The sequence below is a fragment of the Salvelinus fontinalis genome, chromosome 22, assembly GCF_029448725.1.
Source record: "Salvelinus fontinalis isolate EN_2023a chromosome 22, ASM2944872v1, whole genome shotgun sequence".
Classification (NCBI taxonomy): Eukaryota; Metazoa; Chordata; class Actinopteri; order Salmoniformes; family Salmonidae; genus Salvelinus; species Salvelinus fontinalis.
Genome location: NC_074686.1, coordinates 8,108,846 through 8,180,708, shown reverse-complemented (window position 1 = coordinate 8,180,708; position 71,863 = coordinate 8,108,846). Strand labels below are relative to the sequence as shown.

At 43.0% G+C, this 71,863-nt stretch overlaps 5 protein-coding genes across 5 annotated transcripts in view; 3 read left to right on the top strand and 2 right to left on the bottom strand.

Annotated features, from left to right (window-relative positions):
- Positions 1-857, bottom strand: part of LOC129819684 (serine/threonine-protein kinase SBK1-like) — a 3,936-nt gene extending 3,079 nt beyond the window's left edge. The window contains exon 1 of the mRNA XM_055876161.1: positions 747-857. Coding sequence (XP_055732136.1) covers positions 747-752 — 6 coding nt within the window. The 5' untranslated portion in view covers positions 753-857. The remainder of the gene's footprint in view (positions 1-746) is intronic.
- A 20,083-nt stretch (positions 858-20,940) lies between these two features.
- Positions 20,941-25,721, bottom strand: LOC129819672 (myelin-associated glycoprotein-like). The gene is made up of 8 exons (XM_055876146.1): positions 25,559-25,721; positions 24,433-24,801; positions 23,785-24,096; positions 22,592-22,858; positions 22,324-22,420; positions 22,181-22,199; positions 21,778-21,867; positions 20,941-21,606 (listed from the first exon to the last, which is right to left on the bottom strand). The coding sequence occupies exons 1-8, from the start codon at positions 25,674-25,676 to the stop codon at positions 21,523-21,525; spliced, it is 1,356 nt and encodes a 451-aa protein (XP_055732121.1). The 5' UTR covers positions 25,677-25,721; the 3' UTR covers positions 20,941-21,522.
- Positions 25,722-33,595: 7,874 nt separating this feature from the next.
- LOC129819675 (C3a anaphylatoxin chemotactic receptor-like) lies at positions 33,596-38,984 on the top strand. The gene has a single exon (XM_055876150.1). The coding sequence runs from the start codon at positions 34,351-34,353 to the stop codon at positions 35,392-35,394; it is 1,044 nt and encodes a 347-aa protein (XP_055732125.1). The 5' UTR covers positions 33,596-34,350; the 3' UTR covers positions 35,395-38,984.
- A 6,142-nt stretch (positions 38,985-45,126) lies between these two features.
- Positions 45,127-51,937, top strand: LOC129819674 (C3a anaphylatoxin chemotactic receptor-like). Its single transcript, XM_055876149.1, has 2 exons — positions 45,127-45,281; positions 48,846-51,937. Exon 2 carries the CDS (start codon positions 48,847-48,849, stop codon positions 49,909-49,911), a length of 1,065 nt encoding a protein of 354 aa, XP_055732124.1. The 5' UTR covers positions 45,127-45,281; position 48,846; the 3' UTR covers positions 49,912-51,937.
- An 8,937-nt stretch (positions 51,938-60,874) lies between these two features.
- On the top strand, positions 60,875-69,391 carry LOC129819683 (zinc finger protein 706-like). The gene is made up of 4 exons (XM_055876160.1): positions 60,875-60,981; positions 62,006-62,147; positions 68,518-68,645; positions 68,786-69,391. Exons 2-3 carry the CDS (start codon positions 62,013-62,015, stop codon positions 68,611-68,613), a joined length of 231 nt encoding a protein of 76 aa, XP_055732135.1. The 5' UTR covers positions 60,875-60,981; positions 62,006-62,012; the 3' UTR covers positions 68,614-68,645; positions 68,786-69,391.
- The last annotated feature ends 2,472 nt before the right edge of the window (positions 69,392-71,863 follow it).

The window sequence follows — 71,863 nt, the reverse complement described above, 5'->3', positions numbered from 1 at the left end:
GTTTCAGGTGTCTCCGGAAGGTGGTGATTGACTCCGCTGTCCTGGCGTCGTGAGGGAGTTTGTTCCACCATTGGGGGGCCAGAGCAGCGAACAGTTTTGACTGGGCTGAGCGGGAACTGTACTTCCTCAGTGGTAGGGAGGCGAGCAGGCCAGAGGTGGATGAACGCAGTGCCCTTGTTTGGGTGTAGGGCCTGATCAGAGCCTGGAGGTACTGAGGTGCCGTTCCCCTCACAGCTCCGTAGGCAAGCACCATGGTCTTGTAGCGGATGCGAGCTTCAAATTCCAATTCATAAGCTTCTATAACGTTTCTAATAATTAATACAGCATTTAAAAACATGCATAAGCATTTCAAATGGCTTTTGCATGAACGTTATTATGAAGTGTTACTAAATAGTACATACTACATTACCAATTTTCCTTATCTAATAACCTGCTGTCTAATATCAATAACACGTTGGATCGCATTTTGTCACATAATGGGAACATCTCACATCGGTATAAGGCACTGCTGTTGCCCCCCACACACAATAATTTAATACAATAAAATGTTATTTTGAAATAATACATTTAGGAAAAAAATGAAGGAAGTAAAACTATATTAAATACATTTCATAAGAAGTCAACATCTTAGAAAACTACTACAAATGTCTACCTAAACATTGATGAATGTTGGCTGAATGAAACACATTGTTCATAATTCTTTCCTAGTTGCAGAGGAAAATGGGGTGAACGGATGGCTTACTTACTGTCATTTTGGCTCTGTGGTTGACTTCAGTCTCTTTCACAGTGATATTGGGATGTTCCTCACAGACAAGTTACAGTGAATCTGTATCTCTGCCCACATCGACCAAGTAGTGCACCTTTCAATACCGCTTCCACAACACATAGGCTGCACATTAGTTCTTCCAACTATAAGGTAAAAGAGTTGCTCTAGTGATCTTGTAGAGTAGTTGTCCGTGTCTGTCTTTCTCAGCAGAGGCCCCTCTATCTCTCCTGTTTGTGCGTTTTGATATCGACAACCCCTACTTTGATCCCTACATTATCTCGCTCCCCTTTTCCTCTCCTCCTGCACTCCTCCCACGTTCTCTCCCTCCCACCGGATTCTCTGGTGAGCTGTCTGTCCCATCAGTCGAAGGCCAGCCCCTCCCACTGGTGCCTTTCCCTTCCTGTTGTGGAGCCCAAGGCCAGTCAATATTTCGAGTTTGTTCTGTCAATCAACAAATTAACGCCTTTGTCTATCCAAACACTTGTCTCTCTCCCTTTTTCCAACGGCACCTCTCTCTCTCTCACTCACAAACACATAGACAGTGGACTCTCTCTCTCTCTCTCTNAGTAGTGCACCTTTCAATACCGCTTCCACAACACATAGGGCTGCACATTAGTTCTTCCAACTATAAGGTAAAAGAGTTGCTCTAGTGATCTTGTAGAGTAGTTGTCCGTGTCTGTCTTTCTCAGCAGAGGCCCCTCTATCTCTCCTGTTTGTGCGTTTTGATATCGACACCCCTACTTTGATCCCTACATTATCTCGCTCCCCTTTTCCTCTCCTCCTGCACTCCTCCCACGTTCTCTCCCTCCACCGGATTCTCTGGTGAGCTGTCTGTCCCATCAGTCGAAGGCCAGCCCTCCCACTGGTGCCTTTCCTTCCTGTTGTGGAGCCCAAGGCCAGTCAATATTTCGAGTTTGTTCTGTCAATCAACAAATTAACGCCTTTGTCTATCCAAACACTTGTCTCTCTCCCTTTTTCCAACGGCACCTCTCTCTCTCTCACTCACAAACACATAGACAGTGGACTCTCTCTCTCTCTCTCTCTCTCTCTCTCTCTCTCTCTCTCTCTCTCCTCTCTCTCTCTCTCTCTCTCCCTCTCTCTCTCTCTCTCTCTCTCTCTCTCTCTCTCTCTCTCTCTCTCTCTCTCTCTCTCTCTCTCTCTCTCTCTCTCTCTCTCTCTCCTCTCTCTCTCTCTCTCCTCTCTCTCTCTCTCTCTCTCTCTCTCTCTCTCTCTCTCTCTCTCTCTCTCTCTCTCTCTCTCCTCTCTCTCCTCTCCTCTCTCTCTCTCTCTCTCTCTCTCTCTCTCTCTCTCTCTCTCTCTCTCTCTCTCTCTCTCTCTCTCTCTCTCTCTCTCTCTCTCTCTCTCTCTCCACACTTGCTGCATTCCACCTTTGAAGAGGAGCGAGAGAGGGCATGCCAGTCTGACAAAAATGTGCTTGGATAACCACTTGTGACCTGTGCTTAACAAGCGGCTCACACTCCATCACAGGCTTTCAAATGACTGCCTCTTTTCCTGAACTTTTCCACCTGTTTTGTGCCTCTTTCTCTCTCTCTCTCTCCCTCTCTCTCTCTCTTTCTCTCTCTCTCTCCAACTCCCTCTCTCCCCTCGTTTGACAAACCGAACAGCTGAAGGAGGTCGAGCACCAAACAGCTTTATAGTGCGATCCTCTCGTACCTTGAGTGCCTGTCAACTCTATTTCCTCCAGCTTGCCAACTATCCAGCCAACTATCCAGCCAACTATCCAGCCAACTATCCAGCCAACTATCCAGCCAACTATCCAGCCAACTATCCAGCCAACTATCCAGCCAACTATCCAGCCATCTCCCCCACCTCCACCCATCCAACCAGCTATCCTGGCCAACATCTTTTCTAACTCCTCCAACCCCAAGGAGGATCCCTTTCTCTGCGACCAGAATTACCACGCAACTTACACCTGTACTGTCACTTTAGCTGTGTTAGCAATATGTCATCTGTGTTACGTGTTCATGTGGAGCAGTGTTCTGGGTGACACTTCCTTGAAAGGGTACCTACATAAATACTTATTAACACGATCATAACCTATACGCAATGAATTCATAAGCAGTTCATAAGCACTAAATAGAACAGTCTGTGACTCGGGTGGCTGGGGTCCCTGTTGATCGTCTTAGCCTTCCTGCGACACATGGTGCTGTAGGTGTCCCAGAGGGCTGTCAGTGTGCACTCACTGGTGCGTTCGGCTGAGCTTACCACCGTCTTTAGCGCCTTGCGGTGAGCGGTGGAGTTGCCATACCAGGCTGTGATGCACCTCGACAGTATGCTCTCGATGGTGCTCCTGTAGAACACTGTGAGGGCCATCGGGGACAGGCAACATTTCTTCAGCCTCCTGAGGTTGAAGAGTCGCTGTCGTGCTTTCTTCACCACAGTCCTAGTGGTTTGACCATTTCAGATTCTCTGAGAGGTGTATGCCAAGGAACTTGAAGTTTTTGACCGTATCCACAGCGGCCCCAATGATGAGGATGGAGGCGTAACCAGACTGGTTCCTCCTGAAGTCCACAATCAGCTCCTTTGTTTTGCTGACGTTGAGGGAGAGGTTGTTTACCTGGCACCAGGCCGTCAGAGTGCCTACCCGTAGGCCGTTTTTGGTAATCAGGCGTGGTAATACTGTCGTGTCATCAGCCAACTTGATGATGGTGTTGGACCTATGTGAGGCCACGCAGTCGTGGGCATACAGGGCATACAGGGGGGGTGTCACGACTTCGACCGAGGCAGGCTCTCCTTCCCGTTCGGGTGGCGTTCGGTGGTCGTCGTCACCGTCCTATTAGCTGCCACTGATCCTTTTCTCCCCCTCCCTATGTGTTTATTGGGTGCACCTGTTTTGTATGAGGGTTAATTAGTTGGGCTTATTTAGTCAGCCGGCCCGCACGTTTCTTTGTGCGGGATTGTTTGTATGTAAGTGTGGTGTTGGTTTCGTGCTTCACGTTATTCTGGACTGTGTTCATTTTCCCCCGTGTCTGGGGTAGTTTATAGTGGACTCCCAGTGTGTTAGTAGGGTGGCCTATTTTGTTACGTGTTCATTAAAGAACATTTGTATTTGCACTTGCTGCTCCTGCGCTTTTCCTTCACACTCCGACACCCAGGCCTTACAGGGGGCCTGAGAACGAACCCTTGTGGGGCCCCCATGTTGAGGATACGTGTTGAGGAGGTAATGTTTACCACCTGGGGGCAGCCCGTCAGGGAGTCCAGGACCCAGTTGCATAGGGAGGAGTTCAGTCCCAGGGTCATGAGCTTTGCGGTGAGCTTCGAGGGCACTATGGTGTTGAAGGCCGATCTGTAGTCTATGATCAGCAGGTAGCCTGGCGGGTAGGAGCATTGGGCCAGTAACCGAAAAGTTGCTGGATCGAATCCCTGAGCCGACAAGGTAAAAATCTGTCATTACCATCCCTGAACAAGGCATTTAACCCACTGTTCCCCAGGCGCCGGTGATGTGGATGTCGATTAAGGCAGCCCTGTGCACCTCTCTGATTCAGACGGGTTGGGTAAAATGCGGAAGACACATTTCAGTTGAATGCATTCAGTTGTTCAACTGACTAGGTATCCCCCTTTCCTCACATATGCATTCCTTTTGTCCAGGTGGGTGAGGGCAGTGTAATGGCGATTGTGTCGCCCGTGGATCTGTCAGGGTGGTAGACGAATTGGAGAGGGTCGAGTGTGCCAGGGAGGGAGGAGGTGATGTGGTCTTTGACTAGCCTCTCGAAGCACTTCATGGTGACAGAAGTGAGTGCTACGGGTCGGTAGTACTGCTATGAAAGCATGATGAATGTGTTATGAAGTCATATGTACCATTAAATGAAGTTACCCAAACAGTATGTCAGTTTACATTGAATGATGCAAAGAAATGCAGGACAACGTGGTAATATATCACTGTCTTTAATTTTAGATGGGTAAATCCCATGGATATTATAATGTATTTGTATAAAAATATGTGATGCCAGCATCACAAATATAATATGCTCAGATATGACACACTTGAGTCATAAATAACTATACATTCAGTAAATACAAAACAAAACAGGGTCATAGGCTCAGTCAGATTTAGGGTTAGGATCAGGGTTAACCCTAATTCAAGCACATTCTTCAGTAACAGCACTGTAATAACGATATAATAAATTACTGTATATTAAAGAAGAGGAATTTGCATTTCAACATGTAAATGATCTAACATGCTGACTAGATTCGACATGCACGTGCGTCCGTATGCGCCATCGCGTGCATGTTGATTTTGTCCATCCACAACAGATGGGATCAGGACGTGCAGGTTTAAATATCAAACCGAACTCTGAACCACCTATATTCATTTGGGGACAGGTCGAAACACATGAAACTTTCATGGCCATTTAGCTAGCTAGCTTGCTGTTGCCAGCTAATTTATCCTGTGATATAAACATTGGGTTGTTATTTTACCTGAAATGCTGAAAAGTTCCTCTACTCCGACAATGAATCCACAGATAAAAGGGTAAACCGAGTTAGTTTCTAGTAATCTCTCCTCCTTCAGTCTTTGTCTTCTTCTTCTTCATCTTTGGACTTTATATGGTGGTTGGCAACCAACTTTAAGGTGCATTACCACCACCAACTGGATTGGAGTGTGGACCTCAGTTCAGCTTTCAATCACCCACGTGGGTATATGCTCCCTAAAAACCAATGAGGAGATGGGAGAGGCGGGACATGCAGTGCATTCGCGAGCGTTGCAAAATAAATGTACACATACATGTTATTCAATCATTTCATCCAAACTGCTCATGCGCGTCAACGAGCGTCTGCACAGCCAGGAGCTAAAATAAAACTTGGTTTTATTTTTTACGATTGACGCTTTCCAGTCCAGTTGGTGGTGGTAATGCACCTTAAAGTTGGTTGCCAACCACCATATAAAGTCCAAAGAAGAAGAGGAAGAAGACTGAAGGAGGAGAGATTACTAGAAACTAACTCGGTTTACCCTTTTATCTGTGGATTAACTGTCAGAGTAGAGGACCTTGTGCATTTCAGGTAAAATAACAACCCAATGTAAATATCACAGGACAAAGGAACTTGCAACAGCAAGCTAGCTAAATTACCATGAATGTTTCATGTGTTTCAACCTATCCCCAAATTAATATAGTTGGTTCAGAGTTTGTTTTGATATTTCAACCTGCGTGTCCTGATTGCGTCTGTTGTAAGCGCGTGCCCGGTCTTGTCAGCATGTAAAAGTTGAGTACCCCTGATTTAAGACCACAGGGGGAGGTAAAAAGCAATTGACCGTATAGAGTGCATTATGTTTGAAAGAACGACAACATGTTACAGTAAGCTGAATCTTAGATACTCAAGTTGAACACTTCTCATTCACAGTAAGTAAGCGTACCTAGAAAAGTGGCAGAAATCTTTAGCTAAATTCAAATAGTTAACAGCGCTATGGAGGAAGGCATTTGTTGTCGCAAAGAGTAGGAACCTAGGTGGCGGGAACCTTGATGTCAAAGGCCCTGAACCTGTGACTTAAGGAGGACCAGCACTCTGGTAGACCATTGACAGTAGAATCCTAACCGTTCAGGAATCTCGTAGGAGAGGAGGACCACGTCCCAGGTTGTGAGTTGAGTTGGGAAAGAAGGAATGGAAATCTGGGGTAGTGGGCACGCGATCTGTAATGGAGGGAGAAAGGAGGTGGGGAAAGTTAGAATTGTGTCAACTAAGAATGTTATTTTACTGTCAAATATTACATCTGAACATACCACAGTCAATTATCAAAATCCACACAGCTTTTCCATATTTGTTATATTATATAGGCCGTTTTATTCAACAGAGTGACTAAGCTAAAATGCTTGGGTACATTAAGGTTTCTACCACTGACATGAGTCAGCTCTTTTTGTGCTACTTCAGCTGTGTGTCATATTGATCTGAGTGGAGTAGGATGACATTGCCCCTATACTCTTCTAAGGTCAGTTATTTTTTCTTTCACTTATGGATAAGGTTAGGAATTTGAGAGCGTAAGTGGATCCTAGATCTGTACCCAGTCTAACTATCATGGTGGCAAGGCATGTGAACTAAAAGGTTATAGAGCAAACATCATAATTATGACAACACATAGGTTGTAATATGGATTTATTTTTCTGACCTGGCTTCCCCAGTGATTTTCCACACACACCGCTACTGTACCCAGAGTATATTGAGCTACCTACCTGCTGTAGTGCAGTAGAGCAGAGGCTTGAGATATGCTGTAGGCCTCTAGTGACCTCTACTGTCTTGAGAGAAACCGGCAGGCTCATACTGACTCGGACATCAATCAGCCAATCAAGGTGCAGCTTAAAGGAGCGGAAATCCGTGTAAAGTTGTGAGAGAGAGTCGTTTAGCTGGCAGAGGGGAGAGAGGGCAACAAGGTGTGAGTTCTAAAGACTCGGGACTTGACACTGTGTTATAAACACATTATTTAGTACAACATCAGAATGCTTCTGAAAAGTGTTCCGGGTGAATTGAGAAAGCATCCCTGAAGCATTCCTCACAATATAGTAAATAAACTAAGCAGTGATGAAATATGGAATACATTTTTGTCGCTTTAAGTCACTACATTTATATCACGTTTGCCAATTTCACTCAATGTAGCACTGCATACAGTGCCTTGCAAAAATATTCAGACCCATTGGATTTCTTCACATTTTATTGTGTTACAAAGTAGGATCTACACAAAGTACAAATCTACACAAAATAATCTGTAATGTCAAATTGGAAGATTTTTTTTTATAGATGAATAAAAATGAAATAACTAAAATATAGTAGTTGCGTAAGTATTCAGCTCCCTGAGTCAATATATGTTAGAAACACTATTGGCGTCGATTATAGCTTGTTGGGTAAGTCTCATAAGAGCTTTGCACACCTGAATAACTCAGGTGAAAAGAATAATGGGCAAATATAGTGCAACATTTGCCCATTATTCTTTTCAAAATTCTTCAAGCTCTATCAAGGTGTTGGGGATCATGACTAGACAGCAATTATCAAGTCTTGCCATAGATGTTCAAGCAGATTTAAGTCAAAACTGTAACTTGGCCACTCAGGAACATTCACTGACTTCTTGGTAAGCAACTCGAGTGTAGATTTGGCCTTGTGTTGTAGGTTATTGTCCTGCTGAAAGGTGAAACCCTCTCCCAGTGTCTGGTGTGAAGCAGATTGGAGCAGGTTTTCCTCTAGGATTTTGCCTGTGCTTAGCTCCATCCCATTTCTTTTCATCCTGAAAAACTCCCCAGTATTTGTTTATGTCAAACATACCCGTACCATGATGCAGCTAACACTATGCTTGTAAATAACTAGGCAGTTACTCAGTGATTTGTTGTATTTGCCCAACAAGCTATAAGGCCTTGCATTTATGCCAAAAAGTATATTCCTTTGTCGTGTTTTTTTGCAGTATTACTTTAGTGCCTTGTTAACTTTAATGTTTTGGAATATTTTTATTCTGTGTATTTGTATTCTTCTTTTCACTCTGTCATTTAGGTCATTATTATGGAGACACAAACTTGTTGTGATACAGCCTGACAGGATGCTCTCAATTGTGCATCTGTAAAAGTTTGTCAGGGTTTGGGTGACAAGCCAAATTTCTTCAGCCTCCTGAGGTTGAAGAGGCGCTGTTGTGCCTTCTATACCACACTGTCTGTGTTGGTGGACCATTTCAATTTGTCTATGATGTGTATGCCGAGGAACTTAAAAACGCTCCACCTTCTCCACTGCTGTTCCTTCGATGTGGATAGGGGGGTGCTCCCACTGCTGTTTCCTGAAGTCCACGATCATCTCCTTTGTTTTGTTGGTGTTGAGTGAGAGGTTGTTTTCCTGACACCACACTCTGAGTGCCCTCACCACCTCCCTGTAGGCTGAGTCGTCGTTGTTGGTGATCAAGCCCACTACTGTTGTGTCGTCTGCAAACTTGATGATTGAGTTGGAGGCGTGCATGGCAACGCAGTCGTGGGTGAACAGGGAGTACAGGAGGGAGCTGAGCACGCACCCTTGTGGGGCCCCAGTGTTGAGGGTAAGCGAAGTGGAGATGTTATTTCCTACCTTCACCACCTGGGGGCTTCCAGCTTGATGATGAGCTTGGAGGATACTATGGTGTTGAATGCTGAGCTGTAGTCAATGAACAGCATTCTTACATAGGTATTCTCTTGTCCAGATGGGATAGGGCAGTGTGGAGTGTGATGGCAATTGCGTCGTTTGTGGACTTGTTGGGGCGGTATGCAAACGGAAGTGGGTCTAGGGTGGCTGGTAAGGTGGAGGTGATATGATCCTGAGTGCTATGAGGCGGTAGTCATTTAGTTTAGTTATCTTTGACTTCTTGGGTACAGGAACAATGGTGGCAATCTTGAAGTATGTGGTGACAACAGACTGGGATAGGGAGCGATTGAATATGTCCGTAAACACACTGCGTATGCTCTAAGGACGCGGCTAGGTATGCCGCCTGGGCCAGCAACCTTGCGAGGGTTAACACGTTAAAATGTTTTACTCACGTCGGCCACGGAGAAGGAGGGGGGGTGCAGTCCATGTTAGCGGGCCGCGACGATGGCACTGTATTATCCTCAAAGCGGGTAAAGAAGGTGTTTAGTTTGTCTGGAAGCGTGACATCGGTGTCCGTGATGTGGCTGGTTTTCTTTTTGTAGTCCGTGATTTCCTGTAGACCCTGCCACATACGTCTCGTGTCTGAGCCGTTGAATTGCGACTCCACTTTGTCCCTGTATCGGCATTTCACTTGTTTGATTGCCTTGTGGAGGGAATAACTACACTGTTTATATTCAGCCATATTCCCAGACTTCTTTCCAAATTTGATTGTTCGCCCTTTCAGTTTCCAGTCCGCGTGACCAAAACAATCTTGAAGCTTGGATTCCGATTGGTCAGATCAGCGTTGAATAGGTCTAGTCACTGGTACATCCTGTTTGAGTTTCTGCCTATAAGACGGTAGGAGAAAGATGGCGTTGTTGTCGGATTTGCCGAAGGGTGGGCAGGGGAGGGCTTTGTATGCATTGCGGAAGTTAGAGTAGCGGTGATCGAGTGTATTGCCACTGCGCATAGTGCAATCAATATGCTGATAGAATTTAGGTAGCCTTGTTCTCAAATTTGCTTTGTTAAAATCCCCAGCTACAATAAATGCATCCTTAGGCTATATGGTTTCCAGTTTACATAGAGTCCAGTGAAGTTCATTGAGTGCCATCTTGGTGTCTACTTGAGGGGGAATGTACAAAACTGTGACTAACTGATGATAATTCTCTTGGGATGTAAAATGGCCGGCGTTTGATTGTAAGGAATTCTAGTTCTGGTGAGCAGAAGGACCTGTATGTTGTTATGATTACACCATGAGTCATTAGTCATGAAGCATACACCCCCGCCCTTCCTCTTCCCAGAGAGGTGTTTATCTCTGTCGGTGCGATGCATGGAGAAGCCCGGTGGTTGAACCGATTCCGACAACATTAAAGAGAATGGTAAAAGAGAATGGTACAATCTCTGATGTCTCTCTGGAAGGCAACCCTTGCTCGAGTTTTGTCTACCTTGTTGATAAGGGACTGGGCATTGGCGAGTAGTATACTCGGGAGCGGTGGGCGAAGTGCACGTCTATGGAGCCTGACCAGGAGGCTGCACCGTCTGCCCCTTCTGCGGCTCCGTTGTTTTGTGTCGGCTTCTGGGATTAGATCCATTGTCCTGTGTGGTGGTCCGACCAGAGGATCCGCTTCCGGAAAGTCGTATTCCTCGTCATAATGTTGGTAAATTGATGTCGCTCTTATATCCAATAGTTCTTCCCGGCTGTATGTAATAAGACTGAAGATTACCTAGGATAACACCTGTAGGAAATAATACATAAAAAAAACAAAATACTGCATAGTTTCCTAAGAACTCGAAGCAAGGCGACCATCTCTGTCGACGCCATCTTGATCAGTTGAACAGTTTTCCAATGCCTCGCAAAGAAGGGCACATATTTGTAGATGGGTAAAAATAAAAAATGTAATCAGACATTGAATATTCCTTTGAGCATGGTGAAGTTATTAATTACACTTTAGATGGTGTATCAATACACCCAGTCCCTACAAAGATACAGGCGTCCTTCCTAACTCAGTTGACGGAGAGGAAGGACACCGCTCAGTGATTTCACCATGAGGCCAATGGTGATTTTTAAACCAGTTCCAGAGTTAAATGGTTGTGATAGGAGAAAACTGAGGATGGATCAACAACATTTTAGTTACTCCACAATACTAACCTAAAGTATGGAGTGAAAAGAAGGAAGCCTGTTCAAAATTTAAAAAAATCCAAAACATGCATCCTGTTTGCAATAAGGCACTAAAGTAATACTGCAAAAATGTGGCAAAGAAACAAACTTTTTGTACTGAATACAAAGCATTATGTTTGGGGCAAATCCAACACAACACATCACTGAGTACCACTCTTCATATTTTCAAGCATGGTGGTGGCTGCATCATGTTATGGGCATGCTTGTCATCGGCAAGGACTAGGGAGTGTTTTAGGATAAAAAGAGAAGGACTGGAGCTAAGCACAAGAAAACCTGGTTGGGTCTGCTTTCCATCAGACACTGGGAGACAAATCCTCCTTTCAACAGGACAATAACCTAAAACACAAGGCCAAATATACACTGGAGTAGCTTACCAAGACGACATTGAATGTTCCTTAGTGGCCTAGATACAGTTTGGACTTAAATCGTCTTGAAAAACTATGGTAAGACTTGAAAATGGTGTCTAGCAATGATCAACAACCAACTTGACAGAGCCTGAATTCATTTTAAAGAATAATGGGAAAATATTGAACAACACAGCTTTGCAAAGCTCTTTGAGACGTACCCAGAAAGACTCACAGCTGTAATCGCTGCCAAAGGTGATTCTAACATGTATTGACTCAGGGGGTTGAATACTTATCTAATCAAAATATATGAGTGTTTTATTTTCCATTAATTATTATTCTTTTTTAATTTATTTTATTTACATCACATAGTATTTTGTGTAGATGCTGTAACACAACAAAATGTGGAAAAGGTCAAGGGGTGTGAATACTTTCTGAAGGCTGAAAGCATGCAATAAGGACTGGACTGGAGAAGACGGATACATACCTTCAGTGAACTGAGGTGATTTGCCGTGTGTTCCATCTCTGGAAGAGTGTCAAGGTTGTATTTCAGAAGCTCTATACCGCTGAACTCACTTTCACTCTAAAGGAAGAGGACATAGGTAAGAGTTATATTGGATGGTCAACTAATGAGAGTATGTTGACTAGCATTGACTGTGCTGTGCCTAACAAAAGATGGTCAACTCACTCACCTGTAGATTCCTTGTCAGCATCTGCAGGTTTCTCATTTGCTGGACCATCATTGTCAGACGGGCACAGAGGGAGAACTTGTGGCTGGGGCGTGACCACGAAAGGACAAGCAGCTGGGCTAGTAGCAGCAACAGGAGGCGAGACTGTGTTGAGTTAAGCCACGCTGCAGAGATAAGAAATAAATCATCATTTTAGAGAGGTACACTGTATGAGGTATTGGATCAGGGTTACATTCAAGATCGCAGCATTCATCTACGTTTCAAAATAGGTTTGTTTTGAAAACTGCCACTGTTTACAATGCTATGAAACATTATTCAATAGCATTAATATTTTCTGGACTATGTGTTTATTGCTGGCTAGCACTATGACTCAGAGTCTGGACAGTAGGCTAGTGATTAATTTGATGCTATTAAATCATGAAATGACAAGTATTGAGGTCAACGGTTTTCCTAGCCAGCAGACTGCATCAGAAACACTGCAACCAAACCTTAATCTAAATCACCAACCAGAACTAAACAAGATATTACAGTTGAAGCCAAGTCATTGATGAAGAATGCTGAGTATGTTGTAATAGACATCTTAGGTTCCTTGTAAACAGAAAGGAGTGGGATGGAATGTCTGAGCAACATATTGATGACCAGTACATCACCAGTAGAATAATACAGTAGCATCTATATCCCCTATCCACCTCTTATAAACCATTATCAACGCTTGACAAACAGGATAGGGCTTGAAACAACTTCAAAGAAAGTCACCATTTCCTGTACAGTACTTTCATTTGATTGAAAAAATGCATTTGTCATTTCATTACCTGATGAATAGAACGCAGTCTGACGCAGGCAAAAGTCTATGATCCTTTTAACATCTGCTTAAGGTTAGAAACGCCGTACTTACGTTGTTAAATGTCGTCAATTTAGCCATGGAGTTCAAGAGAGTTACCTTAGAGGTAACCATTTCCTGTTCAGTCATTTCATGTAAAAATGAATGTCACTTGCACTGTCAAAAAGTTATTTCTGACCCAGTTTTCATACAGATGTTCAGCTGATTCAGATACCACTAAACAGAAGTTTCATGTAGCCTAGGGCTGACCTAACACACCCCCATGTATTTGAGAATTTCCTTCGAAATTCTCCACACATTGTTACTTGTAATTTGTCTACATACAGTGGATCAGTATTCTGGAAATCTATCATTATAGTGTGTTGGATATGCCTATATTACTCTCCTAAATAGAATAAAATTGCTTAAGTTATAAGTTCAGTGGTTTTATACATTTATTTATTTTTGTATATTTGGTTCCATGTTGTTTGCCCAAATCATCTCTGAAATGGATTGTGTTGGTTTCAAATCCTATTTAGATGATTGGGAATTAAATTTCAAACGTTCTAAATGGTGAAGATTGATTTACATGAGAAATTGGTCCAAAAGTGCTAGTGTGGATTGCAGTCACTCTTTGTCCATAGACTGCTTTCAAGGTAAGTAATCAAATACAGACATGCTCAAATTTGTTGGTAACCTTACAGCTCATTGAAATAATGCTTCATTACTCCTGAATAGTGAGGAAATTAAAAGCTATTTTATCATGTATACTTGCACGCCTTTGGTATGTCATAGAACAAAGCAAAGAAGTTGTGAAAAGAGATTAATTATTGCTAATTCTACAAAGATATTCTAAAATGGCCTGGACACATTTGTTGGTAACCCTTAGAAAAGATAATGAATAATTGGATTATAGTGATATTTCAAACTAATTTATTTATTTAATTAGTATCACACGTCTCCAATCTTGTAATCAGTCATGCAGCCTATTTAAATGGGGACACACTGAACATGGACCAGAGAAAGCAAAGAAGAGATTTGTCTGAGATTTGTCTGAGGAGATTAGAAAGAAAATAATAGACAAGCATGGTAAAGGTAAAGGCTACAAGACCATCTCCAAGCAGCTTGATGTTCCTGTGACAACAGTTGCAAATATTATTAAGAAGTTTAAGGTCCATGGAACTGCAGCCAACTTCCCTGGGCGCGGCCGCAAGAGGAACATCGACCGCAGATTGAACAGAAGGATAGTGTGAATGGTAGAAAAAGAACCAGGGATAACTGCCAAAGAGATACAACCTGAACTCCAAGATGAAGTCAGTTTCTGATCGCACCATCCGTCACTTTTTGAGCGAAAGTGGGCTCTTTGGAAGAAGACCCAGGATGACTCCACTTTTGAAAGAACAACATAAAAAAGCCAGACTGGAATTTGCTAAAATGCATATTGACAAGCCACAATCCTTCTGGGAGGATGTCCTTTAGACAGATGAGTCAAAACTGGAGCTTTTTGGCAAGTCACATCAGCTCTATGTTCACAGATGAAAAAATGAAGCTTTCAAAGAGAAGAACACCTTACCTACAGTGAAACATGGAGGAGGCTCGGTAATGTTTTAGGGTTGCTTCGCTGCTCCTGGCACAGGGTGCCTTGAATCTGTGCAGGGAACAATGAAATCTCAAGACTATTAAGGCATTCTGGAGCGAAATGTACTGCCCAGTGTCAGAAAGCTCTGTCTCAGTCGCAGGTCATGGGTCCTCCAACAGGATAATGACCCGAAACACACAGCTAAAACCACCCAAGAATGGATGAGAACAAAACATTGGGCTATTCTGAAGTGGCCTTCTATGAGTCCTGATCTGAATCCTATCGGACATCTATGGAAAGAGATGAAACTTGCAGTCTGGAGAAGGCACCCATCAAACCTGAGACAGCTGGAGCAGTTTGATCAGGAAGCGTGGGCAAAACTACCTGTTAACAGGTGCAGAAGACTCATTGAGAGCTACAGAAAACGTTTGATTGCAGTGATTGCCTCTAAAGGTTGTGCAACAAAATATTAGGTTAAGGGTCCCATTTTTGTCCATGCCATTTTCATTTGTTGTATTATTTACAATAATATGTCGAATAAAAAATCTAAAGCAAAGTCTGATTTCTATGAAATATGGAATTAACCTAGAGATTCAGGGTTCGGGTACAGACTCTGTCTTAGCCGGCCGTGACCTGGAGACCCATGGGACGGCGCACAATTGGCCCAGTGTCGCCTAGGTTAGGGGAGGGTTTGGCCGGCAGGGATGTCCTTGTCCCATCGCACACTAGCGACTCCTGTGGCGGGCCGGGCACAGTGCACGCTGGCAGGGTCGACCAGTACGGTGTCCCCTGCTCGCCTAGCGTAGTAGTGACTACCGAACAGCACCCTGACTCACCTATTGCTGCTCTTTTGGCCCTATGATCACTCGCCTACACAGCTGATGCCCCCTGGACTGTTTCAATAACACGGTACCTCATTTTGTTTACCTGTCGGCCCCAGCCTCGAACTCAGGTCCTGTATGTACCTAACTGACCCGCTCTGCCCATTCATCACCATTTACCAGGGGTAGTTGTCTTAACTCTCCTGATCAACACCTGTGATTGCTTAATGCCTCTCTCTAATGTCAATATGCCTTGTCTACCGCTGCCGTGGCAAATTTTTATTGTTTTATTTCACTGTAGAGCCCTCAGGCACGCTCAAAATTCCTTAGATAGCTCTTTCGTCCCACCCCACACACATGCAGAGACCTCCCCTAGGTTAACAGATTCCTCCAGAGACGAAACCTCTCTCATCGTCACTCAATGCATAGGTTTACCTCCAGTGTACTCACATCCTACCATACCCTTGTCTGTACATTATGCCTTGAATCTATTCTACCACGCCCAGAAAATTGCTCCTTTTATTCTCTGTCCCCAACGCACTAGACGACCAGTCCTTATAGCCTTTAGCCGTACTCTTATCCTGCTCCTCCTCTGTTCCTCTGGTAATGTAGAGGTTAAACCAGGCCCTGTAGCCCCCAGCACCACTCCTATTCCCCAGGCGCTATCATTTGTTAACTTCTGTAACCGTAAAAGCCTTGGTTTAATGCATGTTAACATCAGAAGCCTCCTCCCTTAGTTTTCTTCACTGCTTTAGCACACTCCACCAACCCTGATGTCCTAGCCGTGTCTGAATCCTGGCTTAGGAAGGCCACCAAAAACGCTGAAATTTCCATCCCCAACTAGAACATTTTCTGCCAAGATAGAACTGCCAAAGGGGGTGGAGGTGCAATCTACTGCAGGGACAGCCTGCAGAGTTCTGTCATGCTATCCAGGTCTGTGCCCAACAGTTAGAGCTTCTCCTTTCAAAAATCCACCTTTCCAGAAATAAGTCTCTCACTGTTGCCACTTGTTATAGACCCCCTCAGCCACCAGCTGTGCTCTGGACACCATATGTGATTTAATTGCCCCGCATCTTTCTTCAGCGTTTCACTGTCAGGTGACCTAAACTGGGATATGCTTAACACCCCGGCCGTCCTACAATCTAAGCTAGATGCCCTCAATCTCACACAAATGATCATGGAACCTACCAGGTACAACCCTAAATCCGTAAACACGGGCACCCTCATAGATATTATCCTGACCAACCTGCCCTCTAAATACACCTCTGCTGTCTTCAACCAGGATCTCATTGCCTGCGTCCGTAATGGGCCCGCGGTCAAACGGTCACCCCTCATCACTGTCAAACGCTCCCTAAAACACTTCAGCGAGCAGACCTTTCTAATCGACCTGGCACGGGTATCCTGGACGGATGTTGACCTCATTCCGTCAGTAGAGGATGCCTGGTAATTCTTTAAAAGTGCTTCCCTCACAATCTTAAATAAGCATGCCCCATTCAAAAACAATTGAACTAAGAACCCATATAGCCCTTGGTTTCTCCAGACTTGACTGCCCTTGACCAGCACAAAAACATCCTGTGGCGTTCTGCATTAGCATCGAATAGCCCCCACGATATGCAACTTTTCAGGGAAGTTAGGATCCAATATACACAGGCACTCAGGAAAGCAAAGTCTAGCTTTTTCAAACAGATATTTGCATCCTGTAGTACTAATTCCAAAATGTTCTGGGACACTGTAAAGTCCATGACGAATAAGAGCACCTCCTCCCAGCTGCCCACTGCACTGAGGCTAGGAAACACTGTCACCACCGATAAATCCACGATAATCATGAATTTCAATAAGCATTTTTCTATGGCTGGCCATACTTTCCAGCTGGCTACCCCTACCACGGTCAACAGCTCTGCACCCCCCACAACAACTTCCCCAAGCCTCCTCCATTTCTCCTTCACCCAAATCCAGATAGCTGATGTTCTGAAAGAGCTGCAAAATCTGGACCCCTGCAAATCAGCTGGGCTTGACAATCTGGACCCTCTCTTTCTAAAATTGACCACCGAAATTGTTGCAACCCCTATTACTAGCCTGTTCAACCTCTCTTTCGTATCATCTGAGATCCCCAAAGATTGGAAAGCTGCCGCAGTCAGACACTCTAGACCCAAACTGTTACAGACCTATATCTATCCTACCCTGAACTTCTAAGGTCTTCGAAAGCCAAGTTAACAAACAGATCACCGACCATTTCGAATCCCACCGTACCTTCTCCGCTATGCAATCTGGTTTCCGAGCTGGTCATGGAAGCACCTCAGCCACGCTCAAGGTCCTAAGCAATATCATAACCACCATCGATAAACGACAATACTGTGCAGCCGTATTCATTGACCTGGCCACGGCTTTTGACTCTGTCAATCACTGCATTCTTATCGGCAGACTCAACCGCCTTAGTTTCTCAAATGACTGCCTCGCCTGGTTCACCAACTACTTCTCAGACAGAGTTCAGTGTGTGAAATCGGAGGGCCTGTTGTCCGGACCTCTGGCAGTCTCTATGGGGGTGCCACAGGGTTCAATTCTTGGGCCGACTCTTTTCCCTGTATACACCAATGATGTCACTCTTGCTGCTGGTGTTTCTCTGATCCACCTCTACGCAGACGACACCATTCTGTATACTTCTGGCCCTTCTTTGGACACTGTGTTTTAACTAACCTCCAGACGAGCTTCAATGCCATACAACACTCCTTCCTTGGGCTCCAACTGCTCTTAAATGCAAGTAAAACTAAATGCATGCTCTTCAACTGATCGCTGCCCACACCTGCCCGCCCGTCTAGCATCACTACTGGACAGTTCTGACTTAGAATATGTGGACAACTACAAATACTTAGGTGTCTGGTTAGACTGTAAACTCTCCTTCCAGACTCACAATAAGCATGTCCAATCCAAAATGAAATCTAGAATCGGCTTCCTATTTTGCAACAAAGCATCCTTCACTCATGCTGCCAAACATACCCTCGTAAAACTGACTATACTACCAATCCTCGACTTTCGCGATGTCATTTACAAAATAGCCTTCAACACTCTACTCAGCAAATTGGATGCAGTCTATCACAGTGCCACCCATTTTGTCACCAAAGCCCCATATACTACCCACCACTGCGACCTGTATGCTCTCGTTGGCTGGCCCTCGCTTCATATTCCTCGCCAAACCCACTGGCTCCATGTCATCTATAAGTCTTTTCTAGTTAAAGGCCTGCCTTATCTCAGCTCACTGGTCACCATAGCAGCACGCGCTCCAGCAGGTATATTTCACTGGTCACCCCCAAAGCTAATTCCTCCTTTGGCTGCCTTTCCTTCCATTTCTCTGCTGTCAATGACTGGAACGAATTGCAAAAATCACTGAAGCTGGAGACTCAAATCTCCCTCACTAACTTTAAGCATCAGCTTTCAGGGCAGCGTACAGATCATTGTACCTGTACATAGCCCATCTGTAAATAGCCCACCCACCTACCCCATCCCCATATTGTTTTAGTTTTTTTGCTCCTTTGCACCCCAGTATCTCTACTTGCACATTTATCTTCTGCACGTCTATCACTCCAGTGTTTAATTGCTAAATTGTAATTATTTTGCCACTATAGCCTATTTATTGCCTTACCTCCCTAATCTTACTTCATTTGCGCACACTGTATATAGACTTTTCTATTGTGTTATTGACTGTACGTTTGTTAATGTGTTACATTTATGTTTAACTCTGTGTTGTTTGTGTCGCATTGCTTTGCTTAATCTTGGCCAGGTCGCAGTTATGAGAACTTGTTCTCAACTGGCCTACCTGGTTAAATAAAGGCAAAAAAAAAATATTTTAAAAAGTACTCCGACACATTGGTGCGGCTGGCTTCCGGGTTAAACAGGTGCTTTGCTGGGTTGTGTTTTGGAGGACGCACGGCTCTTGACCTTCGCCTCTCCCGAGTCTGTACGGGAGTTGCAGTGATGAGACAAGACTGTAACTACCAATTGGATACCACGAAATTGGGGAGAAAAAGGGGTAAAACATATATATTCTAAATGTAAAAATAAATAAATATGGAATAAACAATGGTGGATGCCAATTACTTTTGTCAGTTTCAAGTTATTTCAGAGAAAATAGTGCATTCTTCATTTTTGTGGAGGGGTACCAACAAATTTGAGCACTTCTGTATATAAATATGTCATTATCGCGGAACTATACATAAAATTTGCACCCCCCCCCCCCCCCCCCCCCCCCACACACACACACACACACAGACATACTGTACATCCCCAGTCAATAGTATATCAGAAATACTTACTTTTCATTGTCACCCCAAAATCCAAAAGCTGTAAAAAAAAAAAATGTCAGCAGCCTCAATCGTTCGTCCCTCTAAATGAGTTCACAAATCCAAACATTCTCTTTTATAGAATCTGTACGATGACACGTCACCTGAGTCACCCTCTCCATTCATAGAAGAATGCCCCCGCAATTCTCCTCTCTCCCTCCTCCCTTCCAAACACGGCTATTCACTTTCTTTCTTTGTTTTCCATCATACCGGTTGGGTTCTTTATACTGGTTGGGTTATTTTTACTGGTTGGGTTCTTTATACCAGTTGGATTCTTTATACTGGTTGGGTTCTTCGTACTGCATGGGTTCTTTATACTGATTGGGTTCTTCGTACTGGATGGGTTCTTTATACTGGTTGGGTTCGTTAGTTGGGTTCTGGTTGGGTTCTTTAAACCAGTTGGATTTTTTATACTAGTTGGATTCATTAGTTGGGTTCTTTATACTGGTTGGGTTCTTTACACTGGTTGGGTTCTTTACACTGGTTGTGTTCTTTATACTGGTTGGGTTCATTAGTTGGGTTCTGGTTTGGGTTCTTTATACCAGTTAGGTTCTTTATACTGGTTGTGTTCTTTATACTGGTTGGGTTCATTAGTTTGGTTCTGGTTGGGTTCTTTATACCAGTTAGGTTCTTTATACTGGTTGTGTCCTTAATACTGGTTGTGTTCTTTATACTGGTTGGGTTCTTAAAACTGGTTGGGTTTTACCGATTGGGTTCTCCTATCAGGCTGTTCTATGGAATAATCTTGGGTTTGAATTAGTGATGCAATCAGACACTGGAAGAAAAAAAGATTGTCCCACTCCTTAACTCTGATATGAGTTGCAATGAGGCTCACCTAAAAGAGATGATTCAAAATTAACATTTATCACACATGTTTGATACTGCATTTGAAACAGTTGCTAAGTGGTGATTCATTTTTATCTGAATTTTAAATCGTTCTCCTGCCTCAGTAAAATAATCCCCCAAAATGTCCCCACACTGCACCCCACACACAACCCACCCAACCCTCTCTGTAGCTAGCAAGTACTGTCAGATCTCCCTGCTAGCATTCTGCCTGTTGTTGTTTCATGGATGGACATGAGCGCAAAGAGACTCACACAGAGCAGACAAAGGAGATGAGCGCGCCATGATGTCATCAAAGATCCGCCACTTCCCTCCTGGTGGGAAATCAGGGGGCCCCGAGGGGTGGGGGGTCAAAAAGTGATGTCAGATCACGCCCTGCTTCTTTTGCCATCCCCCCCCCGACCGGCCACCCACTCCTTTACTTTCTTTCCTGTTCATTGATGGAGGCAATGGAATGTGTGGAATTTCAAGAGAGAAAACACGGTAGAATGGCATTAAGAGATTTATTCGACTGATTACCACACAACCCACAACCCCCTGCATGGTTTAACATCCTCTACAGAGAAGACAACAGCAATACACCGATGATGCTGAACCACAAACTAAAATCCTTCAAGAACAATTTAGTACTATTTTAGGAAATACAACTATCAGTGCATAAAGCATTGCATTTATCCAGATACACACTCTTACACATTGAGATGTAAATACATAGCTCACAGGGGGAACACAGAGGCATTATGCCCATTGAGTTTATCCATTTGTACACTGAAAATACAGAAGCTATGGTTCATCTTACGCATGAATCCAAAGATATCCAATTTGGCCATCAATGCCCCCTTTTTAAAAAATCAGGTGCATGACGCCTCTGGATCATTTGAACTCTTTCAGGCGAAGTACACTAGCAGAGGTGATGCCCTTCAGAAAACATCAGGTTAAAATATATAATATCATGTCTTTTGTGACTAAAAATTATACAGTATGATCCGAAGTTAAAGATACAAGATGATCATTTTCCATACGAAAGCTAAAATGAAAAGGTCAAATCTGGAGCTGTTTTGCCATGTGGTTTCAGGTCGCAGCTCTTTCACTTCTTCTGCCAATTCCATTGGGGTTTTCATAAGAGTGAGCTTTACCTGGAGCAGCCCTGGTCATCTGTCAGAGGAAAACATTGTGCATGGACACACACACGAACACATTTATGATTTTTAACTGTACCTTATTCAAATGAATCCTCATACATAACAGTTAGCTTAAATATCGAAAAACTCAAACTTGGTATATTGTTGTTTTGAGTTTCTGTTTGAGGTTTTTCTTCATAGTCACCTGGAGTTGGTCATAATCAGAGCTGGTGCTGGCGATCCTTAGGTTGGTGTATGTGTTGTCCGCTTTCCCTGAGAGGGAGAGCTCTATCTGCTAAAATATTGAGGATAAATCACTTTATGTAAACAGAGGAGTCATATTACCCAACAGAGGTAGCAATACTATATAACATTTAATTACGAAATAGGAGTATTAGCGCTACACGTTTTATACAAAACCCCAGTAAATTTGGTCAAAGACGCAACATGTATAATAGTCATACTGAGAATTGTTCAAGTTTCGACGTGGAATTGAACACATCAAACTCTGAGTATCAAACTGCGTCATCTACTGCCAATGTCTTAAAATTGCTCAGTGGTTGAGGTTGGTTAAACAGAATATTATGAAATGAAAATGTTCCTCTTACTTTCAGTCTTCCGGAGAGACTTAATAGGGAAGGAAAAGGGGGAACTTGGGTTAGAAGAAAGAGGATTGGAACAGTCCTTCAAGAAATCTATTATATAAATCTATTCCTAAACTCGATGGGCATGACTACGTAAACAATGATACCTTTTATATTTGTACACATCCACGGTGACGGTCAGAACATAAAGCAACACCATCACTCCACAGATGATGTAGGGGGCCATCTTGAAAAATTGGTCACCTGAAAACAATCGGAAAAGAACATGTGTTTTTAAAGTTAATTTGTTGTCCATTTGTCTTGAGTGTTATCCACCATGGCACTTTTCAACCAATCAAATGGCACTCTATTTCGTATAGTGCACTATTAGGTCAAACGTAGTGCACTATTCATAAAGTGAACAAAATGACTTACTTTCGAACTCCAGAGGCATGGCCTTTGACCTCTGTGATCCGTTCTGGTTGTGGGCCTCACAGAGGTAGAGCCCGCTGTCCGCCTTGCTGACCAGGAGGACTAGTGTCTGCCCATTGGCCTTCCAGGTCTCCTTCCCACTGATGTCTTTGTACCAGGAGTAGCGCTCTATCGGTGGGTTGGCATCACTCTGGCAGGTCAGGGTCACTGCCCTCCCCTCAGGCACAGGCCCCGTTGGGTTGGACAGGGCTACAGTGTTTTTAGGGGCATCTGGAAGACAAAATCCACACAGTTAATTCAACTTCCTGTGAGGTATACAAGCTCATTTTGATTTGGAATATTAAACACCAATTCCCACGGGGAACGTTCGTCACGTGAGCGTCAACGAGCGTACGAATGATAGAAATATAACGTGTTGAAGTGAATAGAAAAAAATACAAATGATTAGTGTCATTTTGAAGTCTCACTAATGAGCTGGAAGGTTGCCATAGTATTGAGAACAATCTCGAAAGCACTATTGAGAAGATAAACATACAGTGTAAAGTATGAGGATGGGAAGAATCCTTGCACAGGTATGATTTTTTTAAATTATATTTTAACCCCTTTTTCGTGGTATCCAATTGTTAGTAATTACTATCTTGTCTCATCGCTACAACTCCCGTATGGGCTCGGGAGAGACGAAGGTCGGAAGCCATGCGTCCTCCGAAACACAACCCAACCAAGCCGCACTGCTTCTTAACACAGCGCGCCTCCAACCAGGAAGCCAGCCACACCAATGTGAGGAAACACCGTGCACCTGGCAACTTTGGTTAGCGCGCTCTGCGCCCGGCCCGCCACAGGAGTCACTGGTGCGCGATGGGACAAGGATATCCCTACCGGCCAAACACTCCCTAACCCGGACGACGCTAGGCCAGAGTCTCTGGTGGCACAGCTAGCGCTGCGATGCAGTGCCCTAGACCACTGCGCCACCCGGGAGGTCGCACAGGTATGATTAGCTAAATCACTGCCTATTATCTGCTAATTCATGTCTAACCAGTTCGTTTTTTATGCCATGTGCTCATTAATACTGTTTAGCACTTAACAGTTAAATCACTAAACACGTTTAAAAACAGAATATGGAGATTACACTACTGTTTATGGTTGTGGTCATATGGTGGCGGTATGGTCATATGATTATAGTTGTTGTGTTCTCTCACACAGAACATTGAGGGTCAGGTTCCCCTGAGTCGTCTTGGTGGTGCCCCCTGGCTGCAGTGTGTAGTGGGCAGAGCATTTGACCATCAGCCCATGATGCAGGAGGGAGGCGGTAAATGTCAGGGTGGAGGTCATGGTCATGAGCCCATCTATACCCTCCTGTAGCTGGCTCTCAACACTTCCACCCAGCCCAGAGGTCCAGGTCAGGGAGGGCGGCAATGTAGGGCAGGGGGCAGGGGCAGAGCAGCTCAGTCTAGCCCGCTCCCCCTCCATGATGTTGCCCAGAGGGATCAGTTGGGGTCTGGGTGGGGTGTCTGGGTGGATGACGATATGTGGGAGAAAGGGTGATATTGAATCAATAACATGACAGAAAGTGGCCTGAGTATAACTCAATGGCATGCCGCGTGGGGCAACCAGGTTGAAACTAACTTTGCTAACAATATCACTTTTCATGTTGAAATAAATACGGAATTTCTAAATCCTGTTTTTGCTTTGTCATTATGGGGTATTGTATGTAGATTGATGAGGGGAAAAAATATATATAATCAATTTTAGAATAAGGCTGTGATGGGACAAAATGTGGCAAAAGTGAAGGGGTCTGAATACTTTCCTAAGGCACTGTATTTCTTAGGAAAGGTAAAATGCAGTACCTGTATGATTGATATTTACACCTGGTAGAAAGTTATACTTGAGGGGATTTGTTCCAGCACATTCCAGCCTAAAGATATATGTGTCATCATATCCTGCAGAGAAACTGTTGAAAATAGTGGTGCAGTTCTTGTTCAACAGATTTCCCGACATCACTCCCTTGATGATGTTCTTGGCATCCGTTTGGGCTGTGTGGAAAACGATACTTCCCCATTCTGAATGTTTCTTCCAAAGCCCATGGGGTGTGCAGTTGTTCAACGTAGCATCAAACTCTGCAGGGATCTGGAATCTACATGGGACCATTAGGCAGGATCCACCAACAGCCACCAGGCTTTGGGGCGTCCACATACTCCACTGTTGGCAGAGAGCACCTGGAGAACACCGCAACATCAACAAACACTGAACAGCAAAACCTGGACTCAGGGATAGACGTAACATAGTAAACATAAAATCTGGCTGCCTTCATTTAGTATGATATGTTACGAATTACAATTCGTATATAATATATCACGCATTTCAATTTGTATAATATGTTAAGAATTTGCAAAACGTATGATATGTTACGAATTCCACTTTGCTGTGCAAATGTTAGCTACAGTTGGTAGCTATGTGGGGTTAGGGTTAAATTTACGGTTGAAGTTAGGGTTAGGGGTTAGTTTTAAGGGAAGGTTTAGCTAACAGGCTAAGTACTACTGTAAGTAGTTGCAAAGTTGCTATTTCGTTAAAATGCTAAAGTTGTCCCTGATTTGATTAAAAAATTTGAACTTTGGGTTGCTAGATGTTCACGTTTACCCATCCTCCCCGACCAACCCCCCTCCTTCCTTTAGTTTTTTGGCCTTAATAACCTTCTGTCTTATGTAACCATACCAAACGTAACATATCATACTAATTTGAGTGTCACAGATGTACTTTTATTATATTATGTCGAGTCTATGAGGCCAGGCTGAACAGCAAAACAAATTTCTCTGCACACACACAAAGAATTATCAATCTCACACACATTTGTTAAAACGTACAAGCACACATTGCAGAGTTGTTATCAGTAAAATGTCAGTAAAATTGTCAGTAAGTCTAAGTGTGTACAAGTTAAGAGGGACGTACAGTACGCACAATTAGGGAGAAACTGACCTTTCAGCAGAAAAATGGTGGAAGCAATAAACCACAGACCCATCTGTGATGTTGAGGTGCCTTCCACAGTAACGATACACTTCAAATAAACATAGAGACAGAAAAACACTGTGTTCATTGTGTAATGCTTCTGAGATACTCTAAACGTGTCTTTTAGATTGAATTATGAAAAAGTGACTGAGTAATAGAGATCATGGATATTGAGATCACAGATATACCCAAAATGGCACAGGGTGTCCAATCAAAGCAAGAAGCTGTCTTTTCTTTTATGTGCATTGGGAAATAAAGGGAAATCCAAACCCTGTTTGCTTAATGCTGAACCAATGACAAACATCAGAATAAAGAGGATGTTTGCTACAGTTGATGGAACATTAGAACATTTACAATTGGTTGCAACATTCTGTGACAGGACATCTCTGACTTCTCTATTGTAATAAGGCACAACGTGATGACTTGACACAGTCTGCCACCAGATTGCAACATCCCCATGTAGGAGCCACCAAAACTATCAGGGGCCTGAGGCATCCTGCAGATAGCTTTTCTAAAGCTCTGTACACAGCCGTGCAGTACATGCATCAGTAAGACAGCTATTGGTACATTTGAAGAGTGAGATACTCTAACTAATCATAAAGTCATAATTTATTACTAATTACTATTGATTTTGGGCGCATTCGCCTCATTCTGGGTGTGTCTGTTGGCTGAACATAGAGAATACAGGCAGGAAGTGGACACTCTAGGACTCCAGTTGAAGAGGGAAGAGCGTCTAACAACCGAGTAAGGCATGGGCAGTAGTACACACCCCCTATCTATGTGAGCGGAGAGAGGGGATGGAAAAGCGGATGGGAGCGGGAGAGATGGAACATGAGAAAGAGAGAGCGAGAGATCTGATTACTTTTCTCTGGCCACTTCACCCAAGTGACACAATGACTTATGGCTGGCGTTCACATCACTGAGACACACAGACACACTCACACACACTCACACACACACAGGAAAGACAGAGAAGATCGTGAGGATTGTTGGTAAACTAAAGACACACAGCTTAGAACTATGAACCTCCACGCTTTTGTTCAACCTCTGAAGCTCAACATGCTGGACAGCTACTACTGAAGCATCTCAGCTCATAGGTAAGCATCATCAGTATGAATAACAACGACCGTATACAGCGTTTTCTGGCTTTACTTTTCATTTAGATTCTTAAATCACTTTATTTGGATATTTTCAAATGCAGGAGAGAATATTCTCTAGATGTTCTGACTATCTACACTGGCCACTCAAGCTGTCCACGTATGTAGTTGTAGCATGCTGTAGCCTCTTCTGGACAAATGATGAGATTCTGTGGATAGTTAGCTGAATATATACAGATCATCCGTCGGGGACTATATAAAGAAGATACTGTATGTTACTCTTTATCTGTGTCCGTTGCTTTCCATTGCAATATCACCACTTGCCAGCTCAAATTGAGTTGCCAACAAAACGGATAATAATTAGCCACTGATATACATTACTACCGTAGATTAAAATATTGAGTAAAATCTAGGCTAGATATGGACGTTTTTTTTCAGCATTCATTGAATCTTAATTTATCCAGCAACAGTAAGTCATTGAAAACAAAGTTTCTTCTACATTTACGAGCAGGGGCGAACAGCATTTAATCACGCAGGCAAGCATAAATATTGGAGTAACACAAACAGTGCCATAAAATAGGAGGTGTAAGAAAACAATGTAATCTTCATCATGTATACAATGAAGTCCAGAACAATCAGTCATCACTACGACACATTGCCCATGAAGTCACATCTAACGATAAGACATCATTCATTATCTCGACAATAAAGAAATGAAGCAGAAAGGATTTTACTTTGTAAGGTGTATTTACATGAATGAAATACATCCTCAAACTGATAAAGAACAAACAATGAATGTACCCTGTCAATATTGACTTTGACCTAGTGCAGAGCCAGCTTTATGGCAACGCAAGAATTTAGGGGGATTCAAATTGTATTAGCGTCATATCAAAGAAGCCTCTGCTCATGAAGCAACACAAAACCGTACGAGAGGTGGAGTGAGTCCTTGGCTCATTGCACAATAACGCATTCCTAATTGTCTTGCTCCTAGGTAAACCCCATCCCTTATATAGACTGGAAGCTTATTGGTTGCCAGACAACAGGACTATGTTTGTTTTACTGTTGGCTCACTCGTGGGAATATATATACAGTGCATTCGGAAAATATTCAGACCCCTTGGGTTTTTCAATATTTTGTTACATTACAGCCTTATTCTAAAATGGATTAAATAGTTTTTATTTCTCATCAATCTACACAAAATATCTGATAATAACAAGGCAAAAAAACATTTTTTATATATTTTTGCAAATTTATTCAATACAAAAAATTGGCTGGTGACATAAGTCCAGAGTTCCTCTGTGGAGATGGGAGAACTTTCCAGAAGGACAACCATCTCTGCAGCACTACACCAGTCAGGCCTTTATGGTAGAGTGGCCAGACGGAAGCCACTCCTCTGTAAAAGGCACATGACAGCAGCTCGTTTTGTCCTTTTAAAAAGGGTGTCTAAAGGACTCCGACCATGAGAAACAAGACTCACTGGTCTGATGAAACCAAGAGTGAACTCTTTGGCCTGAATGCCAAGCCTCACATCTGGAGGAAACCAGGCACCGCTCATCACCTGGCCAATAATATCCCTACGGTGAAGCATGGTGGTGACAGCATCATACTGTGGGGATGTTTTTCACAGGTTAACCAAATTAATCAATTTTAGAATAAGGCTGTAACCTCTTCTGCAGATGTACTATCTCACCACCAGAGGGTGTTGCAGCACCCCTACTTCTCGCAGCTATGACACAGAGACTGGTCAAATGAGTCATAAGCCAAAAACATTTTATGATTCCTGTCTATGCATGCCTCTGGAAAGGAAATGGAGATACTGTATGCAAAGAGGATCAGGATGGCAATCATGTTCTTACACGTTCCTTGTTGGACTGATATGTTTTAGGGGGATTGCAGAGAGTATGTCAATATCCGATTAATTGTATATTATGTGGGTATGCACCACAGGTGGTTGGGGGCACCCTAATTGGGGCTCGTGGTAATGGCTGGAGTGGAATCGGTGGAATGGTGTCAAATACAAAGTGGAATGAGTGGAATGGTGTCAAATACATGAAACAGGTGTTTGATACCATTCCATTTAGTCCATTCCAGCCATTATTATGAGCCGTCCTCCCCTCAGCAGCCTCCTGTGGTGTGCACTTTGGGAAAAAGTTCAAAAAAGGGTTAAACTGTGGGTAGTTCACAGTCCCAGACCCCCGCCACATACTCACAAAAATACACACACATGCATTCCCAGTCACACACACAGAATGAAAGACACAGACATAGGAATGGACTGTCATGAATAGATTACATCATGCCTGATACACAACATCCCATCTGAAGATTCAGAATACTTCCTAAACAGCAAAATATATATAATTTGAATCTTAAAGTCAAGAATTTATAGAGTCATGTTCATTTGTGACTATGAGTCTTCCTAATATTAAAATCTCTTAAGGATCCGCCCCTTTTTTAAAAGTTTTCGTCTAAAATGACATACCCAAATCTAACTGCCTGTAGCTCAGGCCCTGAAGCCAGGATACGCATATTCTTGGTACCATTTGAAAGGAAACACTTTGAAGATTGTGTAAATGTGAATATAACACAATGGAACATGGAATGTAGGAGAATATAACACAATATATCTGGTAAAATATACATCCGGTTTGACATCCGGTTTGGAGCGAGCGGTCGCATTTGCATTCGCTCTGCAGGTAGTATAACTTTTCATTACATTTCATTACATTTCATTATAGTACAACGGTTTAATTTGTTTAATTTGTCTAACCTTAGCAATTTCTTCTTAGCTAGCTACTTAGCCGTCTGTGTATAAAAGATAATTGCGTAATTATCGTATTCCGTCGTCTATCGTAGTCCACACTGCTATCTGCCCAGCAGCTAGCAAACGTCCACCGTCTACCGAATAGTAGTATAACTTTTCATTACATTTCATTATAGTACAACGGTCTGATTTTCATTTTCACTACAGTACAACGGTTTGATTTGTTTGATCTTAGCTAGCTACATAGCCGTCTTTGCATCAAACATAATTGTGTAGTTATTGAGGTTCGCCAGCCAGCTATTTTCGCCCTAACGTAACGCAACGTAGCCAACACTGCTAGCTAGCCAGCTTGCCACCGAATAGCAGCATTGTAGAAACGAGTGCATTACAACGGAACGACTTGATCAGTGTAGTGTTGGCTGACTACACAGTTGTCTTTGCTATCTTTGATTTGTACTTGTTCGATCTTAGCTAGCTACTTAGCTGGCTACATAGCCGTCTTTGTATCGGTGACAATTGTGTAGTTATCAAGGTTCGCTGAGGTTCGCTAGCCAGGTATTCTCGCCCTAACGTAACGTAACGTAGTCAACCCTGCTAGCTAGCCAGCTAGCCACCGATTAGCAGCACTGTAGAAACGATTACATTACAACGGAACGACTTGACTTGTGTAGTGTTAGCTAGCTACATAGTTTTCTTTGCTATCTTTGTATCTAAGATAATTGTGTAGCTTTGAGTAATTATCGGTTAGCTAGCCAGCTATTTTTCGCCTGCCGCGCTGCCGTCCTCCTACCTAGCCAACACTGCTAGCTAGCCAACTTCTACCGAATAGCAGCACTGTAGAAACTTACATTACAACGGAACGACTTGATTAGCGTAGTGTTAGCTAGTTGTCTTTGCTGTCCTTGTATCCATGATAACTGTGTAGTTTAGAGAAACTTAGTGAAATTGTCGAGGTTACCTAGCCAGCTTCACTTTCAACAACGTAGCCACTGCTAGCCAGGCTACTTCACCAGCCAGCAGTACTATATCATTTTAGTCAATAAGATCTTGTATTTTATTTTTATTTTTTTGCAACGTAAGCTTAACTTTCTGAACATTCGAGACGTGTAGCCCACTTGTCATTCTAATCTCCTTTGCATTAGCGTAGCCTCTTCTGTAGCCTGTCAACCATGTGTCTGTCTATCCCTGTTCTCTCCTCTCTGCACAGACCATACAAACGCTTCACACCGCGTGGCCGCGCCCACCCTAACCTGGTGGTCCCAGCCCGCACGACCCACGTGGAGTTCCAAGTCTCCGGTAGCCTCTGGAACTGCCGATCTGCGGCCAACAAGGCAGAGCTCATCTCAGCCTATGCGTCCCTCCAGTCCCTCGACTTCCTGGCACTGACGGAAACATGGCTCACCACAGATAACACTGCTACTCCTACTGCTCTCTCTTCGTCTGCCCACGTGTTCTCGCACACCCCGAGACCTTCTGGTCAGCGGGGTGGTGGCACCGGGATCCTCATCTCTCCCAAGTGGTCATTCTCTCTTTCTCCCCTTACCCATCTGTCTATCGCCTCCTTTGAATTCCATGCTGTCACAGTTACCAGCCCTTTCAAGCTTAACATCCTTATCATTTATCGCCCTCCAGGTTCCCTTGGAGAGTTCATCAATGAGCTTGATGCCTTGATAAGCTCCTTTCCTGAGGACGGCTCACCTCTCACAGTTCTGGGTGACTTTAACCTCCCCATGTCTACCTTTGACTCATTCCTCTCTGCCTCCTTCTTTCCACTCCTCTCCTCTTTTGACCTCACCCTCTCACCTTCCCCCCCTACTCACAAGGCAGGCAATACGCTTGACCTCATCTTTACTAGATGCTGTTCTTCCACTAACCTCATTGCAACTCCCCTCCAAGTCTCCGACCACTACCTTGTATCCTTTTCCCTCTCGCTCTCATCCAACACTTCCCACACTGCCCCTACTCGGATGGTATCGCGCCGTCCCAACCTCCGCTCTCTCTCCCCCGCTACTCTCTCCTCTTCCATCCTATCATCTCTTCCCTCTGCCCAAACCTTCTCCAACCTATCTCCTGATTCTGCCTCCTCAACCCTCCTCTCCTCCCTTTCTGCATCCTTTGACTCTCTATGTCCCCTATCCTCCAGGCCGGCTCGGTCCTCCCCTCCCGCTCCGTGGCTCGACGACTCATTGCGAGCTCACAGAACAGGGCTCCGGGCAGCCGAGCGGAAATGGAGGAAAACTCGCCTCCCTGCGGACCTGGCATCCTTTCACTCCCTCCTCTCTACATTTTCCTCTTCTGTCTCTGCTGCTAAAGCCACTTTCTACCACTCTAAATTCCAAGCATCTGCCTCTAACCCTAGGAAGCTCTTTGCCACCTTCTCCTCCCTCCTGAATCCTCCTCCCCCTCCCCCCCCCCTCCTCCCTCTCTGCAGACGACTTCGTCAACCATTTTGAAAAGAAGGTCGACGACATCCGATCCTCGTTTGCTAAGTCAAACGACACCGCTGGTTCTGCTCACACTGCCCAACCCTGTGCTTTGACCTCTTTCTCCCCTCTCTCTCCAGATGAAATCTCGCGTCTTGTGACGGCCGGCCGCCCAACAACCTGCCCGCTTGACCCTATCCCCTCCTCTCTTCTCCAGACCATTTCCGGAGACCTTCTACCTTACCTCACCTCGCTCATCAACTCATCCTTGACCGCTGGCTACGTCCCTTCCGTCTTCAAGAGAGCGAGAGTTGCACCCCTTCTGAAAAAACCTACACTCGATCCCTCCGATGTCAACAACTACAGACCAGTATCCCTTCTTTCTTTTCTCTCCAAAACTCTTGAACGTGCCGTCCTTGGCCAGCTCTCCTGCTATCTCTCTCAGAATGACCTTCTTGATCCAAATCAGTCAGGTTTCAAGACTAGTCACTCAACTGAGACTGCTCTTCTCTGTATCACGGAGGCGCTCCGCACTGCTAAAGCTAACTCTCTCTCCTCTGCTCTCATCCTTCTAGACCTATCGGCTGCCTTCGATACTGTGAACCATCAGATCCTCCTCTCCACCCTCTCCGAGTTGGGCATCTCCGGCGCGGCCCACGCTTGGATTGCGTCCTACCTGACAGGTCGCTCCTACCAGGTGGCGTGGCGAGAATCTGTCTCCTCACCACGCGCTCTCACCACTGGTGTCCCCCAGGGCTCTGTTCTAGGCCCTCTCCTATTCTCGCTATACACCAAGTCACTTGGCTCTGTCATAACCTCACATGGTCTCTCCTATCATTGCTATGCAGACGACACACAATTAATCTTCTCCTTTCCCCCTTCTGATGACCAGGTGGCGAATCGCATCTCTGCATGTCTGGCAGACATATCAGTGTGGATGACGGATCACCACCTCAAGCTGAACCTCGGCAAGACGGAGCTGCTCTTCCTCCCGGGGAAGGACTGTCCGTTCCATGATCTCGCCATCACGGTTGACAACTCCATTGTGTCCTCCTCCCAGAGCGCTAAGAACCTTGGCGTGATCCTGGACAACACCCTGTCGTTCTCCACCAACATCAAGGCGGTGGCCCGTTCCTGTAGGTTCATGCTCTACAACATCCGCAGAGTACGACCCTGCCTCACACAGGAAGCGGCGCAGGTCCTAATCCAGGCACTTGTCATCTCCCGTCTGGATTACTGCAACTCGCTGTTGGCTGGGCTCCCTGCCTGTGCCATTAAACCCCTACAACTCATCCAGAACGCCGCAGCCCGTCTGGTGTTCAACCTTCCCAAGTTCTCTCACGTCACCCCGCTCCTCCGCTCTCTCCACTGGCTTCCAGTTGAAGCTCGCATCCGCTACAAGACCATGGTGCTTGCCTACGGAGCTGTGAGGGGAACGGCACCTCAGTACCTTCAGGCTCTGATCAGGCCCTACACCCAAACAAGGGCACTGCGTTCATCCACCTCTGGCCTGCTCGCCTCCCTACCACTGAGGAAGTACAGTTCCCGCTCAGCCCAGTCAAAACTGTTCGCTGCTCTGGCACCCCAATGGTGGAACAAACTCCCTCACGACGCCAGGACAGCGGAGTCAATCACCACCGTCCGGAGACACCTGAAACCCCACCTCTTCAAGGAATACCTAGGATAAAGCAATCCTTCTGCCCCCCCCCCCCCCCCCCCTTAAAAGATCTAGATGCACTATTGTAAAGTGGCTGTTCCACTGGATGTCATAAGGTGAATGCACCAATTTGTAAGTCGCTCTGGATAAGAGCGTCTGCTAAATGACTTAAATGTAAATGTAAATGTAAATGTAAAAGACAATACAAAGAAAAAAAACGAACATTCTTTTGTATTTTTTTGTACCATCATCTTTGAAATGCAAGAGAAAGGAAATAATGTATTATTACAGCCTAGGTGCCATTTAGAATTTGGCAACTATATGGCAGCAGTGTATGTGCAAAGTTTTAGACTGATCCAAGGAACCATTGCATTTCTGTTCAAAATGTTGTCTCAAGACTGCCCAAATGTACCTAATTTGTTTATTAATAACTTTTCATGTTCAAAATTGTGCACTCTCCTCAAACAATAGCATGGTATTCTTTCACTGTAATAGCTACTGTAAATTGGACAGTGCAGTTAGATTAACAAGAATTTAAGCTTTCTGCCAATATCAGAAATGTCTATGTCCTGGGAAAGTTTCTTGTTACTTACAATCTCGTGCTAATCACATTAGCCTACGTTAGCTCAACCGTCTCGTGGACAGGACACCTATCCCGAAGAAGTTTTTAACTGACTGGCTGCTGGCTGTGACAAAGTGTTCTACCATTAGAGGAAACAGTGTTACACTATATGACTCATCTAGAGGAAATCCATTAAGTATACTGTAGACTAGAAGGAAGCCCGCTGTATATTCACACCCTTGTTGCCTTTTTTTACAGAATGACACCAAACGCCACCATTCCGTTTGCCCTCGTCACCTCAGCCGCCCGAGATGACGAAGCCAAGGTGGTGGACATCGATGCCATCATGAACAAATTAAACATTGTCATTCTCACGCTGACCATTGTCCTGGGCACCACGGGCAACTCTGTAGTCATCTGGGTGGCAGGCTTCAAGCTCAAGCCCACCGTCACCAATGTGTGGCTGGTCAACCTGGCCGTGGCCGACCTCATCTTCTGCTTGAGCCGTGTGCTCTCGCTGACCAAGAAGCTCTTCTTCGACTACTGGCCGTTCGGCATCTTCTTATGCAAGTTCAACGGCTTCTTCAGGTATACCAACATGTTCTGCAGTGTGTTCCTGCTCGCTGTCATCAGCATGGACCGGACGCTCTGCATCTGGCACCCTGTCTTTACCAAACGGCGTAGGACGATCTGCCCCGCCCGCCTGGTGAGCGCCTGCGTGTGGGCTGTGGCGGCCATTTTGAGCGCCCCCCACTTCGCCTACCGCCAGGTTTACCTCGGCAAGAACAACCTGAGCAAGTGCTCTCTGGAGGACAATGAGCCAAAAGGCGATAACAGTGCTAAGCTAGCGCTCTACCTAATGCGCTTCCTATGCGGTTTCCTGCTTCCTTTCCTCATCATCCTCTGCTGCTACATCCTAGCAGGGCTAGGCATCCGACGCACCCGCCTGTTGGGCAAGTCACGCCCACTCCGTATCCTGGTATCGCTGGTCTGTGCTTTTGTCCTGTGCTGGGCGCCCTACCACTGCCTCCTACTGGCAAAGATGGTGAACAGCAACAGTACGTTGGTGACGGGGGGGCTGACAGTGGCCACAGCGTTTACCTACTTCAACAGTTGCGTGAACCCGCTGCTGTACTTCTGTATGGGGTTGGACATGAGAGGGTCGAGGTTCAGGCAGACATTAGAGGGGGTGTACCGGAGAGCACTAGCCAATGACAGAGATGGTCGAAACACGCAGCCCAACGAGCGAACAGTGGATAATAGATCTGGCTCTGCGTCACAACCTGCACTCAGTCTCAATTGAATGTGGCCCACGTCTGAGGGAAGTCACATTTGGTATGAGGAGTGGTTTCAGTCCTTATTAGCACTAAATAGGTTTTCCCTAAATAGGTTTTCCCAACTTGTGTAGACAAACATTTTTCATAATTTGGGATACATATAGACATAGGGTAACTGTGAATTTACATACATTCTCAATAAATCAGTTTCACATTTTCTAAGTGTTATGTGACGAAAATCCCAGAAAGAAAGTGGAACTGTGCCAAGGAAATATAAAATAACATATCAGGGGAAGTGGTACAACTTTTGGGGAAAGTCATAGATGACTTCAGTCATGCTATGTTTTAATAAGTGTCATGTTTCAACAGTGGAAAAACAAGGATATTTATTCCCATTTTCCATTTCAGCTTTTCCATTTGGAATCAACGTCTACTACAGGGCAGCATCCAGTGGTGGGCCGTCAGGGCCTGCAAGGCCTTCTCTGCTGGCCTAAACATCATCAGAATATAAATTTTTTTTAAATATATTTTCCCACAAACATGTATTCAATTATTCCCCAGAGTAAGAGTTATAATCTTCATTTCATAGCTTTCCTCTTGGTTGCACTGCTTCCAGCCCCAGGTTGAGATTTGGAGGGCTTGCCTTTATGTTAGATCTTTTATCTAATCATATTCAGCCATCATGTGTTGCCAGGGGTCTGAAATCTGCCCTCAGGCCTTCAGAATCAACAGTGCGGGTGCTTGTCGCTTATAGTGAATGGAAATGAAAATTTAGTGTCAACCAATTAGCTGTAGAGTTGGCTATTGTACGCCTGCTGGCTGGCTCCAGTGTTACACAGGAGCCAGCTAGCAGGCGTAGTGCGTGCACGTCTTTTGATTGGATTACCAATATTGAGAGGCAGGTCCTATGGAGATCTAGGAAACTGAATTTGATAAACGAATTAATTCGCGTACTACTAAGCTGTTTTTTCAACCCACAATGGCGGAAGGAGGAGAAGATATCGATTTGGTCGAGGATATAATTATAACGCCATTCTCAAGACAAACTTTTCAAGAAAAGTTAGACATTGTAAGGAGAGGTCGCCCGGCGCCACAAAGCCTGTCACAGGCGGGAAAGGGCTTCGTTCGCTCGCCACTTTCAAAGTTTAAACTACGAGCGCTGTCAATGGGGTGAGCGCTGTCAATGGCTCCTTGGCTCCGAGAAGCACTGCAAACTGTACTGCTGGGAATGCCTATTATTTGCAAGTGATCGATTTGGTGTTTGGAGCCACACTGGCTTTGCAAACTTGAGTTGTCTAACCATGGCAGCAACGAGACACTAAAGTACGGCTGGGCACTAACAAGCAATGGTGCTTTTGAAAACTTTTGGGGACACCGGAGTGGATCTACAGCTCAAAGAACACGTGCGCAGGTCAACGGAGCTGCACAATGAAAAGGTGAAGGGAAATATTGAAAAGACTCATTGATTGTGTCATGTTTTTGTCAAATGTCAATTTGTCAATTTCAAGGTGACGCAACGCCTGGTTATACTGCATTTCTGTCTAAATGTATAGTGTCTAGAGCCAAGGCATCATAATGAGGTGGATTAATTCGGGTGGGACTGTGTAATACCTCACTGAAGGCCCAGGCCCCAGGCCCACGGCACGCCACTGGCAGCATCCTTATGTGCCACCGGTGAATTTTCCATATTGCTGACACCTCATTCACTCTCATTGATTTAAAGAGGGGAAAATAAAAAGTTGAGAGAAAATAGAAAGAGAGGTAGAGGGGAGTCAGAAGAAGAGGATGTGATCTGGACAACTTGACTTGAGGAAGTGTGGTGGTCGCTTGTTTCTCTTTTAGTCACCACATTGCTCCTCCTAGTCAGACTGTCTCTATCATGTCTCAGTCATATGACTGGTCTCTCCTTCTAACTAACTGTATCAGAGGTGAACACAGAGGCCTAGCTTAATTAAGCTCTGTGGTTGCCAGATCCGATAAAACCGTGTAGTCATGTTTCCACTTAATATGCAATGTCAGACACCACACTCACAGCGTAAGAAAAATGAAAACCACAATTTAATTCACTTTCTGACTCTCGCTCTCTCCCTCCTTCCCTCTCACTTACTCTCTCTCGCTCTCTCTCTCTCTTTCTCTCCTTCTCCTCTCTCTGATTATATTTTTCAGGACTCTTGTACTAAAATATAAAGTATGAAAGAGACAATTCAGCTGACATCTATTTATCTTTCGATAAAACTTCTCAATGAGAATCAAAACTGTTTTCCTGTATTGTCTGAAACTGTGTAGGATGCAGAGAAACAGAAATCCCCCTCAGGACAATGGAGGAAAGGAACATAAATGGATGGGAACAAACAGACAGACCAGCCAGTCTTCTTCTCATCTTTTTGATGCTCTGCCCTTTATCAATATAAAAAAAATTTTTTTTATCAATGTGTGTAAAACAAATTGACCAATTGCCATTGTTGAGAAAGTACCATGCCAATGGATATCGCATTCTTCAAACAACATGTTGACCTATAGGAAGAGGGAACTCCTACTGTATGTCTGATTCATTTGATTTGTCAGGAGTCAAAAGGTCTTGAATTGAGCAACATGTGAAATAATAAAATGGGTTGAAGGCAGTGGGGTGAATGGTGCTGCTGTGTATGTAAGTACACAAATTAGGTTTTCCTTTGCCTCTATTCCAGCAACAGACATCCTCTATAGTTGCTTTTTCACTGGTCAACATTCACAAGGGGGCGACAGAGGTTTTCTTGGTGTCTTCTGTCGTGGCAGAATCAGATTTAGCTAAGTAACATAGATAGATAAGATGTTATTTTCATCATATGCTTGTGAGATACTTGTCATTATAATGGGGCCCTTTGGACTATAGGATTGGCAGTGCATTTTCCCCTTCTGTGATAGGGCTTAGTAACTTGGGGCCAGAGAGGGGAGAGGTCAGGCTTGTCTTCATATGTGAATGTATCTGTTAAACCATGTGGTGCTATGCAGAATATCAGAAGGGGAGGAGGACAGAATGGAACACTGTCTTCTTATGGGAATGTGTCTGTAACTATTCCTAAACCATGTGACGGGATGGCGTTATTAATGGGGAACCAGTTAGTTATCTCATACAATGTCTGTACGCCAGTCACTCCCTACTTTTCTCATAGGGGGAAGGAGTTTGGCAGTGTTTGGAACCATTGTATTTCCCCTCTGAGGTTGCCCTTATCTTGATCTGGTATATGACCTAAGAGGCTCACTGTCTTTTCTGAGCTTATCCAGGAGGGGGTGTATTTGAGATGGGAGTATCTCAAATGACAATTGATATATGCCATTGGATGAGGTAAGGTTTTGGTAGACAGTGAAGTACCAAGCATGAGATTGAAACCTTGTCTTGGGAGACCAAACTGAACGATGATTTATAGCTGATGCTGTCTAGCGATAGGATACTCCTCTTTCAGGTAAAGGATTCTTTGTAAGTTGAGAGGGGTGTATCTTGGCTATAAATGAAACTAAGAATTGTTTTGTAAGCACTCTCAGAGAATTCATTTATAGACACTGAATTGATCTGAGAGTCAAAGGGCTTTGGTGAAGCTTATATATATATATATTAAAGATGTACATTATAATATAACTCTGACTTGTGTGTGGTTGGCTCTCTCTCTCTCTTTATTGAGTAATACAGGAAATTACCACGAAACTTCTCATTTGTTGTGAAAGCAAAAGAAGAGTCTCTCTTGTCTTGTTGTCTTCCCTTGCTAGCAAGTTGGCTGAACACTGCAAGCTAGCTAGCCTTTTGAAATAATTGGATGTCTAATGAAATAATATTGAATGGCAAATACTTCCCGGTGTAACCTACAACATTATCTCAATTTGATTTGCTGCTTCAATGTATTGGCTCCCATATCAGCTAAACATACAATGTCATCATTTTTTGTCAGTGCCTCTCCTGTTTTAAGCCCCACCTGTTTAGCAACAAATATGTAATGTTGCCTGTTTTGCATGCTATTTTGGCATTAATATTATATTTCAAAATGATTATTGAGTTACACTCCCACATTCTACTGAAAAGGCAGCGCGCGAAATTCAAAAAATATTTTTTTGAAATATTTAACTTTCACACATCAACAAGTCCAATACAGCAAATGAAAGATAAAGATCTTGTGAATCCAGCCAACATGTCCGATTTTTTAAATGTTTTACAGCGAAAACACCACGTATATTTATGTTAGCTCACCACCAAATACAAAAAAGCACAGACATTTCTTTCACAGCACAGGTAGCTTGCACAAAATCCCCAAATAGAGATAGAATTAGTCACTAACCAAGAAACAACTTCATCAGATGATAGTCTTATAACATGTTATACAATAAATCTATGTTTTGTTCGAAAAATGTGCATATTTCAGGTATAAATCATAGTTTTACATTGCAGCTACAATCAGAAATAGCACCGAAGCAGCAAGAATAACTACAGAGAGCAACGTGAAATACTGAAATACTCATCATAAAACATTTATGAAAAATACATGGTGTACAGCAAATGAAAGATAAACATCTTGTGAATCCAGCCAATATTTCTGATTTTTTAAGTGTTTTACAGCGAAAACACAATATAGCATTATATTAGCGTACCACAATAGCCAACCACACAACCGCATTCATTCACCGCAAAAGGTAGTGATCGCAAAAAAACAGCAAAAGATATAAAATGATTCACTAACCTTGACAAACTTCATCAGATGACAGTCCTATAACATTGTGTTACACAATACATATATGTTTTGTTCGAAAATGTGCATATTTAGCGGTACAAATCGTGGTTTTACAATGTGAATACGTAGCCAAACTGCACAAAATTATCCGGATATATTTCTGACACTCACCTAATCTAATCAAATAACTCATCATAAACTTTACTAAAAAATACATGTTGTACAGCAAATTAAAGATACACTAGTTCTTAATGTAATCGCCATGTTAGAATTCTAAAAATAACTTTAGTACGACATACAGCTTACGTTATAGCGAGACAGCGCCTGAAATGAGGGCGGCAAATAGTACTAAACATTTTCCACAGAAATACGAAATAACATCATAAATGGTTCCTACTTTTGCTGAGCTTCCATCAGAATCTTGTACAAGGAGTCCTTTGTCCAGAATAAATCGTTGTTTGGTTTTAGAATGTCCTCTTCTCCTGTCGAATTAGCAACCAAAGCTAGCCAAGTGGCACGAAGTTGTCCATCTTCACCAAACGCAGAGAACGGAAAACGCCAAAACTCCCGATAAACGTTCAATAATCTGATAAAACTATATTGAAAAAAACATACTTTACGATGATATTATCACATGTATCAAATAAAATCAAAGCCGGAGATATTAGCCGTCTATACCGAAAGCTTTTCAGAAGGCAATCCAGGGTTCCTTCCCGCGCCTTGCTGGACAAAGGAAATTTGGGGTCACGTCATTCCAAGAGCTCTTGTTCGACCTCAGATCAAGCTAGACAACCCATTCCACCTCCCACTGCCTGTTGACATTTAGTGGAAGGCATATGAAGTGCATGTATATCCATAGATTTCAAGCAAATGAATAGGAATGCCCTGGAACAGAGCCTCGATTTCCGATTTTTCACTTCCTGTCAGGAAGTTTGCTACAAAATGAGTTCTGTTTTACTCACAGTGTCACGACCGCGTTGACATGAATGAGAGGACCAAGGCGCAACATGATATGAATACATCTTCTTTATTTACAACGACGAAGATGATCACGAAACACTTATACAACACTAACAAAAACAACAAACGATCGTGAAACTTCAGACGCAAGTGCACACACAAACTACTTACGTCGACATATACATATACATATACAATGACCCACAAACAGCTAAAGCCTATGGCAGCCTTAAATATGGTTCCCAATTAGAGACAACCGAAACCAGCTGTCTCTAATTGAGAACCCATTCAGGCAACCATAGACTCTCCTAGAAAACTACACACCCATAGACACAGCTAGATACATACACTCAACACAAACCCATACACTACCACCAACACCACCTCTACCATATAAATACCCCCAAACACACACATACCCCATGTCACACCCTGACCTAACTAAAATAATAAAGAAAACAAATAATACTAAGGCCAGGGCGTGACACACAGATATAATTCAAGTCCAATAGTAATAATAATATGCATATTGTACGATCTAGAATAGAGTACGAGGCCGTTTAAATTGGGCACGATTTTTTCCCAAAGTGAAAATAGAGCCCCCTACACACTAACAGGTTAATAAAGCTGCATACAAACGTGTTCTCTTGAGTAAGGCATCTCCAAAATGCAGGTGTTTCAGCCTAGCTCAGTGCTATCTGCGGAGGAGAGGCAGCCAGTGGAAAATACTGAGCGTAGGGTTTGGTAATCTTCTCTAGTTGTGCCTTGATTGGCTCAGTGTTCTGTCACTCTCGGGGACACTACGTCACCACAAAATCTACAGGGAGAGCTAGATAGTTCAAGCCACCTTGAATACTGTCATAGATTTACATTAGAAGTGCCCATCCAAGAAGGCTCAAGGTCATTGGCCACGGATAAAATGACGTCAAATCATGTTATATTTACCGTAGCTTTGATTGTCCAAATCATACTTTCAAAATCTTAGCTAGCAAGCTAGACAAGCAGTCATCATCATGAATCACGTCGGCAAATCCTTTTCAATCCTTGTCATATGAATAGAAATGATAGATAAAACGTATCAGTGCTCATCGGCCATTGGACATAAACATTACACAACAAGTTGGAAATTGCAAATTCAGCAATGAGTGGTTTGGAAGGAATCAGTGGCTAACTGCAAGTGTTGCAAAGTGATCACTATTTTTCTTCCACTACCTGCTATTCGGTGGTGAAGGTGTGTGGTCTAAGTCTGTGTTTAAGGGTCTCTTTTCCAAGCTTAAAAGGATAGACATTCACACGCAACATCATGGGCCAGAAAAGGTTGAATACATTGGCCATGCTGTTATTCCAGCATGACTTCTGCCGTGGTCAAAACAGCTGGAAACTCAGAACTGGGAAATCTCAGACTACAGTGAGTTCAAGGCAACTGAGAACTCCGAAAAAAACAAGCTCAGACTGGGAAAAAAAGTTTCGAATTGTCATCCAACTCGGAATTCCAAGTCGAGAACTCAGGCCTCATTCTAGAGCTCCGACCTGAAGATCACTGACGTCATGAGTCAACCTTGGTTTTTTTCAGAGTTCCCAGTTGTCTTGAAAGCACCATAAATCCAGAGGATGCCAGACTTTGATGACAAAGTTTCATTACAAAATTTGCCCACAAGAAGGACTGCCGCGCAACATTCCTGTTCAGATGAGCACAGCACAACACGGTGTGTCCAAAAATGTATTGTATGCTGCTGCATAAATTATGTAATATGCCAGTGTAACAGTAGAACTTTAGACCGTCCCCTCGCCCATACCCGGGCGCGAACCAGGGACCCTCTGCACACATCAACAACAGTCACCCACGAAGCATCGTTACCCATCGCTCCACAAAAGCCACGGCCCTTGCAGAGCAAGGGGCAACACTACTTCTAGGTTTCAGAGCAAGTGACGTAACTGATTGAAACGCTACTAGCGCGTACCCGCTAACTAGCTAGCCATTTCACATCCGTTACACCAGGGAGATGTGTATACTGTAGTTTAGAAAGTAATACTAAGTGTATGTTGTGTAGTAAGCTATGGGCTAAAGCCCATGTGCCTCACCCTAATAATGTGGTCCCTTTCCCCTTCATAACTTAGCCTACTGTTCTGACTTGGTGGTACACATTTAGCCTATAGCCTGTTTTAGAGAAACGTCATCATCGAATATTGTAAGAGCTTTCATTGTCTGCTTATATGTCCCCTTTATTTATCCTACTGTTCTGACTTGGTGTACAGAGAGTATATTGTAAGAACGGCCCATGTTCTGAATTCTGTCGCCTCTACATTTCAAAAGTGCTGAACAAATAGTTATATTGACCACGTCCGTATTAGCTCGCTCGTTAATGTCTTAATCGAAATTACGGATTGCCTCTTATCCGCTCATTGTTCCCTTATGCCATAGTTTGTACAACTCAATTGTCAGTGGAAACCACAGTTGTCAGCCATATCAGCAAGTTTTTTAAAAAGACAATAAATGAGGCTGAATGAACTGTTTCGCTGCCAGACAAGGCTTCGTTGATAGCCAGGTGTAGCGGTGGTAAGGATTCACTCCATGGTGCTGAAAAGAAAGCTCTGCTGTTGGGACAGCTTTATGTAGGCCCTAACAGTTTGTGGGCATTGTTTGTCACTGTTATAGTGCAATTCATGTATTGTGTAGTGTTGTGTTGTGTAGTGGCTTTGCTGGCATGCATACAAAGAAATAGTAACGTTAAGTTTGCCCCACCAAGATGTACATGCTAAAATCGCCACTGATCTTCTTTGATTTATTGTTTGAACAGTCGCTAAGATTATATTTATCAATGCCAAATAGGCTGCTTATTTAGTGCCAAGCTAAACTGAGACAGTAATCTTGAAGTTTAAGTGATATTAAAGATGATTAGCTGTGAAATAATCACATTTATAATTAAACAACATGTTATCAGTAAAATGTCAGTAAAATTGTCAGTAAGTGTACCAGTTCAGAGGACAAATCAGGGAGAAACTGACCTTTCAGCAGAAAAATGGTGGAAGCAATAAACCACAGACCCATCTGTGATGTTGAGGTGCCTTCCACAGTAACGATACACTTCAAATAAACATAGAGACAGAAAAACACTGTGTTCATTGTGTAATGCTTCTGAGATACTCTAAACGTGTCTTTTAGATTGAATTATGAAAAAGTGACTGAGTAATAGAGATCATGGATATTGAGATCACAGATATACCCAAAATGGCACAGGGTGTCCAATGAAAGCAAGAAGCTGTCTTTTCTTTTATGTGCATTGGGAAATAAAGGGAAATCCAAACCCTGTTTGCTTAATGCTGAACCAATGACAAACATCAGAATAAAGAGGATGTTTGCTACAGTTGATGGAACATTAGAACATTTACAATTGGTTGCAACATTCTGTGACAGGACATCTCTGACTTCTCTATTGTAATAAGGCACAACGTGATGACTTGACACAGTCTGCCACCAGATTGCAACATCCCCATGTAGGAGCCACCAAAACTATCAGGGGCCTGAGGCATCCTGCAGATAGCTTTTATAAAGCTCTGTACACAGCCGTGCAGTACATGCATCAGTAAGACAGCTATTGGTACATTTGGAGAGTGATATACTCTAACTCTAACTCAAATCTGCAATAAAACAAAAAATTGTGATTGAATGATCCATTTAGATACTTTGAGATTGGGATGTCATCATGAAAAAGCCCTTATCTTGACTTAATAAGATCGTTCATCATCGTTCATCATAAAGTCCTAATTTATTGAGGCATTCACCTCACTCTGGGTCTGTTGGCTAAAAATTGAGAATACATGCAGGAAGTGGACACTCTAGGACTCCAGGGAAGAGTGTCCAACGACCGAGTAAGGCATGGTCAGTACTGCACACCCCCTTCCAACTCTTGCCCCTTGTATCCATGTGAGCAGAGAGAGGAGGTGGGAGATAGGGGATGGGAGCAAAAGAGATGGAGCGTGAGAAAGAGAGAGCGAGAGGCAGGAAGTTCACTTTTCTGTGGCCTTTTTACCCAAGCGGCACAATGACTTGAGGTTGGGGGCCACATCATTTAGACATGCACACACAGACACACGCACACAGACACACTCACACACACACAGGAAAGACAGAGAAGATCGTGAGGATTGTCTGTAAACTAAAGACACACAGCTTAGAACTATGAACCTCCACGCTTTGTTCAACCTCTGAAGCTCAACATGCTGGACAGCTACTACTGAAGCATCTCAGCTCATAGGTAAGCATCATCAGTATGAATAACAAAGACCGTATACAGCGTTTCTGGCTTTACTTTTCATTTAGTTTCTTAAATCACTTTATTTGGATATTTTCAAATACAGGAGAGAATATTCTCTAGATGTTCTGACTATCTACACTGGCCACCCAAACTGTACACGTACGTAGTTGTAGCATGCTGTAGCCTCTTCTGGACAAATGATGAGATTCTGTGGATAGTTAGCTGAATATATACAGATCATCCGTCGGGGACTATATAAAGAAGATACTGTATGTTACTCTTTATCTGTGTCCGTTGCTTTCCATTGCAATATCACCACTTGCCAGCTCAAATTGAGTTGCCAACAAGACGAATAATGACTAGCCACTGATATAACTACTGTAGATGAAAATATTGAGTAAAGTCTAGGCTAGATACGGACTGTTTGTTTTTCAGCATTTATTGAAACTTAATTTAGCCAGGAACAGAAAGTCATTGAAAACAAAGTTTCTTCTACGTTTACGAGCAGGGGCGAACAGCATCTGTCAGTCACATCTAACAATAACACATCATTCCTTATCTCGACAATGAAGAAATCAAACAGAAATAATATGTCATGTTTGTCAAAGACAAATTACCGGATTTTACTTTGTAAGGTGTATTTACATGAATGAAATACATCCTCAAACTGATAAAGAACAAACAATGAATGTACCCTGTCAATATTGACTTTGACCTAGTGCCGAGAGCAAGCATTATGGCCACGCAAGTATTTACATGGGAATGCAAATTGTATTAGCGTCATATCAAAGAAGCCTCTGCTCATGAAGCAACACAAAACCGTACGAGAGGTGGATTGAGTCCTTGACTCATTGCACAATAACGCATTCCTAATTGTCTTGCTCCTAGGTAAACCCCATCCCTTATATAGACTGGAAGCTTATTGGTTGCCAGACAACAGGACTATGTTTGTTTTATTGTTGGCTCACTGAAGGGAATATACATATACAGTGCATTCGGAAAGTATATGAGTAAAGAATCTGAATACTTATGTAAATGTGATATTTCAGCTTTTTTGCTTTTATACATATCAAAACGTTTCTAAAAACCTGTTTTTGCTTTGTCATTGTGGAGTATTGTGTTTTGATTGATGAGGATAAAAAACTATTGAATCCATTTTAGAATGGCTGTAACATAACAAAATGTGGAAAAAGTGAAGGGGTCTGAATACTTTCCAAATGCACTGCTCACTGATTGGAATATTCAGCTCTTCTGCAGTTTTACTATCTCACCACCAGTGGAGCTGCAACACCCTCAGCACCCCTACTTCCCCCGGCTATGATCCAAAGAGACTGGTCACATCACGGCTGGTACCGCCACACCAGCGGTCACGAGTCATGGAGGCAGTCAAATTCAAATTCCATGTGAAGTCACGGTAATTCGGCTTCTCCAAGCTCTGATGCTGCTGATGGTCATTAGTAGCCTACCAAACCTGCTAACTGCCACAAAGCGTTTCCGTCTTTGTGGCAAGTTTTCTGGGCGTCGCTAGTTACAGGGCAAGGTCTGGATTTTAATCAGATCCAATTTAGACACTTAACTTCCCATTTCATCTTTACAAAAACATTCTATTTGATCTGGACATTTTCCACACAACGTACAGTATGCAAACATCAGGTACATATTGTGAAAACTCTTCAAGTTACAATGTTTTTGTTATAACGTCATCATTTAACTTTTAATAGCATAACAAAAACGACTCGATTCCTTTTCGTATTCCATCTATCATTTACCACCATTTTGGCTGACGAAACATATTGTCCAAAAGTCAATTTATTGCATGTTACTGTTCTGAGGTAGGTTCTCCATAGGCCCATCATACATTCCATTCCTCCACAGTCAGAGGACAAAGGGATTTTGTCTGCTGCCTTAAGATTTACTATGGGCGTGAGGTGTCATTAAACCCCCACCTCCATACCTCTCGATCTCTCCATCTCTGGTGGGTGTGAGAAGTGTCTCTGTAGGAGTGTGGCCCTCTTTAACCTGACCCGAACAGGCCAGTCATGACAGAGCCTTTTGGTCCTAGACTTGGCGCTCCAGTATTGCTTGTCTTGCGGTAGCAGAGAGAACAGTTTATGACTTGGGTTACTGGAGTCTTTGAAAAAATGTTTGTCTTTCCTCTGACACCGCCTAGTATATACGTCCTGGATGGCAGGAAGCTTGGCCCCAGTGATGTACTGGGCCATACGCACTACCCTTTGTAGAGCCTTATATCAGATGCCGAGCAGTTTCCATACCAGGCGGTGATGCAACTGGTCTGAATGCTCTCGATGATGCAACTGTAGAACTTTTTGAGGATCTGGGGACCCATGCCAAATCTTTTCAGTCTCGTAAGGGGAAAAAGGTGTTCTTGGTGTGGTTGGACCATGATAGTTCATTGGTGATGTGGACACCAAGGAACTTGAAACTCTCAACCCGCTCCACTACAGCCCCGTCAATGTTAATGGGGGCTTGTTCGGCCCGCCTTTTCCTGTAGTCCATGATCAGCTCCTTTGTCTTGCTCACATTGAGGGAGAGGTTGTTTCCTGGTACCACACTGCCAGATCTCTGACCTCCTCCCTATTGGCTGTCTCATCGTTGTCAGTAATCAGGCCTACCACTGTTCTGTCGTCAGTTGTGAGTCGTGTTTGGCACGCAGTCGTGGGTGAACAGGGAGTACAGGAGGGGACTAAACACGCACCCCTGAAGGGTCCCCCGTGTTGAGGATCAGCATGGCAGACATATTGTTGCCTACCCTTACCACCTGGGGGAGGCCCGTCAGGGAGTCCAGGATCCAGTTGCAGAGGGAGGTGTTTAGTCCCAGGGTCCTTAGCTTAGTGATAAGATAAGAAACGGTAGCAGCAACATTATGTACAAAATAAGTAAAAAAATAAGTTACAAACATCGCAAAAAAACTAACTAAATAGCACAGTTGGTTAGGAGTCCGCAAAATGGCAGCCATCCCGTCCGGCACCTTAATTGGGGAGAACGTGCTCGTGGTAATGGTTAGAGCGGAATGAGTGGAATGGTGTCAAATACATGAAACAGGTGTTCGATACCATTCCATTTACTTCGTTCCAGACATTATTTTGAGCCGTCCTCCCCTCAGCAGCCTCCTGTGGTGTGCACTTTGTAAAAAAAGAAGAAAAAAAGGGTAAAACTGTGGGTAGTTCACAGTTCCAGACCCCCGCCACATACTCACCCAGATACATACACACACATTCCCAGACACAGATAAAGAATGACTCAGACAAAGACACAGAAATAGACTGTCTCGAATAGATTACATCATGCCCGGTACACAACATCCCATCTGAAGATTCAGAATACTTCCTAAAGTCAAGAATTTATAGAGTTTTGTCCATTTGTGACTATGAGTCCTCTTCCTGATAATAATAACTGACTGCCTATTGGCTGTGACAAAGTGTTATACCATTAGAGGAAACAGTTTTACACAATATGACTCATCTAGAGGAAAGCCATTAAGTATACTGTAGACTGGAAGGAAGTCATTCTGTGTATTCAAACTATTGTCGCCCTTTTTTACAGAATGACACCAAACGCCACCCTTCCGTTCGTCCTCGTCACCTCAGCCGCCCGAAATGACAAAGCCAAGGTGGTGGACATCGAGGCCATCATGAACAACTTAATCATTGTCCTTTACACGCTGACCATTGTATTGGGCACCACGGGCAACTCTGTAGTCATCTGGGTGGCAGGCTTCAAGCTCAAGCCCACCGTCACCAATGTGTGGCTGGTCAACCTGGCTGTGGCCGACCTCATCTTCTGCTTGAGCCGTGTGCTCTCGCTGACCAAGAAGCTCTTCTTCAACTACTGGCCGTTCGGCATCTTCTTATGCAAGTTCAATGGCTTCTTCAAGTATGCCAACATGTTCTGCAGTGTGTTCCTGCTCGCTGTCATCAGCATGGACCGGACGCTCTGCATCTGGCACCCCGTCTTTACCAAACGGCGTAGGACGATCTGCGCCGCCCGCCTGGTGAGCGCCGGCGTGTGGGCAGTGGCGGCCATTTTGAGCGCCCCCTACTTCACCTACCGCCAGGTTTACCTCGGCAAGAACAACCTGAGCAGGTGCTCGCTAGATGTCAAGGAGTCAATGAAAGGTGATAACAGCGCTAACCTAGCTCTCTACCTAATGCGCTTCCTATGCGGTTTCCTGCTTCCTTTCCTCATCATCCTCTGCTGCTACATCCTAGCAGGGTTAGGCATCCGACGCACCCGCCTGTTGGGCAAGTCACGTCCCCTCCGTATCTTGGCATCGCTGGTCTGTGCCTTTTTCCTGTGCTGGGCGCCCTACCACTGTCTCCTACTGGTCAAGATGGTGAACAGCAACAGTAAGGTGGTGAAGGTGGGGCTGACAGTGGCCACAGGCTTTGCCTACTTCAACAGTTGCGTGAACCCGCTGCTGTACTTCTGTATGGGGTTGGACATGAGAGGGTCGAGGTTCAGGCAGAGCTTAGCGGGGGTGTACCGCAGAGCACTAGCCGATGACAGAGATGGTCGCTCCACGCAGTCCAACGAGCGTACAGTGGATGATAGCTCTGGCTCTGCATCACGACTTGCAATGGTGAATGTGGCCAACGTCAGTCTCAATTGAATGTGGCCAAAGTCTCAGGGAAGTCACATTTGGTATGAGGAGAAGTTTCTGTCCTTAATAGTTCACAGGCTTGTTATTCTTGAATAGCTGAAAAGCTTGTGTAGACAAACATTTTCATATTTTTTATCAGTTGGGATACATATAGACATAGGGTAACTGTGAATTTGTGTAAATGCCTCAGGAAATAATTATCACACTTTCGAAGTGTTATGTGATGAAAATCACAGAAAAAAAGTGGAACTGTGTCTAGAAAATAACATATCAGGAGGAAGTGGTACTTCTGGGGAAAGTCATAGATGATAAGTTTTATATGTGTTTGGAAAACATGGAAAAGTGGAAATACAAAGATATCTATTTTTCATCTCATGAGACAAGATTGTAATTGGAAATGACAAATTGGGGCGAAAATGGGGCGTAAAATGCCCTGGCAAATATTCTTACACTTATCGGTGTAAACTACAACATTATCCCAATTTGATATGTTGCTTAAGGGACAGCTCACAATTTACTGGGGGGCGCTTGGGTGTTCCAAAATAGGGGAGGGTTGTGTGTTTTTTTATTGGGCACTGGTTTTACTAGATAATTTCTTCCATCCTAGCCAAATTTCCTCATCTGCTTGCATGCACCTCCTCTATATCAAGATGTATTGGTGCTTCCCTAAATGCACATGCTTTTCCATGTGCTAACTTTTACTATACCACAGGTCAGTATAGTCTACCAGTCTATCCAGCACTCATAGTGACAATAGTGGTAGGTGGATAATTTGTCCAGATCTGCAATAGGCTAACTAACAATCACACCACACATAAAACCATTCAAAGCTGCACCTCATTCACTCTCATTGATGATTCAAAGGGGGGAAATAAAGAGTTGAGAGAAAATAGAAAGAAAGGTAGAGGGGAGTCAGAAGAAGAGGATGTGATCTGGACAACTTGACTTGAGGAAGCGTGGTGGTCGCTTGTTTCTCTTTTAGTCACCACATTGCTCCTCCTAGTCAGACTGTCTCTATCATGTCTCAGTCATATGACTGGTCTCTACTTCAAACTAACTGTATCAGAGGTGAACACAGAGGCCTAGCTTAATTAAGCTCTGTGGTTGCCAGATCAGATAAAACCGTGTGGTCATGTTTCCACTTAATATGCAATGTCAGACACCACACTCACAGCGGAAGAGGAATTAAAACCACAATTCAATTCACTTTATGACTCTCTCGCTCCCGTCTTCCATGTCTCTCTTTCTCTCTCTCTCTCTTCTTCTCCTCTCTCTGATTATATTTTTCAGAAAGAAAAAGTATGAAAGAGACAATTCAGCTGACATCTATTTATCTTTTGATAAATATTCTCAATGGGAATCAAAACTGTTTTCCTGTACTGTCTGAAACTGTGTAGCTAGCGGTGTCATACATGAAAGGCCTAAACGTCCAGGATGCAGAGAAACAGATATCCCCCTCAGGACAATGGAGGAAAGGAACATAAATGGATGGGAACAAACAGAATAGACCAGCCAGCTGCACCCTAGTTTTTCTCATCTTGTTGATGCTCCTTGCAAGAAATTCCCTCCGTATCACCATTGCTTTGCTTAGACTGAATTTAACATAGGTCGAAATGTCCAATACAAAAAAAAACATTTTTACTGGTTTGAATAGTGTAAATGGTGATACTGTAAATATTGTGATATATTTTTGGTCATTTTATCTCTTCAATGTATTATACAATGTAAAATATGTTTAAAGCAAATTGACCAATTGCCATTGTTGAGAAAGTACCATGCCAACGGATATCGCATTCTTCAATCAACATGTTGACCTATAGGAAGAGGGAACTCCTACTGTATGTCTGATTCATTTGATTTGTCAGGAATCAAAAGGTCTTGAATTGAGCAACATGTGAAATAATAAAATGGGTTGAAGGCAGTGTGGTGAATGGTGCTGCTGTGTATGTAAGTACACAAGTTAGGTTTTTCTTTGCCTCTATTCCAGCAACACACATCCTCTATAGTTGCTTTTTCACTGGTCAACATTCACAAGGGGGCGACATAGGTTTTCTTGGTGTCTTCTCATTTGTTGTGTAAATAAAAGAAGAGTCTCTCTTGTCTCGTTGTCTTCCCTTGCTAGCAAGTTTGCTAAACACTGCAAGCTAGCTAGCCTTTTGAAATAATCAGATTTCTAATAAAATAATATTAAATGGCAAATACTTATACTTCCCGGTGCAACCTACAACATTATCCCAATTTGATATGCTGCTTAAATGTATTGGCTCAAGCAAGTTGGAAATCGCAAATTCAACAATGAGTGGTTTGGAAGAATCAATGACTAACTGCAAGTGCTGCAAAGCAATCACTATTTTGCTTCCCCCGCCTGCTATTCGGTGGAGAGGGTGTGTGGTCCAAGTCTGGGTTGAAGGGACTCTTTTCCAAGCATAAAAGGATAAACATTCACACGAAATACCATTGGCCAGAAAAGGTTGAATACACTGGCCATGAGGTCAATCCATCATTACTTCTGCTGCCTTAAAAACAGCTGGAAACTCAGAACTGGGAAATCTCAGACTTCAGTGAGTTCAAGACAACTGGGAACTCGGAAAAAAACGAGCTCAGACTGGGAAAAAAACATTTTGAACGGTCATCCAACTTGGATTCCAAGTCGGGCCCCTTTCTAAAGCTCCGACCTGAAGATCACTGACGTCATGAATCAACCTTGTTTTTTTCAGAGTTCCCAGTTGTATATTGTAGCTTAGAAAGTAATACTAATTGTATGTTGTGTAGTAAACTGTTAGTAGCCCATGTGCCTCACCCAAATAATTTGGTCCCTTTCCCCTTCATAACATAGCCAATTGTTCTGACTTGGTGGTGCACGTGTAGCCTATAGCCTGTTTTAGAAAAACGTCATCATCAAATATTGTAAGAGCTTTCATTGTCTGCCTATATGCCCCCTTTATTTATCCTACGGTTCTGACTTTTTTTTAGAGGGTAGATCAGCTATAATATTACAGATAGATTGTAGCTTCCATCAATGTAATTGTCTGCATCACTTCCAATCCCCCATATATTTTTTGAAAATATACATATACAATCATACATACAGTTGAAGTCGGAAGTTTACATACACTTTAGCCAAATACATTTAAACTCAGTTTTCACAATTCCTGACATTTAATCCTAGTAAAAATTCCCTGTTTTAGGTCAGTTAGGATCACCACTTTCTTTTAAGAATGTGAAATGTCAGAATAATAGTAGAGAGAATGATTTATTTCAGCTTTTATTTCATTCATCACATTCCTAGTGGGTCAGAAGTTTACATACACTCAATTAGTATTTGGTAGCATTGCCTTAAAATTGTTTAACTTGGGTCAAACGTTTCAGGTAGCCTTCCACAAACTTCACACAATAAGCTGGGTGAATTTTGTCCCATTCCTCCTGACAGAGCTGGTGTAACTGATTCAGGTTTGTAGGCCTCCTTGCTCACACACACTTTTTCAGTTCTGCCCACAAATTTTTTATGGGATTGAGGTCAGGGCTTTGTGATGGCCACTCTAATACCTTGACTTTGTTGTCCTTACGCCATTTTGCCACAACTTTGGAAGTAGATGTCCTAACCGACTTGCCAAAACTGTAGTTTGTTAACAAGAAATTTGTGGAGTGGTTGAAAAATGAGTTTTATTGACTCCAACCTAAGTGTATGTAAACTTCCGACTTCAACTGTATTTGCATATTTCCGTTAGGGCACGCCTCACCTGTGAATAGCTGGTGTGCACAACTCAATTTGACCTTGCACTCCTACTAAACAGTGGCGACCCGTAATTCAGAGCAGATGGGGCAGAGCCTGTTTTGAGCCCCACATTTTTAGCAAAACATTTATAAAAATATGTTTTTTGGGGGGCTTGCCTGCTTTACATGTTATTTGGGCATTAATACGTGTCACATATCAGTTTGCAAACAATGTAAAATATATATATAATTGAGTTAATAAAGCTGCATACAAACATGGTGTCACGCCCTGACCTGAGAGAGACGTTTTTTTCTCTATTTAGTTAGGTCAGGGTGTGATGTGGGGTGGGCATTCTATGTTTTGCATTTCTTGGTGTTTGGCCAAGTGTGGTTCCCAATCAGAGGCAGCTGTCTATCATGGTCTCTGATTGGGAATCATACTTAGGTAGCCTTTTTTCCCACCTATGTTGTGGGATCTTGTTCTTGTATTGTTGCTTTTGAGCCCTGAAGGCTGTTCGTTTCGTTGGTTTTCTCTTTCTTGGTTTTGATGGTTATCATTAAAGAATATGATTAACCTATCCCACGCTGCATCTTGGTCCCCTTCTTCAGACGAGCGTCACAGGAGATCCCATCACAAAAATACCAAGCAGTGTTTTCTGGAGGAGTGGACATGGGAGGAGATACTGGAAGGCAAGGGACCCTGGGCACAGGCTGGAGAATATCGCCGTCCTAAGGAGGCGCTAGAAGCAGCAAAAGCGAAACGGCGAAGATACGAGGAGTTGGCGCGACGAAGCATGCACGAGAGGCAGCCCCCCAAAATTGGGGGGGAGGCACACGGGGAGATTGGCGGTGTCAGGTTATAGACCTGAGCCAACTCCCGTGCTTACCGCGGGGAGAGAGTGACCGGGCAGGCACCGTGTTATGCGGTAAAGCGCACAGTGTCTCCAGTGCGCGTGCACAGCCCGGTGCGCTCGGAGCCAGCTCTCCGCAAGTGCCATGCTAGAGTGGGCATCCAGCCAGGGCGGATTGTGCCAGCTCAGCGCTCTTGGTCTCCAGTGCGCCGTTTCGGCCCAGGGTATCCTGCGCCGGCTCTGCACACTGTGTCTCCGGTGCGCTGTGACAGCTCAGTGTGTCCTGTGCCTGCGCTCCGCACGTGCCGGGCTAAAGTGGGCATTCAGCCACGAAGAGTGGTGCAAGTTCTAAGCACCAGATCTCCAGTGCTCCCCCACAGCCCGGTTCGACTTGTGCCTGCGCTCTGGAGGTGCCGTGCTAAAGTGGGCATTCAGCCTGGAAGAGTGGTGCCAAGGTTAAGCACCAGATCTCCAGTGCTCCCCCACAGCCCGGTTCATCCTGTGCCTGCTCCACGGGTCAGTCCGGAGCCTGCAGCGACGGTCTCCAGTCTTGAGCCTGCAACGAGGGTCCCCAGTCCGGAGCCTGCAGCGACGGTCTCAAGTCCGGAGCCTCCGGCGATGGTACCCAATCCGGAGTCTGCGGCGAGGGTCCCCAGTCCGGGGCCGGCGATGAGGGTCCCCGCACCAGAGGCACCACCAAAGTGGGGGGAGCCAGAGGCGGAGCGGGGGCTACGCCCCGAACCGGAGCCGCCGCCAAGGGTAGAGGCCCACCCGGACCCTCCTCTATAGGTTCAGGTTTGCGGACGGGAGTCCGCACCTTTGGGGGTTGGTTTTCTCTTTCTTGGTTCTGCTGGTTATCATTAAAGAATATGATTAACCTACCCCACGCTGCATCTTGGTCCACTTCTTCAGACGAGCGTCACACATGGTCTATTTTTTGTTTTCTTGAGTAAGGCAGCTACAAAATGCAGGTGTTTCAGTCTAGCTCAGTGCTTTCTGTGGTGGTGGGGCAAGCCAGTTGAAAATACGGAGCGTTGCACCGTGATTGGCTCAATGTTCTGTCACTCATGGGGACGCTACATCACCGCCAAGTCTCAGGGTAGAGCTACAAAATTCTAGCCCCTTGAGTGCTGCCATAGAGTTACATTAGAAGTGCCCATCCAAGAAGGCTCAAGGTCATTGGACACAGATAAAATTACGTCAAATCACGTTATATGTGCAGTAACTGGTCTGTAAAAAGAGAATTTAGTTGTTCCATGTAATTGCTCGGCTTTGTTACTTTTTGTAATAAAGTCTATTTGAATTCATAAGCTCCGGTATCTGAGAAATATTTGATTCAATATTTCCACGACAGCAGTCATCATCATGAATCAAGTCGACAATCTACTGGCAAATCCTTTTTAATCCTTGTCATATGGAGAAATAATGAAGTGAAGTTGGAAATCGCAATTTCAACAATGAGTGGGTTGGAAGAAATCAGTGACAGTGGCTAACTGCAAGCATTGCAAAGCAATCACTAGCCTGCTATTCAGTGGAGTGGTTGTGTGGTCCCAAATCTGGGATTAAGAGGCTCTTTTCCAAGTTTAAAATGATAAACATTCAACATTGTCCATGCTGTCAATAAAGCATGACTTGTGCTGCACTCAAAACAACTGTTAACTCGGAACTGCGAAGACTTGACTTCAGTGAGTTCAAGACAACTGGGAAGTCGGGAATATACAAGCTCCGACTGGGAAAACAAGTTTTGAAAGGTCATCCAACTCGGAATTGTAAATCCGGCCCCTTTCTAGAGCTACGACCTGAAGATCAATGACGTCATCATGATTCGATTTGTTTTTTCAGAGTTCCCAGTTGTTTCGAAAGCACCATAAATCCAGAGAATGCCAGACTTTGATGACAAAATTTGCCCACAAAGGACCGCAGCACCACCTCCTACCCGCGACTGAATTCCACTCAGTATCATATTTGGTGGTGAGAAAATGTTTTTAACAGATGCTTCAGCTTTATAGCCCCTGTGACGTGTCTTGGTTACCCCTTCTGTCTACGCTATTACATGCTGTGGTCCTGTGACAAACTGACACAGTTTTGGTATAATGTCTGTGCTATCATATCATTGTGTCTAGGAATTTATATCAAATAAAATAAAATTGTATTTGTCACATGCACCAAAGACAACCTTACAGTGAAATGCTTACTTATAAGCCCTTAACAATGCAGTTTTAAGAACAATACCTAAAAAATGTATAAATAAAAGTAAAAAATAATTAAAGAACAGCAGTAAAATAACAATAGCGAGGCTATATACGGCGGTACCGGTACAGAGTCAATGTGCGGGGGCACCGGTTAGTTGAGGTAATTGAGGTAATATGTACATGTAGGTAGTGTTATTAAAGTGACAATGCATAGATAATAAACAGAGAGTAGCAGCAGCGTAAAAGAGAGCAGCAACATTATGTACAAAATCAGTTACAAAATATGTGAAAAAACGAACAAAATAGCACGGTTGGTTAAGAGCCCATAAAACGGCGGCCATCTTCTTCGGCGCCATCAAGGCCCATCCATCTCCACGATTATGTCTGTTGGGAAATGTATATATTGGTGACCAATATCAAAGAAAGTTTTGTAACTTTGGTCAAATTGCAGATTTTTTTTTATAGCTATCAATTGGAAGGCGTCATACTCACCGTCAATAACGAACTGGAGGACTGAACTATGTAGTTGCAGTCCATTAGATTCTGTATTTGACTAAATTAACCAAAGCAAAAGACACGTTTCATTTAAAACTGTAAACATTATATTGACCGTCTTGAGGAGTGTGACATTTCCCAACGGACATAATCGTGTGTGAATTTGAAATGTATATTTGATACGTTCAAGTACAGGTGTGGGCATGTTGTGGTGTGTATTATGTGTGGTGGTTATGTTTTTGTTGTTGTGTTGTTTCTGTTTGTGTTTATACAAATTAAAAAGTCAAAACAAATAAAGAATGTGAGATGGAAAGTAGCTTATCAATTTTTCTGAGAAATGAAGCTCTGCTGCTTTTGTGTAACTTTGGGTTTCACCAAAATTCTAAATACACATTAAGGGTGTTTATGAAACATAATTGAAATTGCCCATTTAGTTACTAAACTCACAGAAAATGCATATAAGTGGAAGCCTATCTGGAATTGGGGTGTGAGTGGGTAGGCGATACCAAGACAGGCCTCATTCTCATCCGGAGAAACAGTGTGTCGCGTTTCTCATGAAGTATAGTGGCTAGATGGTTAGTTTGTGGACTTTCCACAAAACCATTCTGTGCTGAGTTTTCTTTTATGGGAAATCCACACATTACCTTGTGAATTCATGAATAGATTTCATGTTGTTTCATGAAACTAAGCCTAAAGCAGCAATCAGTTGCCCTAATGCAGAAGCATTCACTGCATACATACCCATAGGAATACTGTGGAATTCTGTCCCTGAACGTCCCTTTTGGTGTTTCCAATGAGATTACCCCCGCACCAGTGGGTCGCCAGTGTTTTATGTTAGTGTGTGCTCTAGTGTTATTTTGCTTCCATCAGGTGTGTGACACTAAAGGCTTGTGGCTAGCAGAATCAACAACCTCTGCACCATTCAAGCAGTTGCTTTGTGAGAAGGTGCTAAAGTTCACAGTTAGCCAGTGTTATGCAAATGCCGCTGAAAAGTAAGAGTGGCTTGGCTTTGGGCCCCAATTAGAGAAGGTCTGCTGGAGTCATGGCCCAGTGAGACACAGGTGCCAGGCTGCGTAGATTGAAACAGAAAAGTGAGCCTTTTGGGTGAAACACCGGGGTAAACCTTCACTGGAAATGCGCCAAAAGAGTATCTTATAGTCAAATAGATAGTCTTTGTTTTTTTTTACCTCACTCAGTTTAATCCTTTCATTACCATTGTATTAATGCGAAGTCACAATGGACTACCGCCACCTAGAGGTATGGGCACGATAAGAACAAATATAGAACACCCACGCTGCCAGGTGGCGCTGCAAAGAAAGGTCAAGGGGGAGGGATCCTGAGAGGAGTGGTGTGAGAAATATAGGATTTTTTGCATTTATAGCAATGCTTATTAACTTTACTGCAGGGATGGAATGTAAAAATTGAGGTTGAGGTGGCAGCTGCAGAGAGGTATTTGAGTGTGTGAGACTTGACATCAGAAGAGTTACAGGGTGTGTTAAATGGTGGTGTCCCATTCTTTCAGGTTGTTGGCCTGAGGTAGGACCAGTGGCGATTTTAGCATGTAAATCTTGGTGGGGAAAAAAGGTAAATGTGGGATGCATGCCAGCAAAGCCACTACACAACACAACACTTAACAATACATTAATTTCACTATAACGGTGACAAACGGTACCCACAAACTGTTAGGGCCTACATAAAACTGTCCCAATAGCAGAGTCCCAATAGCAGAGTCCCAACACCTTACCACTGCTTCACCTGGCTTTCAGCGGAGCCTTGTCTGGCAGTTCATTCAGCCTCATTTACTGCCGTTAAAAACATAGCTGATATGGCTGATTTGCTACTGACAATTGAGATGTACAAACTATGGCATAAAGGGACCTCAAGAGGATAAGAGGCAATCCGTAATTTCGATTAAGACATTATTGAGCGAGTGACGACAGACGTAGTCAATATAACTATTTGTTCAGCACTTTTGAAATGTACAGCGACAGAATTCAGAACATGGGCCATTCTTACAGTGTACTCCCTGTACAACAAGTCAGAATCGTAGGATAAATAAAGGGAGCATATAAACAGACAATGAAAGCTCTTACAATATTCAATGATTACATTTCTCTAAACTGTCACACCCTGATCTGTTTCCCCTGTCCTTGTGATTGTCTCCACCCCCTTCCAGGTGTCACTTCCCCATTATCCCCTGTGTATTTATACCTGTGTGCTCTGTTTGTTCGTTGCCAGTTCATCTTGTTAGTCAGGTCAACCAGCATTTTTGTTCAGAGCTCCTGCTTTTCCATGTCTCTCTTTTTCCTCACTCTCCTGGTTTTGACCCTTGCCTGTCCTGACTCTGAGCCGTCTGCTTGACCACTCTGCCTGCCCCTGACCTTGAGCCTGCCTGCTGACCTGTACCTTTGCCCCACCTCTGGATTGTTGACCTCTGCCTACACTGGCCCTGAGCCTGCCTGCCGTCCGGTACCGTTGCCCCCCCCCCCCCCCCCCCCCCCCCTCTGGTTTACTGACCCCTGCCTGCCTTGATCTGTCTATTGCCTGCCCCTGTTGGAATATTAAATAATTGTCAATTTGATGTGTCTGCATCTAGGTCTACCTTGATTCCTGACAAAAACAGGTTATAGGCTACATGTGCACCACCAAGTTAGAACAGTAGGTAAAATTTTAAGAGGTGAAAATAGACCAAATTATTAGGGTGAGGCACATTGAACGCCGTTTTGGTCTTTGCGTGTGAAAAAAGATACACATTATATAACACTATTTGATGCGTTAAATAAGCTCTTGTGGGCAAATTTTGTCATCAAAGTCTGGCATTCTCTGGATTTATGGTGGGAATGCGGGGAAAAAACACACAGACACTCCATTGAATAGTAGGCTAACGTTAGCGGTTGCTTTGCAATGACGGCAGTTAGCCATTGATTCCTTCCAAACGACTCATTGTTGAATTTGCAATTTCCAACTTGTTGTGTAATCTTTATGTCCAATGGCCGATGAGCATTGATACGTTTTATCTATAATTTCTCTTCATTATATGACAAGGATTAAAAAGGATTTGCCAGTAGATTGTCAACTTAATTCATGATGACTGCTAGCTAAGACTTTGAAAGTAAGATGTTGACATGATCAGTCCAATCAAAGCTACTGTACATATAATGTGATTTGACGTAATTTTATCTGTGGCGAATGACCTTGAGCCTTCTTGGAAGTGCACTTGTAATATAACTCTATGGCAGGACCCAAAGGGCTGAAATGTTGGATGTCTATTCTTACTAAGGACATAAACTTGGCGATGACGTACTGTCCCCATGAGTGACAGAACACAGCCAATCACTGCGCAATGCTCCTATTTTCTGCTGGCTCGCATCACCACCACAGAAAGCACTGAGCTAGGCTGAAACACCTGTATTTTGGAGCTGACTTACTCAAGATAACAAAAACGATATGTGACACGTATTAACGCCAAAATAACATACAAAACAGGCAAGCCCCCCAAATATATATATATATATATTTTTTTTAATTATTGCTAAAAATGTGTGGCTCAACACAGGTTGGGCTTTTTGAAAACAAAAATATTGTGAGTGCTGTGTTTGATGGTAGGGTATTTATTTATTTATTTCGTTTTTTCGACCAAAGTATAAGGGAGTTGTAATTCAGTCTAATAGCTGGCGGTAATGCAACATTTGTTGGATGCCAACCGCCGGTAAACCTCATCGAAGAAGAAAAAGAAGGCGGCGCTCCGTAGTTTTGATACCTCCTAGCCAACTTCCGATTCTGGTACAACACCCAAGGAGAACGAAGCCGGGCGAAACAACGCGAAGGTATTTAAAAAAAACAAGCATTTTATTTATCAGATTGAACAGCACACATGTTGGTGTGTTTAACTTATACCCAAATAAAATATTTGGTAACATTAATGTTGGTTTAGCTATCCAGTTCTGCGACGGTAGCTAAATAGCTAACTAAGCCACACTTGAAATGGCTGGCTAACTTGATTAGCTAGTTAAGAACTGTTAGAATTAGCTAACCATACTCTATTTTGTTTCAGTTCGCGCCGTATACATGTTTGTCTTAGTTATTACGCAACTGTTAGTAATCAATTGGCTAGTTTACTAGCTAGATGTGCAAGCTATTTTTGCCAGCCGAACTAAAGTTAGCTACAATGCGAGCAATACGTTGTATAATCATGAGTGCACCCGGTAGCAAACAGTTGCAAAACATTTAGCAACGAAAACGAGATTCTATTGGACAAATTCACATAGGTCAGTTTCGTCACGTTTTCTTCTATGTGAATACACCGCAGTTAGCCACTACAGTGGAATGTTTTGGCTCTTGCTTAATGCTTATCACATTCTTCTCAGAACAGAAGATAATAAACTCGGCCACACGCTTCTCTATTGACTAGTCACACCTGACTATTTATTTATTTTTATTTATTTTACCGTTATTTTACCAGGTAAGTTGACTGAGAACACGTTCTCATTTGCAGCAACGACCTGGGGAATAGTTACAGGGGAGAGGAGGGGGATGAATGAGCCAATTGTAAAGTATCCAGCTGATGCAGTCACAAAATATGTTAGCCATTACATTGTATAGCACGCCTAAATCTTATAGTTTAAATCTGTTACATAGCAAACCTATTGTTTACTAAATACAAGCTAGATAGGTAAATAATCATACATAATCTCTTGTTTAGTTGTCAGCTGGTTAGTCACGTGTTTAGCTAAATTCACTTGTACATTTTCTTCATAAATGGCTAGATTGCTGACAAGACTGCAATACTAGTATCAACAGATAAATATCAATGCTATGAGTTGCATTTTTAGAAGTCTCTGTTTCTTTCAGGTAGGCTATGGCTCGCGGGCAACAGAAGATTCAATCCCAGCAAAAGAACGCCAAGGCGGCGGCTGCTAAAAAGAAGGGAACGGCAGCAGACCAGAAGACTGCAGCCAAGGCAGCACTTGTCCACACCTGTCCTGTCTGCCGGGTGAGTGTTAGTGGTTGGTACTTTGTGCCTTTAGTAGGCAGGGCTAGGGCTGTTACGGTGACTGTATTACCGCCACACCAGCGGTCACAAGTCAAGACGGCAGGCAAACTCCACGTGACCGTTTAGTCACTAATTAGGCTTATCCAAGCTCTGATGCTACTGCTAGTTATTAGTAGCCTACCAAACGTGCTAACTGCCTGGTACTCAGCACTCTGTTGTCCCTCTAATTACTCTGACATCAATGCAAATGTAATCGACTATCTAATCAAACACTTCATGAGAGCTCGTGTTGCACAACATTTCTGTAGGCTATGCAATTACGTGAGAAAAGAGTGATGGCCTTTATTAAAAAGAGGAGGATCCCATCAGCTTTCTATAGGCTTTATTTTTTATACTTTCCTAATATTAAGCACAATACAATACTCTTTACAGCAGGAGTATAGCCTACATGGCTGGCATGAAAATGAACCACAGGAAAAGCATCCTCATTTGCTATTTAAGTGCATAGGTGACATGCATTTTTTCCCACTGCCCATGTTTCCAGACCGGTGCATGATAGCGGTCCATTTTAAATCAACACAAATTTCACACATTATTTAGTGTGTATATATAAAGACAAGATTAAATCACTTGTGAATGATGCTAATCTTTTTCAAATCATAGTTGTACACCTCATGTAGCCTAGCCCATAGGCCTATATGTTTTGATAAGGTTTTTATCACAACTAAAGTGGCCAAATAACTTCTTAAAATGAAGCACATTAATACGCTTTACAACGGGTGTAGAGCCTAACTGGCGTACACACGCAACTCATGAGTTTCAAGTTTGGGGAAGATAATTTTCACCATAACACACGTGGTCACTTGAGAGTTGTGTTTTGCTGCTAATGAAACATTTGCACTTATAGCCTACTGCCATGTGTGCATTGCTGTGCTTATAATGTGAAGATATAGCCTAATAGTTTAAAAATTAAGCTAAAAGTTCTCATCTGTTGCGTCAGGCTCATTGCTTAAAACAGTTTTTTTACTGCTAGTGGTTGTATTAATTTGGGATCTATCGCATCCCACAACTGTCCCTGACTTTTTGAGGAATGTTTGTTTCTTGCATAGAATAGGTAAACGTTGGTACTATGGGTGGTAGTAGATTGATATAGTCTAGTGCTTTTGCTGTTCGTTAGGCCTACTCATCTTGTTGGCTGGCGAAAAGTAAATGTTGACCTTTTTTTTTCAATATCCTCAGAAATGGATAAGGATGTGCGCAGTTGTCTTTGTGTCTGTCTTCACTTTTAGCCTGTGAGAAAGACCCGATCCTGTGACGGAGCCATGTGAGTGAGAAGTGCTTCGGCACCCAGCCGGGAGAAGGGAATTGTAATTATTATATTTAGCCCAAGACCACGCTGCCACTGGCCGCAAAAGGCATGGATTTTTTTAGGGGGCATTACGGACACATGGGATGCCACTGGGAAATTCGAGGCCAAATTGTGAATGAGAGACTGATGAAGTGTGTACAGCCTGCGCAAAAAAAACTAAACAGAGCTCATGCCTTTTCATGCAACTTTTTTCAAATCCTCATTAGAGTCACAGCATGCAGCCTTCGAATGTTTTACAAATCAAAATATATAGCCCAACATGGGTGTCGCAACAAAAGGTACATAAATAACTCTAAATTAAGCATATAGGAGTACCTGTTTCTTTGTTAACCACTCAACACAGAATATGCGCACTCCCTCAAAATGTTTGGAGAACATATTTTATTTAGCTATGTTTAATTGTTCTTCATACTGTAAAATAATTCCATGCAATTCTAAGCAAATCTTGTCTGTTACATGAACTAGTGTAGCCCACAGCCATATGGCATAGCCAGATCAGGGCCTAACATAAGGACAACTCAAAGTATGCTATTCTGTTCTTCTGAAATAGACTACATTTTCTTCATGTTATGTTTCTTTAGACCTGTCTAAAATGGATTTATTGTGAAGGTGTAGGCTATATTACATGGATTTATTTGACTTTTTAAAGTGTAGATGTTCCAAAGGTCTGCATCAGTGGCTTGTATGCTATGCGTGGAAGCAAGGAGATGCTAAATGTGTTTGTTAACTTATGGGCCAACATTCAGTGAAATTGCAGAGCACGAAATTCAAACAACAGTATTATAAATATTTAACTTTCATAAAATCACAAGTGTAATACATCAAAATAAAGCTTAACTTCTTGTTAATCCAGCCGCTGTGTCAGATTTCAAAAAGACTTTACGGCGAAAGCAAACCATGCGGTTATCTGAGGACATCGCCCCACATACAAACACATGAAAAACATATTTCAACCAGGCAGGTGTGACACGAAAGTCAGAAATAGCGATATAAAAAATGCCTTTGATCTTCTGTTGGCACTCCAAAAGGTCCCAGTTACATCACAAATGGTCATTTTGTTCGATAATGTCCTTCTTTATATCCATAAAAACTCAGTTTAGCTGGTGCGCTTCAGTCAATAATACACCCAGTTTCCCTCCATCAAAATGCATACAAAATGAATCCCAAACGTTACTTATAAACTTTTCCAAACAAGTCAAACAACGTTTATAATCAAACCTTAGGTACCCTAATACGTAAATAAAATATACAATTTAAGACTGAGAATCGTTATTGTCTTTACAGGAGAAAAATACCAAAGAACGCGCACTCTTCCAACGCGCTTGGAAACGCCACAGCCAAAATGTGAGCCACCTAGAAAAACTATCTTCTGGCTAATTTTTCCAAAAACCAGCCTGAAACTCTTTCTAAAGACCGTTGACATCTAGTGGAAGCCCTAGGAATTGCAATCTGGGAGGACTTGGCCTTATAATAAAAGTGATAGCCATTGAAAATAGGGCTAGGCTGATTTGTTTTGGGGGGGGGGGGGGGTTGTCCATGGGGTTTTGCCTGCCATATCAGTTCTGTTATACTCAGACATAATTCTAACAGTTTTTGAAACTTTAGAGTTTTTTATCCAAATCTACCAATATATGCATATCCTAGCTTCTGGGCAAGCTTTTCATCCGTACATCAAAATATTGCCCCCTACCCAAGAGAGGTTAACAGTCAATTACTGTGAGACCGGCAGTTATTTGCTTGACAATCGCAAACTGATAATTTCATGACAGCCACAGCCCTATGCAGAGGACACCTGTTTGGTGATTTCAACTAGATCATCAAATAAATAAATTACAGCATGTTTTGGGGTTCATTTAGTAGTTTTTACCAGATTTTTAAGTACATAACCATTGGAAATGAATGTTGAAAGTTACATTTGTCCAAAACGTAAGCTGCTGCTTCTGTTTGACAAGACATTTTGATAAATATCCCAATAAAAAAAAATAAAAAACTTGTTCAAATCAATAACCAATAAGCAGAAACAGTGTTATATATTGAAAACCTCAAATTTACTATATACACATGTGCAACAATAATAAAATTACTTATGTATTTTTTAACATGCACCGTATAAACTGTACACGCACCAAAAACCCTGTTTTGATATATAACTGATACCGATTAGGGTGGAAATCAGGTTGTACGTGCTGTTGAAATTAACACAACTAAAAAAACGCATGGAAACTAATGTGGTGGCATTTTTCTGCTTTACCAAATGAGGAGAGTTACAAACTTCACACACAGTCAGTTATACTTAAACTACATCTTTAATGAGCTTTAAAAAAAAAAAATCACCTTTATTTAACCAGGTAGGCTAGTTGAGAACAAGTTCTCATTTGCAACTGCGACCTGGCCAAGATAAAGCATAGCAGTGTGAACAGACAACAACATAGTTACACATGGAGTAAACAATAAACAAGTCAATAACATGGTAGAAAAAAAGATAATCTATATACAATGTGTGCAAAAGGCATGAGGTAGGCAATAAATCGAATAATTACAATTTAGCAGATTAACACTGGAGTGATAAATCATCAGATGATCATGTGCAAGTAGAGATACTGGTGTGCAAAGGAGCAGAAAAGTAAATAAATAAAAGCAGTATGGGGGTGAGGTAGGTAAATTGAGTGGGCTATATACCGATGAACTATGTACAGCTGCAGCGATCGGTTAGCTGCTCAGATAGCAGATGTTTAAAGTTGTTGAGGGAGATAAGTCTCCAACTTCAGAGATTTTTGCAATTCGTTCCAGTCGCAGGCAGCAGAGAACTGGAAGGAAAGGCGGCCAAATGAGGTTTTGGCTTTAGGGATGATCAGTAAGATACACCTGCTTTAAGCTTTAGCCTTTGGCTTTCAACAATTCACTATCTATAATGAATTTTGAGAGTCACTACAGAAAAATACAGAGATCTTTTGTAGCCAAGATACACCCCTCTCAACTTGCATGACGAACCACAGATCTTAGGAACTCTTCACAAAGGGACTTTTACTTGAAAGGAGTATCCCTTAGCCAGATCGCATTCGCTATAAATTATTGCTCAGTTTGGTCTCTAAAACGTGGTTCTAATCTCGTTCCTGGTACTTCATAGTTCAAAAACATTACCTCATCCAAGGCATAACTCAATTGTCAACTCTAGATAATCCCATCTCAAGTAAACCCCCTCTTGACCCCACTCCTGGACAAGCTCACTGAGGGGAGTGAGCCTCTAGGTCATACACTATCCCAGTATAAGCGCACAGACATTGTGGAGACAAGTAATTGGTTCCCCATTAATCAAGCCATCCCTTCACATGGTTTAAGAATAGGTAAAGACACATTCACATATGAAGAGAATGTTCCATTTTGTCCTCTTCCCTTTCTGATATTCTGCATAGCACCAGGGACATGTGAAAGACAAGCCTGACCTCTCCCCTCTCTGGGCCCCAAGTGACTGAGCCCTAGCTGAGGGAAAAGTGCAACTGCCAAAACTTAATCCAAAGGGATACATTCTAATGACAAGTATCTCACATAAGCATATTATATAAATAAAACATCTTATTTATCTATGTTACCCAACTAATTCTGATTCATCCGCCACGCTGGAGAAGTTTTTTACATCACTGGTTAGAGAACAACCTGCAGAAGACAGTCAGCTACATTTTTGACGGATGCAATTTAATTTGTGGGTCGCCAAAAGTAAAAGAGAAACTCAACACTTATTTGTCAATCACTCATATCGATATCACGTTGAAATCAATTGCGCGAGAGGGGGGGATGAGGTGGCACGTCCTGTTAACTAGCATGGCTCAACCATCACAGTATCTGGAAATAATCCCTGGTTAGAGGACAATTTGTAGAAGACTAACTACATTTTTAAGCGTTGCATTTTTAGTCAAGTGTGTCGCCAACGTGGTAAGTGTAACGCAACACTTTTTTTGTTTTGTTAATCACTTCCATCGATATCCTGCTGAAATCAATAGAACAGGGGGCATACGTTTTAGGTGTAGTAGTGTTTGAACTAACACTATTCAAAGGCCACACGGAAACTTGGAATAACCTATACATGGTCGGTTAGATGAGTACTTGAAGGCATACATCTATATTTTGGGATGTTGATTTCGGGAGGCTTCCATCATGGAAAAAGGACCAGACCACTGGTTTTGTTAGTTAACCTAAACGAATCACGACCCTCTAGAATAACAACAGTGACAACCGTTGACTGCTATTTAAGTAATAGTTTGACAGTCAAATCCATGTATTGGTGTGTGGCCATTGACTTTTATAGAGACCCCCCCCCCCTCTAAGTTCTGCTCATCCCAGAGCTTGGAAAAATCAATGGTACAAAACCAAAGATATTGATCTGTTTTAAGCAATCAATCTTATGTCATCGTGATGTCTATAAACCTTTAGACTAACATCACCAATCTGAGGTTAAAATTATGTGTAATTCCACTAAGTTTTATAGGGTGAAAAGCTTGTCTACGGTAGTAACACAAACTGTCTGCATTAGGGAAATTTGCGCAATATACAATTTACTATGGCAAAATAATTCAACATGTCAATTTAAGATGATGGTATTTGTTGCCCAATCACAAAGTATTACCAAAAGAACATATATTTCAAGGGACATAACACTGAGACCCCTGGACATGGGTTGGGGAATATTTGTGTGACGACCTAAAATAGGGGCAGAAGCTCACCAGCACCAGCTGTCTCTCCAACCACCCCTGAACGTCAGAGTCATATAACCATTTAGAGAGTTGAACAAATGCCTGGCACTCTAGACTAGAGCCTCCATAGTCTGTGCAGCAACCTGAATGTTTCACGTGCCTACCTTTTTTAGGTTTCTCTCAGTGCAGTCCAGTGTACTGGCCTGTGTGATGTGTAGTAGTTTGATGCATCTTCTTGCTTTTTGTTTGTCACCTGAAAATTCAGTCTCAGCCAATGATTGTTAATATCCTCCATTCCTTACCTGACCCTTAGACGCAGATGCCGGATCCGAAGACATTCAAGCAGCACTTTGAGAGCAAGCATCCCAAGTCCCCAATGCCACCAGAGCTGGTTGATGTTGAGGCTTAAACGATCACCCACACAATGGACCTACAGCTGGGGTAAGATGCTCACATCATTCAGACTTGCAGTGTACATGTCAGCAGCAAACTCTTGCACTACTGTATGCTTCAGTTATATGTTGCATGGCTCAACATGTGGAAATGTTGTCACTCATTGTCTTTCATGTTGTGATTCACAGATACACGACTTGAACACTGCGACTGGTATAATGGCGTCAAGGGACATAACACTGAGACCCCTGGACACGGGTGGGGGAATATTTGTGTGACGACCTAAAATGGGGGCAGAAGCTTACCAGCTCCCCATCTTATGTCCAACCACTCCTGAACGTCAGACTCTATTGAAGCACCCATCTTACTTCTATGAGCCCACTCTACGTACCTCCCATATTCCTATGCTGCTTCCTTCACTTAATTCCTGTTTCAATAACATCTAGACTAATTTACAAGTCTGCAAGTTTCATAACTTTTTTTGCTATTTTTTCTCATCTGTGTACTGCTGTCCTACGTTTGCCCCCAACTCTTTTCTATACCTCCTCCCATACACTCTTGTTCAGATGTTCTTGATCATTTCTGCCTTCTTTGAGGATGGTGTCATGGTGGAATGGATTTGATATACGGTCAAGACCGAGCGTGGTTCTGCCTATATAAAGGCCCTGGTCGAAACAAGGCCAAATCCTGTATTAGTTAAAGATCACTTTTGATAATCTATGTTGTAACAAAGTGTTGCTTTTTACCATTTCCAATAAATTTTGCATTCCGCTGCTTATTTGATCCATTCTGAAGGGAAGCAGTGAGTAAGTTTTGTTTGTATGTGTGTGAGAGGTTATGTATGCCTTGTAATCCTACCAGAAAATCGGGACTTCTGAATGCAAGTTAAACACAATTCCATCTAAACTGATACCAGACAAATGCGTACTTAAGTATTTTCAAATGTATTTGCAATATACTGCAAGGCTATGTAGCTGAATAGGGGTGACACTGTCTATGGATTTCACATTACTGGATGAGTGCACAGCCAGGCTGGTAGGGCATAGGCCCACCCACTGGGGAGCCAGGCCCAGCCAATCACAATTAATTTTTATTTATGAAAGAAAGAAATACTCTTCAGTTTCATCAGCTGCCCGGGTGGCTGGTCTCAGATGATCCTACAGGTGAAGAAGCCAGATGTGGTTGCTCATGGTCTGCGGTTGTGAGGCCGGTTAGATGTACTGCAAAATTCTCTAAAATGACGGAGGTGACTTATGGTAGAGAAATAAACATTCAATTCTCTGGCTCTGGTGGACATTCCTGCAGTCCGCATACCAATTGCACAATCCCTCAGGACATCAGACATCTGTGGCATTGTGTTGTGACCAAACTGGACATTTTAGTGGCCTTTTGTCCCCAGCAAAAGGTGCACCTGTGTAATGATCATGCTGTTTAATCAGCTTCTTGATATGGCGCACCTGTCGGGTGGATGGATTATCTTGGCAAAGGAGAAATGCTCTCTAACAGGGATGTAAACAAATGTGTGCAATAAATATGAGACAAATTAGCTTTTTGTGTGTATGGAAAATTTCTGGGATTTTTCATTTTAGGTCATGAAACATGAACAACATTTTACATTTTTTTTGTTCAGTATAGTTTATTTTATTACAAATAAAGCAGTATACAATCCTCCAGATATATGTTGACAAGGGCATACATCACTGTGTATTTGTTCCTCTGTACATACAAAAATGGCCAAACATTTTTTTTTTCATTTTCTATTGCTACTAATTTGTACTGGTTAAAAGTATGATTAAAGAAGAAAAAAAATGGGTGAGTTTTGTGAACCACGTTTAGTACTTCTAAAAGAGACAATGAGAAATTCATGGTTCAACAAGAAATTATAGCCATCAAAAGGGTAGAATTTTAGCATTGATTGCACTTATAATACAGTACTTTACAGCTTTGATTGGTCACAGAATATATGACATGAAGGGGGGGATGTAATTACCTGAATTACTGTAGATTTGAATAGTTTAGTTAATCAAAAGTGAAGTATGGTTATAAGTCCAATGGGTGTTGTTCATATACCACTCTCAGACTCAAAATCAATATATTAGAATACATACTATTTATCAGCATATTGACAGATTATTGCCATCAAATGCTGGTTGCAAGTTATATTACCCTGTTTGTATCTTTTGGAACAATGGTAATTAAGATGATTAAAATGATGTAGAATAGATAGATGGGTTCCCACTGGTGTCACAGGCATCCACAGGTCTTGACCACCATGTTGCGATGCTTCTTTAGTATCACGCTGTTGTTGTCATCGTAGAAGAGTACAGAGATGGGACTGAGCTTGGTGGGTGCGCAGCACGCTTTGGGAACCTCATCCGGCTTCAGAAGGTGAACCTGCCATTGAAAACGGTAAATCAGACCCATTCATACATGCATTTTCATATAGTCAATGATCATATCCTGTTATAAAAGAGATATGGGTTATTTAAGCAATAAGGCCCAGGGAGGGGTGGTATATTGGCCATATACCACAAACCTCAGGAGGTGCCTTATTGCTATTAGAACACCTACTCATTCAAGGGTTTTTCTTTATTTTTACTATTTTCTACATTGTTGAATAATAGTGAAGACATCAAAACTATGAAATAACACAAATGGAATCATGTAGTAACCAAAAACGTGTGAAATGTATCAAAACATATCATATATTTGAGATTCTTCAAATAGCCACCCTTTGCCTTGATGACAGCTTTGCACACTCTTGGCATTCTCTCAACCAACTTCACTTGGAATGCTTTTCCAACAGTCTTGAAGGAGTTCCCACATATGCTGAGCACTTGTTGGCTGTTTTTCCTTTATTCTGTGGTCCTACTCATCTCAAAACATCTCAATTTGGTTTAGGTTGGGGGATTGTGGAGGCCAAGTCATCTGATGCAGCACTCCGTCACTCTCCTTCTTGGTAAAATAGTCCTTACACAGCCTGGAGGTATGTTGGGTCATTGTCCTGTTGAAAAACAAATGAATTCTCCTGAGTGGCACAGTGGTCTAAGGCAAGTAGTGCAGTTAAAGATCCTGGTTGGAGTCCAGGCTCTGTCGCAGCCGGCTGCAACCGGGAGACCCACGGGGCGGCACACAATTGGCCCAGCATCGTCCTGGTTAGGGGAGGGTTTGGCCGGCAGGGATGTTCTTGTCCATCGCGCTCTAGCGACTCCTGTGGCGAGCCGGGCGCAATGCACGCTGACAGGGTTGCCAGGTGTATGGCGATT

What these genes read in the sequence shown, in the direction of transcription:
- LOC129819675 (XM_055876150.1), top strand. Translation starts at nt 34,351, where the DNA reads ATGACACCAAACGCCACCATTCCGTTTGCCCTCGTCACCTCAGCCGCC.
- LOC129819672 (XM_055876146.1), bottom strand. Translation starts at nt 25,676, where the DNA reads ATGAACACAGTGTTTTTCTGTCTCTATGTTTATTTGAAGTGTATCGTT. An exon ending in CACCATTTTTCTGCTGAAAG is followed by an intron (nt 24,802 to 25,558) that starts GTCAGTTTCTCC and finishes GGTGTTCTCCAG; the next exon opens with GTGCTCTCTGCCAACAGTGG. An exon ending in CTGATTATGACCAACTCCAG is followed by an intron (nt 21,607 to 21,777) that starts GTGACTATGAAG and finishes TTCCTCTGACAG; the next exon opens with ATGACCAGGGCTGCTCCAGG.
- LOC129819674 (XM_055876149.1), top strand. Translation starts at nt 48,847, where the DNA reads ATGACACCAAACGCCACCCTTCCGTTCGTCCTCGTCACCTCAGCCGCC.
- LOC129819683 (XM_055876160.1), top strand. Translation starts at nt 62,013, where the DNA reads ATGGCTCGCGGGCAACAGAAGATTCAATCCCAGCAAAAGAACGCCAAG. An exon ending in ACACCTGTCCTGTCTGCCGG is followed by an intron (nt 62,148 to 68,517) that starts GTGAGTGTTAGT and finishes CCTGACCCTTAG; the next exon opens with ACGCAGATGCCGGATCCGAA.